The sequence below is a fragment of the Pelophylax lessonae genome, assembly GCF_965119305.1.
Source record: "Pelophylax lessonae genome assembly, chromosome: 1".
In the NCBI taxonomy this organism is placed as follows: Eukaryota; Metazoa; Chordata; class Amphibia; order Anura; family Ranidae; genus Pelophylax; species Pelophylax lessonae.
In genome coordinates, this window is record NC_138768.1 from 352,153,329 (window position 1) to 352,225,417 (window position 72,089).

Below are 72,089 nucleotides of genomic sequence, written 5' to 3' on the forward strand. Positions count from 1 at the left end.
ACCAATGACATTTTTTACCTACTTGCCTTGTAATAAATGAGCAAACTGCAGTGAAGACCATGGCAATGCCAAACCAAACATCATCATCTTGGTAGACAGCACAGCTTATACACAGCATTAAAAATGGCATTTAGAAGCTTTTTAGGACCCACCTTGTCCCTCCATACTGTACTTTCTGTTTTCCCAACACCAGCTGTGACATAAAAGGACACCAAAGACGCATTCAACAAAATAAACCTAAATAAACCAAAATTAGTGTAGCGCAACAAAAAAAGTCCAAAACACCACTGTGCAATTTGTGACCCTCTACCATCAATCTAATTGCACAGTGGTGTTTTGGACTTTTTCACCATTTTATGGGTTTTTATTATATAATCTATTATTTACATTGTATTGTTGCGCTACACTAATTTTTTTTTTTTTTTTAAAGAAGGTGTTGTGGAATCACCTGCACAGTGTTTAGCGAGCAAAAAGTTTTTTTTTTTTAATTATTATTTTTTCTGTTGTGTATATTTTAGTTTTTGTGATGATTGAATTTGGATATAATTTTGACCCAAAGTAACCCTGCCATTTCTGACCTCCATCTGAAAATGCTAGTTGATTACTCATTTTCTCTGTCACAGTTTAGCCTGAAATGCGTTATCTGGTGTTGTCACCTGCATGTGGAAGTTACAAACAAGAATGTTGGACATAGGACTCCCTCCTGCTTTCAGTCACACTGATATGAAACACATATGCAGATCAGGAAATTCAGACAACTGTCAGAAGACCTTATCTTTAGACTTGTTCCAAGAATTCCTTAAAGTGGAACTAAATTTCTCAATCAACATTAACTAGTTATAATCTTTATGCTACTAGCCTTAGTAAATAGACAGGAAGGTATATTATAATTACTTGTTTTGAACTTTTTTCCTTTTTTTTTTTTTACATTTTTTCACTTGCTTTCTGGTTTCTGGTCTAGGCCAAAAAGTTATCATACGTTCCAAGGGGCTTTATGGCATTCTTTTTTCTTTAGTCTAGAGGTGGGTGGGAGGGAACCGTCTTAGCTAGGCACCCCCTCCTGTCTGCATGCTTGACCTAAGAGCAGATGGGTTCCAGGAAAAAAAAGTGACATGAATCATCTGCCCTTACTCAAGATGGCTAGGGCTAAAAATGTTATGGGAGTGTTTTTCAAAGTGATTTCTCAACAAAATAAAGCATGGAGAGCAGACTGGCCTCTAGTGACTCTGATTTTTGGCACAGTGCCAAAAATATAAAGCATTTGAGCATGTGTAGAGCAGTGTAAGACAGTATAGTGTAATGTTTTACATAGCTATACCTGCAAGAGGAGCCTGCCTGGAGTGATCTAGCAGGACCTAAGTTTGTGAGTAAAGTTCCACTTTTACTATCCACTATGAAGCCAGAAACATACAGGTGACAAAAGGAGCAAAATTGCTAAACCATAAGGAATAATTGCTTAATTAGGAAATTCATATGAAAGTGTTTGTAAACCACAAGACTGGCTGTGCAGTATTGCAAATCCCTATGTACTCTCTGGTTTGTCCAGAGTTTCCCTTTGGACTAACAAGCTAGTAGCAGCAGCAACCAGCAGTAGATACTGTACTTTTTCTATAGTACCTCAACACCTGGGCTCAAGTCCTTTTCTGTGCAGACCTAGAGGGAAAGAAAAAAGTGAATTAGCTAAGCCAATGTTGTGGTCGGTAAAGCTTCCGGCACCAAATATTTCAAAAATAGAAAAAGCATGTTACCAGTGAAAACAGGTTTAAATGGGTAATCTTAAAAGTGACCCTATTGCCAATATGAAAAAAAAAAAAACTTGCAAAAGAAGACCTGTACCATCACCCGTTACCCGAACTTTGCTCTTTTCAAGGTCCTAGGGACTCAGAATCATGTGGAAATATCAGATACCTGTGTCCAGTATGTGCTGTGATTTCATCTGCAATCTTTATTTTACTACTGCGTCCTGTAGTGAACTTATACCTGTATTTGCTCTAACACCATAAGTGGATTCTTGTAGTTCATCTAAGTTTAGAATGGAGTTATAAGGTCATAGTATGTGGTTATTTTAAATACTTTAGCTATGAGTATTAGCTAAAGTAATATAGCTCATAGTAATACTTTAGCTATGAGTATAACTCAAGAGTTAACAAAAATAAATTATTGTGGGAAGTAAAATCTGACATAGTACATTTCTAATTCTGTGGATAATTTGATTAGTTAAAAAATGCTGAAAAACATAAAAGAGGAAACAGACATGTGTATTTTTATGCCTTTAAAAGCTTTTCAGTCATGTAACTTTACGCTCACTTGTGTTTACATCACCTCCAGTGCCATATGAATGATCATTCAAGAATGTAGCTTAAATGTTATATTTATTCTGCAAAGTAGGAAACAAATGATTTGTGGTTTCTGGAACTGGAGACATATTTTTGTGACCTATAATTAATATCATACAAGTTCTTCCATGATGGCGTAATTATTATGGTAATGAAGAGGAATACCTTCGGGGGGCTACACGAAACCCGCTTGTAAGGCCGAACTAAATAATACACCTCAGGAAGTGCCGCCATGGCTAACAGAGGATAGACTTAGAGCTAAACTAGAGAAACTTAACATAAATAAATCCCCGGGACCGGATGGCTTGCACCCGAGGGTTCTTAATGAGCTCAGCCAGGTGATTGCCAGACCATTATTCTTGATCTTTAAGGATAGTTTACAGACGGGTATGGTGCCAGCTGATTGGAAAAAAGCCAACGTGGTACCAATATTTAAAAAGGGGCCGAGATATATCCCGGGTAACTATAGGCCGGTCAGCCTAACATCAGTAGTCTGCAAAATTTTGGAGGGGATGATAAGGGACCACATACAAGACTTTAGTAATGAAAATGGTATTATAAGTAGAAATCAGCATGGATTCATGAAAAATCGTTCGTGCCAAACCAATCTGTTAACCTTCTACGATGAAGTGAGCTGCCACCTAGATAAAGGTAAGCCTGTGGATGTGGTGTATCTGGACTTCGCAAAGGCCTTTGACACCGTTCCTCACAAACGCTTACTGTACAAACTAAGGAAGGTAGGTATGGATCATAAGGTGAGTACCTGGATAGAGACCTGGCTCCAGGGGAGAGTCCAGAGGGTGGTGATTAATGGGGAGTACTCGGATTGGGCGGGTGTGGAAAGTGGGGTCCCCCAGGGTTCTGTCCTGGGACCAATCCTGTTTAATTTATTCATAAATGATCTAGAGGAGGGGATATCTAGTACAATCTCAGTATTTGCAGATGATACTAAATTAGGCATGCCAATATCTTCTATGCAGGATGTGGAAATCTTGCAAGCAGACCTGAACAAAATAACGGGGTGGGCAACCACATGGCAGATGAGGTTTAATGTAGAAAAATGTAAAGTAATGCACTTGGGTGCCAGAAACCAGAAAGCAAGCTATTCACTAGGGGGTGAACCTCTGGGTGAGTCTAGGATGGAAAAGGACTTGGGGGTACTGGTAGACAACAGGCTTGGCAGTGGCATGCAATGCCAAGCCGCCGCAAGCAAAGCCAACAGAATACTGGGATGTATAAAAAGGGGGATTCACTCCAGAAATAAAGAGATTATTCTCCCGCTCTACAAGACTCTGGTCCGGCCACATCTGGAGTATGCTGTCCAGTTCTGGGCACCGGTCCGCAGGAAGGATGTGCTGGAACTGGAGAAAGTCCAGAGGAGGGCAACAAAAATAATTAGGGGAATGGAGGACATCGGCTATGAGGAAAGACTACAAGCACTGAACCTATTCTCTCTGGAGAAGAGACGATTGAGGGGGGATATGATATCAATGTACAAATACTGTACTGGCGACCCTAGCATAAGGAACAAACTATTCAGAGAAAGGGAATACAATAAGACACGTGGCCACTCACTAAAACTTGAGGAAAGGCGGTTTAACCTTAAAGTGCGTAGGGGGTTCTTCACTGTAAGAGCGGTAAGGATGTGGAATTCTCTTCCACAAGCAGTCGTATCAGCGGGGAGCATAGATAGTTTCAAAAAACTATTAGATGTACACCTTAAAGACCACAACATACAGGGGTACACAATGTACGGTTAAAAGCAAACACACACGCATCATGGGTTGAACTGGATGGACTTGTGTCTTTTTTCAACCTCACTAACTATGTAACTATGTAACTATGTAACCTATATGATGGTCTTAGAAGTATTGACAGATTGTGCTGAGATTAAATGAGCAGGTAGCCATTGTTTCATGAGTCCCTAAGTAGCCATTATCTTCTATATTTCTAGTTCTATTTTTTTTTCATACATAAAACTCACCCAGTAGTGTATTTAGATGCATATTTTTGCATATTTGGATAGGGAGACATCTATTATATATTTACAGTATATATAATTATAATATAACTTTTATTGGTTATGTAGACACAAAGAAAAGACTGCATAGCTCCAAGTCTCAAGCATATTCCTCCACCCCTCCTCCACACTGGGTGCTGGCTTTAGGAGCTTGTCCCACTCGGCACATGTGGCAAGAATGCTGCGCTTTCAAAAAGTCCCACCATGAAGTTTAATTAAAGCAGTAGACTTTCAACATAGTCCCCAACCTACATCATGCCAATGATTATGATCGTGACAATCAGAGTTGTATTTATTATTGTAGCAGCCTCCTAGGTAGGTGCTAGAAGAGAGAGTATAGTTGTTGGGTCTTTCTGCTTACCAGAGAGATTGCCAGGTACATTTATATTGCTCTCTGACCAACAAAGAACAGGATCTGTTAATGAGGTCTGCTCATGGTGCTCAGCTGCAGCTCAGCTTGTCTGAAGTGTTTCACACTGGTCCAATAGGGAGGCATCTTGGACAGTGGGAGGAAACCTGACAAATGAGTGCACAGGCATTTACTATAGCCCTGGTGATTGGCAGAGGAAAGTGCCTCGGTGCATGCTGGGATACTGTAAAAATGCCAAGGGCACATGTGCTCGGGGTCTTTCAGCTGGAGAGTGGGGTCCCGGAGGGAAGGGCAGCTGCCCCCTCCCCCCCTCTGTAGAAACTGCCATGCGGCCTCAGGTGGTCGACCTGAGGGCCTGAGAGTCAGAGGGTTGCTGAACCCAGATATCCTGCTGGACTGACTGGAAGGGAGACACTGGAAAGGATCTGATTCTGCCTACAGTGAGTACAGATCTTTGTCGTGGAGTCTGTTCTGTGAGGGCCACCCCTTCTGCTAGAAGAGTCAGTGGACAGGTGTCAGTCAAGGGGATGCTAGAGAATGTCCTGAAGATAATGTAGTTGCATTAAGTCTGCTGCTATAGAGAGCAATAAGACTTTATTCTTCCATACAAGTGGCAGTATGGTCAAAGCAGTGTGTCTGCTTCCACAAAAAACCTGGTGAGGCCAAGTTAGGGTTGTCCTTATCTTCTATGAATAGTTCATGTTGGAGTATCCCACTATTCCCTTCTCGCATCCTGTTCCACAATAAATATAAAGCCAAATTCCCTGGACTGTTTACTGAGTAATGAGCAACTGGGAGCAAGGATAGATGAGTGAACTGACCCATTGTCTACAGGTAATCAGATGAGACCCAAGAAGTCAGCACACAGCAAGTCTTACGGGGACAGTGCTACATTATAATAGTGTATTTTAAAGCCCCAAACTTCCACAATTTTTAAATTATTATTATATTATTATTTTCAGGCCATCATGGTTTTTACCAAAGTCTCAACCACCTCTCCTAAGCTGTAAATGGGCTAAATGGGATTGTACATGCGTCAGGGTCTTGATGTTTCACTTTGCGACTTGGCAAAAATTATAACCCCCCCCCCCCCATGGCATTTAAAGGACAGTGCTGCACTGGATGTGACCCATTCCAGTAAATGGGTCATGTCACAACTGCAAACAAAGCACTATGGGTCCTGGTTGCAGCATGGTATTCCCAGAACTGCACTGCTCTCTGGAAAGTGATCCACATCAGATGAACACATTTGTACACAAGCTTTTTAAGCCAAAGGCAGACACAGTCACCAGGTGGTTTTGACAGCTTTACTGCAAACTACTGCAACAAGAAAAAATGATGCACAGGCAAAAAATGCTTTGCTCTGTAGCTGCAGACACTGTGGAGCAGTTCATCCTCAAAGTTCACAAGCATCAAGAACCTGCTCTGTGTTTACATTAGAGATTAGAAGAAGGCTGGAAGGCTGCACAGCCACTCCTAAATGAAGAATTGAATTACCTAAGCTCAGATTATGAAACTGAAATAAATGAGAATGAAATACTCCACAGTGCCTACAGCTACAGAAATCAGAATAGGTTTTTGTTAAAGCCTATTGAGTGCTAGTATATATATATATATATATATATATATATAGAATAGGTAAATATTTGACTGCCCATAGCCTGGCCACCGTTCTTTATATAGGATAGCATTGTCTGGTTCCTCCTTTTTTTAAAAATACATGGAGTGGATGGCTAAATAGTGACAGACAATAAAGCTCAGATAAAATTTAAAATTGCAATCCTTTGCCATTCGTTGACACTTTCACTCTTTATTATTTCCCAATTTAGTAGAACATGTTCAAGTATTCTGAAACTTTCTGCTCTTTGCAAACATTTACATTTACATTTCATTTCTATAATATATATAACAAATCCCATGTTTTTTACCCATTCTATATATTCCAGGTCATCATCAAAAAGTTTTGTAAGGACATTGTTTCTAGCTCATGTACTTGTTTGCTCATCCTAATGTAGTTTTCATTCATTGAACCTTACATCACCTTATTTAATCTGCAGCTACAATTACAGTTCACCAGTATGCTAATAGGAGGGTGTTGTCCTAGACCAACTAGCACATTTTGTTTCCTCACATAGATAATGTATCTTCGTATTTCAGCACTCACACAGAATTAAGCCATGCAGGAAATAGTGTATTGATTTAAATAGAACCAAGGCAGAAATATCACTTGTCAGAAGCAAATATACATTTAGTTGCAGTAGAAACAAATACATCACATTAAGAAATTGAATTGCAAAGTGTTATGTTACTATTAGGTCGTGTATTTAAATAAGGGCCATAAATGTGAAATATGTAGGTATTTGCATTCACAATGCAATAAAAAAAAGGTTCTACTTGAAACACGTGTTCAGCACATTAATCTCACTAATTCCAGGGATAGTGGTAAAAAATGGTCTAGAGCTGGCAGGGTCTTGGGCACAAGTAGGGTTAATTAATGTGATGGAACGCAGGAATAAAAGCTAGCCTTTAAAGCTGGCCAGATAAAGATTGTTATCACATTTACTAGGCCCATGAAATCATTTGGCAGCAAGCAGAGCCCATCAGTTAAATATTTAATAAACAGCATAAGGATGCTGTGCTAATTCAGACAGACTTAGTATAGTACATTAAACTTCCAGTTAATGAAAATGTATGGAGTAGTAGTATGCTAAACGGCAGACTTCTACTTTTCTACAGCTCCACTATTGTTTTGTTTTTTTCAAAAACCTGCTACGATTCATGGATTACATTTGATTAAAAAATGTTGTACTCTGTCTTTCTTTGTAAGTGTGATATTTACGCCAATGCAATCAATGTATTTACTTTTCTATCTGGTTTCGGTATAAATTGTTGGCGAGTCAATGGTGGTTTAAGAACTGTATGGAAAATGTGTTGTATCTGGTATTTATAGAGGCTGATTTACTAATAAAAAAAAGATCTTTAATTACTTCTCTAGCTGGTTTAGGTATGAATTGTTGGCGAGTCAATGGCGGTTCAAGAATTGGAAAAAAAGAAAAAAAAAAAAATAATTGTATTGAAAATGTGTTGTATCTGGTATACATAGAGGCTGATTAACTAATAAAAAAAAATCTGCACATGGCTGGATAATTGAAGTGAATATTTACACAATTTATTAAACCAACCTAATACTGTATCATGTTGGGCATTTTGAAGGGGGGGGGGGGGTTTCAGGTTTAACCGCTTGCCGACCACCGCAAGTACATATACTGTGGCAGTCAGCCCCGTGCAGGCAAGGTGATGTATGGGTACGTCACTTGCCTGCGATGTATGGGTACGTCACTCGCCCCCGCTCGCTCACTCTGATCCCCCCGCATGTGACCGGTGGACCCGATGTCCGTCGGTCACTCGCGATCGTACATTAGAGAGGGAGAAAGGCAGGCAGCTAATGTAAACAAAGCCGCCTGTCATTCTCCCTTGTGTAACAGCAGAGATCATTCGGTCCTGCTATGTAGGATCGTTGATCTCCGCTGTTACATGAAAAGCCACATCCCTGCACAGTAAGAATCACGCCCCTAGGAACACACTTAACCCCTCCTTCTCCAATAAAGTTAGCCCCTTCCCTGCCAGTGTCATTTTTACAGTAACAGTGCATATGTATAGCACTGATTACTGTAGTAATGTCACTGGTACCCCCAAAAGTGTCAAAAATGTCAGGCAAGGGTCCAATCTGTCCGCCGCAATGTCGCAGTCCCGCAAAAAAATCGCAGATCGCTGCCATTACTCGTTAAAAAAAAAAAAAATGACAAAAATCTTTCCCTTAGTTAGTAAACGCAATAACTTTTGCGCAAACCAATCAAAATATACTTATTGCGATTTTTTTTTACCAAACATATGTAGCAGAAAACAAATTGGCCTAAAATGCTAAAAAATTTAGATTTTTACATTTTTTTGGGGAATTTCATATAATAAAATGTGAAAAATATTGTTATTTTTGCAAAATGGTCGCTTGTTTTTTGTTTAAAGCGCATGATGAAAAAAATCGCACAGGTGATCAAATACCACCAAAAGAAAGCCCTGTTTGTGGGGAAAAAAGGACGTCAATTTCATTTGGGTACAGCGCCACACGACCGCCCAATTGTCCGTTAAAGTCATGCAGTGCCGAATTGCAAAATACCCCCTGGTCAGGAAGGTGGTAAAATCTTCCGGGGCTTAAGTGGTTAAGACCCTGCTTTTACTACTAAGTGAACTGTAAGTTTCTAAGAAAACCAGCACTTTGGATTTTACTTAAAGAGGAAGTAAACCCTCCTCTACAACTTGTACCTATAGGTAAGCCTATGATAAGGCTTACCTATAGGTACTGTAAATATCTCCTAAACATGTACCGTTTAGGAGATATTTACCTTACATGTCGCCAGTGACGTCACTGGCGCATGCGCTCTGAAGGAACGGCCGATCGTGCCGTTCCTTCAGAGCCCCGTGCCGTGACTGTCGGCTCTAGCGCGCGTGCGCGGGAGTGACGTCACCGCGGCTCCGGCCAATCAGATGGCCGGATGCCGCGATCCCGGAAGACGGGCGACTAGACATGTCGCCCGTCATAGAGGTGAGTGAGCGGCACGGCGGGGGCTCGTTCTGAGGTAAGTATTGCATAATGAGCTAATATGCGATGCATACTAGCTCATTATGTCTTTCTTTTGCAGGGTGTAAAAAAAAAAAAAAAAAAACTCAAACGAGTTTACAACCTCTTTAATTAGGAAAACTGCAAAGTAGAGTAACCTCCACAATTAGTCAGAAAACATTTTTAACTGGCAGTGGTGAACATAGACTACTGAAAACAAATTTAAAGTGTTACTAAACCCACAATACTCTGCACTGTGTAAAATGGCTGTTTGATCCTGTCTTTCCTGATTCTCCCCTTCTTCCACTGTCCCCAATGCATCTCCTGATAGAACCACATCTAGGGGACAAGCTGCACTTATTAAGTTTGGTGTGTATTGCAAGAGATTTTTTTATTTCTTGGGAGAGTGCATGTGATTGGCACAGGACCAATCAGCACTGTCCAGACAGAGGATCAGGGGTCCTGCAGCCTCATAGGGTAGCCAGATGAAAACTCCTCCTACAAACGTTAACCAGACACTGATAGAAGTCCCAAGACTGCTCTAACTGCTGATGAAAAAAGATATTTAGCAGGTTAATATTTACTAAACCTATTGCACTTCCACTTCTGTTTACTGTGGGAGACCAGATAAAGTGAATGCAGGGTCCTGGGTTTAGTAACACCTTAAGGCTTGGACCATGCCTTTAGGGCAGAGTAAAACATTTTCTATGGTCATTCTCACATTCTTGCAGAAGTTTAATTTTCCAGTTTCCCTTGCATGTATGTCTCTGATGTAAGCCATCTGGGGTCAGGTGTTTTATCTCCAAGCTATCCCTAGATTCATCCCCTCCCTTTGCTTTCAGTACCTGCCATGATCGACAATTCAAACCCATGATTTAATATCAGAGGTGCCAATAGTTCATTATCCTAATGTTATGCTGCTGAATTTCTCAGCATCCTACATTGGTTCTAGTCCTGCTGTGCAAGAGCCAGAAAAAAAGGAACAGGTTTGGCTCACTCTGTAACTCTGGATTTTCCTTCTTCTCCCTATGTAATAGTCCAGGTTGCACAGGTTAGATGTCACCCCTGGAAAAGAGAAATGGACAGAGGGCGCACAAGCCTAGCGCATTATCTTTAAAACTATTTATTGCAATAGACATGTATAAGCATTATACTTACAAAACGATTATGAAACACGGGGAATAAGCAATGAGGGACCACCAGGGGTCTCCACTGGGCATCCCCAGAGCTCTGATGAAGGGGGAACACCCCGAAACGCGCAAGCGGTTTTTGGAGGTCTACATACTTCCACGGCCTGCGGCAGCTGAGGATGCCCAGTGGAGACCCCTGGTGGTCCCTCATTGCTTATTGCCCATGTTTCATAATCGTTTTGTGAGTATAATGTGTATGCATGTCTATTGCAATAAATGGTTTTAAAGATAATGCGCTAGGCTGGTGCGCCCTCTGTCAATTTCTCTTTTCCAGTATCTGCTTTGGGTTACCACGACCCGTTGAGAGTGGCAGCACAGCCTGAATTTACTACAATTCGACCTGAATTGCATTTTCAGGAAACCAACCGCAAGGCCACCCCTCAAGCGCAGGAGTCATTTGCTCTTTGTAGATGTCACCCCTGTTAATAGAATATACAGCAGTACTTATCAATTTATGTGCACTTCATTTTGGCCAGTCTAAAAATTTTTGTTACAATGGCTTCAACCCGTCACATAAAGAAATCATGGGGCTCATGACTCCTGAGTTAAATTAGATTGCATTGTAACTGGTAGTGAAATTTATGATGACTTGGGACATTAGCTGCTCTTTTTCAGTTATCAATGAGGAAAATAATACCTTAACATGTAGGTTCACCTAACAATATGCACCCAATACTGTTTTGGTAAATTATTCTTTAACCACTTCAATACAGGGCACTTTCACCCCCTTACTGCCCAGGTCAATTTTCCCCTTTTAGCGCTGCTGCATTTTGAATGACAATTGTGCGGTCATGCAACATTGTACCTACACCAAATTTATGTCATTTTCCCCCCACAAATAGAGCTTTCTTTTGGTGGTATTTGATCACCTCTGGATTTTTTCCTTTTTGCTAAACAAATAAAAAAAGACCGAAAAGTTTGAAAAAAAAAAAAAAGTTTTTTTGTTTATGTTATACAATTTTGTAAATAAATAAATACGTTTTTTCCTGCACTGATGAGCACTGATGAGACTGCACTGACAGGCACTGATGAGGAGGCACTAATGGGGTGGCACTAATGGGGTGGCACTGATGGGGTGGCACTGATAGGCGGCACTGATAGGCACTGATATGTGGCACTGATAGGTAGCACTGATATGCAGCATTGGTGGGCACTGATAGGCAGCACTGCTGGGCACTGATAGGCGGCATTGATGGGCACTGATGGGTGGCACTGATGGGCACTGATAGGTGGCACTGATGGGCACTAATGGGCACTGATAGGTGGCACTGGTGGGCACTAATGGGCACTGATAGGCGGCACTGATGGGCACTAATGGGCACTGATAGGCGGCACTGGTGGGCAATAATGGGCACTGGTGGGCGACACTGATAGATGGAAATGATGGGCACTGGTGGGCAGCACTGATAGGGAGGGCACTGGCGGGCAGCACTGATGGGGAGGGCAATGGGGGGCTCCCTGAGCCCTGATTGCCATCCCTGGTGGCCATAGTGGGCATCCCTGGGGGTCATAGGTGGGCATCCCTGGGGTCATGGGTGGGCATCCCTGGTGGTTCTAGTGGCACCCCCCCCCCCCGAGGGTCTGTACTGGTAATCAATGATCTGATTACCAGTACCGACCCCCGCCCTGTCAGGGGAGCCACTGATCGGCGCTCCTTTACGTGCCTGTCAGGCACGAACTAAGGAAAGCCTATCAACGGCTCTTCCTGTTTACTATGTGACCAGCCGTGATTATCCTGCCGCCGTCATATGACGTGCAGTCGGGATAATACAACCACAATCCTGCCGTCAATCCTGCCGTCAATTTGCTATAGGGCGGGCGGGATGTGATTAAAGTAAAACTAAACACTTACAAAATAAGTTTGAAAATTATGCAAAGTACTGTAAGAAAAACCAGACTTTTTAAAAAAAATACTATTTTGTGATTACTTTGCTTGTGTTTTCTTTCTTTGTAATGTGCACGCACTATAGGTTCTTAAATGTCTTTCTGGGGATGCATGAGGTCTCCAGGCTGAACATCACAGTTTTTCTAAATATGACAGATCATGCCACTTCTGCTTGTAGTCCAATTCAGGGGACACAGGTAACGGAGACAACACTACAGCTGAATTGAGCGTATTTTGTCTCCTAGGGATATAAAGGGCCTCAGGCCTCGTACACACGCAACGATTATCGGCCGACCGATCGGCCGTCTTTTGTCCAAGTTGTGTTTTGTTGGTTGGAATGTGCCTAGACTGCACACAAATTTTCTCGGCCAACAAAATTCTACTTCAGAAGTGATGTCATGTGCTGGTTTACTTTCCGTATGTTTTTTCTTCTCTGAGCATGCCCAGTCTTGCTCATCAGATTTTTGTCTGCTGAAATCTGTACTGACTGACCGAAAATCGGCCGTTGTGTTGACAGCCAACAAAAATTTTATAGCCTGCACAGCAGAATTTATTTGGCCGAAAAGTAGGAGTCGGTTGTCGAAAGCATCATACTAACAAGCCGAAAATCGGCCGATCGGACGTTGGCCAAAAATTCACGGCCAATAATCGATGCGTGTGTACGAGGCATTAGCCTTATTGATATGATTTCATTGAAAGCAGAAAATGTTAAAAAATAAAGATGAAAATTTTTGACATTGCAGGAACTTGTGAAATGACATATTTGGTTTGAGTATTCAGGTTTAGATACACTTCAAGTGACCATGATACTTTACTACATCCTAAAGGCATACATATTACACACAATGAGATGTCTCATACTAAATAGGTACATCTGGAAGCACAATGGATTTTGGACACATAAGTGGAATTTCAGAGGATGATTGGAGACTGGAAGTGTAATTAGAACTGCAGAATTGAGCAAAAATACAAAGTCTGGAAAGCAGACTGCTGAATATCAACTTAAAAGCCAGTTGGAATTTGGAAGACTGACTACTTCCTGGAACGCACACTGGAATTTTAACACAATAGGTTACTAATGCCTTTGGCAGCAATTGTGTAAAAACTGATTTACCAATTACTATGTAATATTCCTGCAAAATGATTTCCACATCACATATAATTTTATCCTCCTGAAGTTTAAAGTCAACATTAAACAATGGCTTAACTCCGGGTTAACTCTTGACCTATCGCTGAGAACGGATTTTTAAGCTTAATAAGCAACATGTATTGTTACGCTTTTTTCCAGCTTCTCCAGTAAAACAATTTTTTTTTTTTTTAGACAAAAGTCATTTTTTTTGTGTTTGCACATTGTTATCTGATATAACACTACTACAATATTGACAAAAGCCATGGTTGGCTGGACTTAGCACTACATTATTTTCAGCACAATGTATTGTGCATTAAAATTATTCTACAGAAACACACAGAATTATTTTAAGGTGTGTTAAAAATGTTTTTTTATGTTTATTTTTAAAAGATTTCTATAGAATAGCTTTCAGCTAACAATGCACTTAATGCACAAATTGTTTTTTTTTTTTTTTTAACGTTTAGTTAAAGCACTTTTTTTCATTTGATTTTCACTAGCAAGTCAAGCCCCGTACACACGTACCGATGGTCAGCTTACAAATGTTCCTCTTTTCTCCCCGGGATGTCGGTGTCTGCTGAAAAGTGCAAAGACAGCACAAGGACAGCACAAGAATTTTGTCCGCCGACTGCAGAAGTGATGTCATGTAATGGTTAACTTTCCCTGTGTTTTCTATTTTCTGAGCATGCCCAGTCTTGCAAATCTGCGGTCTGTCGGCCGAATTGTGTACTGACAGGCGAACAATCGTCCGTTCTGGTGTCGGCATACAAATATTTTCATGTTTGCACGAAAGACTTTTGTCCGCGGATTGTGCGCAGACATCTGTCGGAGGCACCATACTAACACGCGTACAATCGGCAGATCCTTCGTCCACCGACGTTTGTATGCCGACGATCGGTACGTGTGTACGGGCCTTCATTTATCTATGCAAGTATGCTCTCTTTCATGTTTGTATCTGCTTTGGCTATCTCATTGCTTGCATATTGTTTTGTATATCTTGTCTTCCTTGCTTCAATAAAATTTATATTTAAAAAAAAACACTTTTTTCATATTTTTTTCTGTTAGAACCATAGGCTCTATACATGTATTAGTCAAAGTCAATAATATAGCAAAAGTTTTAATTGTTTAGATTGTATTTTGACTGTAATTATGTTTTTTCAAAATGGAAAAAGTAAAACAATGACAAAAACAAGAGTAACTGAACAATGTTCTTGTTTATAACCATGATTTACACAACATTAAAAAAGATATTTAAAGAAAAAAAAAAAAAAAACGATCTTGTTATGTTGATAGAAGGAGTTGGGTTAAATTCAGCTAGCACAGCAGCAGTCTGTATTGGCTCACTACTCCTACAATCCTCCGAGAATTACTTTGTTCAGCATAAATTTTTAATTTATTACAGTGTTTCAAGGAGACGTACAGTAGAAATAACTCTGATAGATAAAAGATGCAAACGATTTGAAAATGAATCTACAATTCCTAATGCTTCCCTGGAAAGGTGACCTTGTAGAAAAGAAGCATGCCTTTTATGATTTTAGATCTTCTGGGGTTCAGCTCCAGAACATACTGTATTTTCTGGGTGATAGACAAAAAAAAAAAAAGACCTAATATTTTATCTATTGTGCCAATTAGTAATGAGAAGATGACAAGTAACCATTTGGGATAAATCAATATGTTCTTGAAAAGGCTCTGACTTCTGTGATGTTAGTGATGGGCTCTGTTAACTTTGTCATCAACCAAAAAGGGCACTTTCTCTTTAAGTATTGGCAGTTGGTGTGGTGTAGCCTCAAATTAGACCTATCTAAATAAAAAAAATAAAGTTCTACCAGGCATCATGTGATGTCTGCTATTAGGCAGGATATTTTATACATTTGAAAATATCACATTTTTTGAAAGGAATGTATGTATGTATGTTTTAACAATATATTTCTTTATTTTTTACGGCGAGGAGGGCAAATAATATATTTTTTTTCTTTACTCAGGAAAATATGAAAAAGTCCATGGAATATTTTGTATTATTCTTTGGAGTGATAAAATGGAGCTGTAGTATGCTTTTCAGCCTATTTCAGCCTTCAGCTTTGCAGACAGAAATCCAATGTTAAAGTGGTTCTGAAGGTAGAAGTTTTTTACCTTAATGCATTCTATGCATTGAGGTAAAAACCTTCTGACTGTAGCTCCCCCCCTAGCCCCCCTTATACTTACCTGAGCCCAATCTCAATCCAGCGATGTGCACGAGGGCAGAGGCTCTCTCGGCTCTCTCCCTCCTCATTGGCTCAGACACAGCAGCAGGAGCCATTGGTTACTGTCAATCACAGCCAGTGAAGTGTGAGCAGGGGGCAGGGCTGAGCCGTGCACTGTGTGTCTCAACTTGCTATGGGAGCACGTGGCAGTAGGGAGACCTGAGAGTGCAAGCAGGGGACTTGAGAAGAGGAGGATCAGGGCTTCACTGTGCAAAGCCATTGTAAGTATAACATGTGTTATTTAAAAAAAGAAAACTTTATACTTTACAAACACTTTAAGCTACTGAGGGAGAAAAAGACATAAAGGGTGGATCATCCCTTAACTTATTGGGTACCCCAGTTTAAAGTTTTATATATATACTGTATATATATTGTAACATGGGGGCCGTTAGCTCTAGTGGTAGATGCTTTTTTCAAGGCATTCACGTCAGTCAGCACTTTGGTTTAGGGCATATAAGGGCTGTGTGCACATGAGCACACACCCTGCTGGTCATTCACAAAACATGGACACATGGTTGGAGATTCCATCCCACCCAAGACACTATGGAATCTCCAAACTACAGAGCCCCATCCAGGTATGCCAAGACCTGGAGAAAGCTGAAAAAGCAGTTTTCTCCACTGCACATCTACGTTCTGCAGTTCTGCACGGAGCCAATGTGCACACTCCTTTATGTCCTTTAAATGACCATTTTCCCCGTGATAGAGTCTCGACCTGTCACAAAAAAAAAAATATATATATATATACACACAGTATCTCATCACATTTTTGTAAGTATTTTATTATATCTTTTCATGTGACAACACTGAAGAAATGACACTTTGCTACAATGTGAAGTAGTGAATGTACAGCTTGTATAACAGTGTAAATTTGCTGTCCCCTCAAAATAACTCAACACACAGCCATTATTGTCCAAACCGCTGGCAACAAAAGTGGGTACACCCCTAAGTTAAAATGTCCAAATTGGGCCCAATTAGCCATTTTCCCTCTCGGTGTCATGTGACTCATTAGTGTTACAAGGTCTCAGGTATGAATGGGGAGCAGGTGTGTTAAATTTGGTGTTATCGCTCTCACTCTCTCATACTGGTCACTGGAGGTTCAACATGACACCTCATAGCAAAGAACTCTCTGAGGACCTGAAAAAAGAATTGTTGCTCTACATAAAGATGGTCTAGGCTATAGGAAGATTGCCAAGACCCTGAAACTGAGCTGCAGTATGGAGGCCAAGACCATACAGTGGTTTAACAGGACAGATTCCACTCAGAACAGGCCTTGCCATGGTCAACCAAAGAGGTTGAGTGCACATGTTCAGCGTCATATCCAGAGGTTGTCTTTGGGAAAAAGACGTATAAGTGCTGCCAGCATTGCTGCAGAGGTTGAAGGGGTGGGGGGTCAGCCTGTCAGTGCTTAGACCATACGCCGCACACTGAATCAAATTGGTCTGCATGACTGTTGTCCCAGAAGAAAGCCTCTTCTAAAGATGATGCACAAGAAAGCCGCAAACAGTTTGCTGAAGACAAGCAGACTGAAAACATGGATTACTGGAACCATGTCCTAAGGTCTGATGACACCAAGATAAACTTATTTGGTTCAGATGGTGTCTTGCGTGTGTGGTGGCAACCAAGTGAGGAGTGCAAAGACAAGTGTGTCTTGCTTACAGTCAAGCATGGTGGTTGGAGTGTCATGGTCTGGGGCTGCATGAGTGCTGCCAGCACTGGGGAACTACAGTTCATTGAGGGAACCATGAATGTCCACATGTACCATGAAATACTGAAGCAGAGTGTAATCTCCTCCCTTCGGAGACTGGGCCACAAGGCAGTATTCCAACATGATAATGACCCCAAACACACCTCCAAGAGGACCACTGCCTTGCTAAAGAAGCTGGGGGTAAAGGTGATGGACTGACCAAGCTTCCCTTTTGCACCTAAACCCTATTAAGCATCTGTGGGACATCCTCAAATGGAGCAGCGTAAGGTCTCTAACATCCACTAGCTCAGGGATGTCATCATGGAGAAGTGGAAGAGGACTCTAGTGGCAACCTGTGAAGCTCTGGTGAACTCCATGCTCAAGAGGGTTAAGGTAGTGTTGAAAAATAATGGTGGCCACACAACATATTGACACTTTGGGCCCTGTTTGGACATTTTCACTTAGGGGTGTACTCATTTTTGTTGCACGCGGTTTAGACATTAATGGCTGTGTGTTGAGTTATTTTGAGGGGATAGCAAATATACACTGTCATACAAGCTGTACACTCACTACTTTACATTGTAGAAAAGTGTAATTTCTTTAGTGTTGTCACATGAAAAGATAAAATAAAGTATTTACAAAATTGTGAAGGGTGTACTCACTTTTGTGAGATATTGTATATATATATATATATACATATATATATATATATATATATGTGTGTATTTATTTTTGTACATTACGGGACACAGAACCATAAATCATAACATATGGGTTATATAGCCACCTACAGGTGAAGGACACTGGCAGCCAATCAGAAAGGTTGCCCGTCTATAAAACCCCTTCCACACAGGAAGTACTTCAGTTTTTCCGCCAGTGTCTAAAGGTGATGGTCACTGGGAGAGTCTCTCCACATCAGGATCAGGGTCCCGTCCCGGCACCTGCAGTGACTCAAAAGGGAAAGGGGTGATCCCTGGTGCTGCACATATTAGGAATCCTATGGAGGTTTGTTAGAGTGGCAACCTCAGCCTGGAGTCCCGTCCCGACTCCTCCAGTGACTCAAAAGGGAAAGGGGTGATCCCTGATGCAGCATATATTATTAATCCTATGAAGGTGGATAGAGTGGAGTGGAGTCCAGGCTGAGGTTGCCACTCTATTCGCCTCTATAGGATTTCTCAGATGTGTGGCATCGGGGATCACCCCTTTCCTTTTTGATGTGAGAGACAGCCAGTTTGGGATCTATAAAGCGTTTTGTGACTTTCTTTGAACAAAAGTGGTCATATATTTCTGATGAGTTCTGATGAGGAAAAGCATCATTTCTTTTTGGTGTCACTTTTTTACTACTTTTGGAGTTCTTTTGCAACTTTAATTAGACTTTTCTTATGGACTTTTTAGTTGTATGTATATTTATGATTTAAAGACACCTTCATTTCTTGTGGGGGTTGTGAGAATGTGATTTTTTTGGGGGGTTGATTAACATTTTAAAAAACAATTAGATATATTTGATCTAAAGTCATTGGAGTTTTCCATTAATCATAGGGTAAATCATTATACAGCAGTTTCAAAGCACAGTAATTTGCAGTGGGTCAGGTCAGAAGGTCTATTAATTGTTTCCAAAGTAAAAGCACATTGTGCATACTTAAATACATATTTACATAGGCTGCTCTATGATTAGGTTGAGGACAGCATGTGTGTGGCCACACAATCCGATCCTTATGGTAAGAAAAATAATGTGATTATTGCAGTGTTGTATATTTAGGTGTATAGGTTTTCTGTATTAATAACATGCAGAAATATCTCCAATCTGATTTCTTACAGCATAAAATAAACATTATGATCTTCAACAGAATAATGATGTCTTAAAATAACCTACAGAAAAGGACTTCTAATCATGTTACCTGATTCCCTCTACTTCTCTCCAACACTTAACAGCCACTTCAGCCATTTGTAGGATAAATATGTCAAAAAAAGCTAATGAAAGTGATGATGATTCTTTAACTGGCTCTCCTGGGGATTCCTCTGATTGCAGCCTTCCTGAAGTGACTGATCAGCATTAGTGGTAATGCTGTCAAAACTCTCTCTCACACATAAAGGTGCAGTTCCTCTTAGCAAGCCAAATGCTGACTTGCCGTTTGCAGCATATTAAGGATACTCAACCACTTAAAATGGAAATCTATAATATATCATTTGGTCTTCTATATTTCAATTTACAATAATATTTTTAGATGCAGAAGCATTAACAACGCTGTTGAATTAAAATCTGTATATGCAGGAACTTTTTAATCTCCAAGTATGGTTGAACATAATATTTTACTTGGTTTATGGGACCTACATAAGGTGAATTGATAATAAAGAAGTTTGAAGATCTCTGAATCTCAGCACCCTGGTACAATATACCAAAGTGGTAAGCATTATTATGATAGGTGATATGTTGCCAGCAGCAGAATCACATAGGGGAGTCAAACACTGCCAAACCGCAGCAAACTGGCAAGAGAGTGACATTGTGCGGGTCTGTTTAGAAAGAGATTGATTATAGCAAAAGGAAAGTGGTCAGTTAGTGATCATGTTTGCTGGCGAGCTCTCACCAACAACAGGATCACTCATGTGGTATATGTCTAAAGAAAAAGTAAAGAAAAAAGTAAATGTTCAGTTAGTTGAAGCTGTGTTTACTTTAATTATCCAAATATGTGAAGTATAGTTAACAGTTAACATTTAAAAGCAAGAGAGTCACAAAGGTATTGCAATCATTTTTGTGTGTAATAGACTTCAATCGACCCACACCAAAAAAAAAAAATATTAAGTTTTTGATACCTTTTTTACGTGCGTTGTATTTTGCATTTTTTTTTTCTTCCATAAAAGACTGTGTATAGCCGGTCGTTATGGAGCGGGTCGGGAAGCCAGCCGCTGCCTCCTTATAGTTTTAAAATAACAAACATGTTATTTTACCTGCCCTGTGTGTGCAGTTGGTTTTGCACAGAGCAGCCCGGATCCTCCCCTTCTCGGGTCCCTCTTCGGCTCTCCTGGCCCCTCCCTCCTGTTGAGTGCCCCCAGAGCAAGCAGCTTGCTATGGGGGCACCTGAGTCCAGCTTCAGCTCCATGTGTCCATTCAGACACAGAGCTGCGGTTCGGCCTTGCCCCCTCTCTCTCCTGATTGGCTAATTGACTTTGATTGACGACCAATGGTGCTGCTGCTGTGTCTCAGCCATTTAGGAGAGAGAGTCCCGGACGGCCAAGAGACTCGTGGACATCGCTGGACAGAGATGGGGCTCAGGTAAGTATTAGGGGTGCTTGGGAGAATGCTGCACACAGAAAGCTTTTTATTTTTAGGTGTTATTAAACCCACAACAGTAAAATCTGTCTGTAGATGCATGCTTCTAATGCATCTGCTGTCTAATAGCATGCTTGTTATACTCACTGTATAAATGAAGTGATTAATCCTCTGCAATGTGTAAAAAGGCTGTGTGATCCTGCATGCACAGATCCTCCCGCTCCTGCACGTTCACTCTTGGCAAGTTCAGATAAGACACAGTAAGTGTAGTTCAGCTGCACATGTTCAGTTTATTCTCTAATGCTGGAGAGAAAGCTTCCTGGTTTTAGCTGAGCTATTCAGGTCACATGGTATTAACATCACACATGTGGGCGTGTAGACAGATCCTAAATGACAGCCCAGTCCCTCCCTCCTCCTCCATGCCCAGTAACTAAAACATAACTCAGTGGGTGGGATGTCAAATCTGGATTGATGGATGATCTGCCTCCCATAAAAGCACGAGGACACAGGCTATAGTGGATTTCAAGAGGCAGTGAAATCTCCTCCTACATGAACACTCTGGACTTGGACGGACCCTGCAGAGTATCACATGACCATGGTATACAGATCAGCTAACAACGTAGTTGCAGTATTTTAATGTAAAAAGATTATTTATAAGCTGTGGGCAGTACGGGGGACTGATGAACATTTTTTATATTCCTGGGTTTAGTATCACTTTAATGCATGGAATGCATTAAGATAAAAAAAAAAAACCTTCTGCCTTTAAAAACTCCTTTAACAACCTATGAGTCACAAGCCTTGCTGGCAATAGAAAAATCAACAATCTCCCAAATCTATGCTAGGCCCTTTGGGTCTGGTATGGATCTTGAGGGAAGCCCAATGCCAGCATGCAGCCCATCAGGTTAGGAAAGGGAGAGGACAAGCGAGCGTCCCCCCCAGCAGGGAAACCCGCTGACAGGTTATGCCTCATTAGTTGGTAAGGACACGGCAGCCAGCTTTCGGGCCAAATGCAAAACACATCAAAAACGCAAAATGCGCCACAAAACATGCCTGAAAACCGCATCAACTGCAGCCACATAGATGAGAACCTAGGGTAAAACAGCAATCCAGACAGGTGAATCTCAGCACATGCAAAGTTAGGAGAAGTCTATAGTTTATATACTTTGATTTTATATGGGCTCTTATTGCAATTGGTGTTATATTTGTTTCATGGTTTTCATTGCCAGACTTTCATCATTTTTTCTGACCAGAGTAAATCCATGCATAAACTTTAGAAATAAAAATTATAAAGCAAAATAAATGGCATACTACCTGCATAGGGTTGCTATACCACACATTTCAGAAATGTTTCATTACTAATCAATGCCCTATGAGGCAATAATTGTATGTTACGCACCTGACAAATTTAGTCTCATAAGAGCAATAACAGATGGACTCCTTTTGTAGTGTGCGCAATTAAGTACAATTAAGCACTATGGAGTACTTTCAATAGAAATTAACATTTTATCTGTTCAGCATAGTATGGAGCCTGAAAAATGTTTACAATTCCACAACATAAAGTTAGGGAAAAAAATATTAGAAAATTGTGAAATGTCTTTAGAATTGCCTATAGAAAATCAACCCCTATGTTTCTTCGTGTTGTATTTATATATGTTTTTAAATATTGTAATAAATGAATCAAACGTATTTTTACTTAATACTAATTTTGTCGTTTTTTTTTTTTTTGTGATACCTTTAAAGTCCCATCTTTTAATACTGACCGATTAAAAAATAAATCTTTCCTAAATTGTCCTGTGTATGTATGAATGTTAGTTAGGGACCTTAGATTGTAAGCTCCTTGAGGGCAGGGACTGATGTGAATGTATAAAAATGTAATAAAAATTTAAAGCACTCCGTAAATTGGCGGTGCTATATAAGTACCTGTAATAAATAAATAAATACATTTCTGGGGTAATGGTAGTCTCTGGATCATAAAGATTATATATACTGTTTCGTTCTCCTACTATATATATATATTTTTTTTTTTTTAACATACAAGCTAAATATTGCAAATGATTTTTCATTTTTGCTATTTTCAACCAGCAGGTAATGCAATGCACTGGAGACTACATCTGCATCTTATCATAAGGCTGATTTTACTGCAGTAAAAATAGTCTTTGTAATTTGATTGATTCAGAACACACATGCAGCTGGATGGGCAAGGTAGGGCACCATTCCTCTCTCCTAGCAAAGGCAGTTCCATGTAGTTAGACAGTAGCAGTTGAAAAATAAGTATGCAGTGCTGGCTTTCATACCAGAAACCTTTACATGATCTGCAACAACTGAGTATTAAGCGTTTATTTTTAAATTAAAGACTGGATACAAGTAATAAAACAATGAGCAAAATATCAATTTATAAACCTATATTAAATTATTATTTTTAATATATTGCCGAAATATTACAAAAGTAATATTACAAAAGTTGTCCATAAACTTCTATGATTCCTCATCAAGGTAAACATGTATGTCATAGCTGCAGGAAGGTTCACGCTAATTTAGTCCTCCCCCAGTAGAATATACTATCCTTGCTTTCTCTTCCATGCCAGTCTGTTCAACTGCTTGCTTTTAAATTGAAATAAACTTTCTGTGTAAGGTAGGAGTCACTGAAGCCTTTACCTACATTGGGCTATAAACTCTCTATGTGCTAATTGACCTACCACTGGGACATGAATGAAGTAAGTCACATGCTACTCCATACTCAGAAATATGGGGTATTTCCTTCCTTGAGCAAAGATGAAGACAGCAGACATCCCAACCTGCAAAAACTCATTTCAGGGAGGTGCCCCCCCCCCCACAAACGCCGCCGCCGCGCCCCCCACGCATGCCGACGCCACCGCACCCCCCCCCTTTTCCAATTTAACACAACCAGAGAATAATGAAATTAAATGAAATGTAATCAGTATACCTGGTCACTGATGCTGGTACTGGTGCTGGTACTGGCCTGGTAACTGGTGCTGGTACTGGCCTGGTCACTGGTGCTGGCCTGGTCACTGGTGCTGGTACTGGCCTGGTCACTGGTGCTGGTACTGGCCTGGTCACTGGTACTGGCCTGGTAACTGGTGCTGGTACTGGCCTGGTAACTGGTAACTGGTACTGGCCTGGTAACTGGTGCTGGTACTGGCCTGGTCACTGGTGCTGGTACTGGCCTGGTAACTGGTGCTGGCCTGGTCCCTGGTGCTGGTACTGGCCTGGTCCCTGGTGCTGGTACTGGCCTGGTCACTGGTGCTGGTACTGGCCTGGTCACTGGTGCTGGTACTGGCTTTGTCACTGGTGCTGGTACTGGCCTGGTAACTGGTGCTGGCCTGGTCACTGGTGTTGGTACTGGCCTGTTCACTGGTGCTGGTACTGGCCTGGTCACTGGTGCTGGCCTGGTCACTGGTGCTGGCCTGGTCACTGGTGCTGGTACTGGCTTTGTCACTGGTGCTGGTACTGGCCTGGTAACTGGTGCTGGTACTGGAATGGTCCCTGGTGCTGGCCTGGTAACTGGTGCTGGTACTGGTCCTGGTGCTGCTCTCTAGTCTGTGCTGGCCTCTGGGCTTAGGTTAGGTCAGAGTTGGTCAATGTTGGGGCCGATGATCCAGCGCGTGCCAAAATGCCTCTGAAGTGGAAGATGCGGCTGAAGTTGAGAGCAAAGCGGCTGCTTCCTCTCTGCCGCTCCTCCCACAGGCGGAGTGCATGTGATCATATCACTCCGCCTGTGAGCCGGATCTACAGCGGCTCCGCCGGCCGTTCTTACTCTCACTGCACAGGCGCTGACACTCTACATCATCTCCTGACTGTGACCGGGATATTGCCCTGAGCTCGCGGGTGTCCGTGAGCTCAGGGTGGAAAGCGGGAGTCTCCTGCGACTTGCGGGAGACTTGAGATGTCTGAGACAAGTAAAGGATACATATGTACTGTATATGCTGAGGGGTTTGGGGGAAAAATGTTGTTTTGCCCTGAATATTTTAAGCCCTTACAATCCTTTTTTTTTTTCTTTTAACGCTGCAAAATTTGGAAGTAGTGTTGAGCGAACACGGACTGTATTATTCGTGTTCGTACCGAATAATTGGATTTTTTGTACCCGAACACGGACACGGACACTTTACTGTATGTTCGGGTAAAAATCCGTGTTCGGTCGTTTTATTTCCGGGTTTTGCATGCTTTGGCGCTCTTTTCATGGCGGGCTTTCAACAGCCAATCAACAATCGTTTAACTGGTGTGCCTTAAGCCATCCCAGCCATGCCTGCAAATGTCTCAGTAGCTGTGATTGGCCGTCTGAAGCATGTGACCAAGTCTTTATAAGTTCGAGGCAGCCGCAGCGGCGTCATTATGCTGCTTAGATTCAGGGACAGAGCACACATCAACGTGCTGGCTGCTGATTAGGGAAAGATAGGCAGGAAAAAACCATTTGTGTCCGGATAGAATTGAGGGACAGGTCGGAGTGTTTAGGCAGGGCGAGTTGTAGGCATTTTAGGGATAGAGTCTGCTGAATTATATAGGGTCAGTGTCTTCTACAAACTACAATCGATATTGCTGTGTGGGGGGTGGGGTCTGCACTCAATCCTGATCTACGATCTCTTCTCAATCCTGTTAGGGACAGAGTCTGCTGAATTTTAGGGAAACTGTGTTCTACAAACTACAATCGATATTGCTGTGTGGTGTGGGATTGGAGATAGGCAGGTGTCAGTGATCCACATCCATTTTTCTGTGTGTGAGCTGCAGTGAACACAATCTTTTTGGGCTGCAGTGAACACAATCTTTTTGGGCTGCAGTGAACACAATCTTTTTGGGCTGCAGTGAACACAATCTTTTTGGGCTGCAGTGAACACAATCTTTTTGGGGTGCAGTGAACAAAATCTTTTTGGGGTGCAGTGAACACAATCCTTTTTGGTGTGCAGTGAACACAATCTTTGTGGGGTGCAGTGAACAAAATCCTTTGTGGGGTGCAGTGAACACAATCTTTTTGGGGTGCAGTGAACAAAATCCTTTTTGGGGTGCAGTGAACAACATCCTTTTTGGGGTGCAGTGAACACAATCTTTTTGGGGTGCAGTGAACAAAATCCTTTGTGGGGTGCAGTGAACACAATCTTTTTGGGGTGCAGTGAACACAATCTTTTTGGGGTGGAGTGAACAACATCCTTTTTGGGGTGCAGTGAACAAAATCCTTTTTGGGGTGCAGTGAACAAAATCATTTTTGGGGTGCAGTGAACACAATCTTTTTGGGGTGCAGTGAACACAATCTTTGTGGGGTGCAGTGAACACAATCTTTTTGGGGTGGAGTGAACAACATCCTTTTTGGGGTGCAGTGAACAACATCCTTTTTGGGGTGCAGTGAACACAATCTTTTTGGGGTGCAGTGAACACAATCTTTGTGGGGTACAGTGAACAGAATCTTTGTGGGGTGCAGTGAACACAATCTTTGGGGGGTACAGTGAACACAATCTTTGTGAGGTGCAGTGAACACAATCTTTGTGGGGTGCAGTGAACACAATCATTGTGGGGTGCAGTGAACTCAATCTTTGTGGGGTACAGTGAACACAATCTCATACTGAAGGTTTGAGGGTGCTGCCTGTTCCATACTCCCCCTACTCCTCATCTAGCCTTTTAGGGGTACAAACAATAGTAATTGGGGCCTAGTGTGGTTGTGTACGTGTGATATACATACACTTTTTTGGGATCATATTTTCTATTCCGCTATTTAATCAAAAACCTTTGGGGATCAGTTAAATTGGGGGATAGTCTGTGTTGGTACGTGTGAGAGAGATCCACCTTTCCAAGTTGTTGGGGTTCATCTCATACTTCTGAAGGTTTGAGGGTGCTGCCTGTTCCATACTCCCCCTACTCCTAGCCTTTTAGGGGTACAAACAATAGTAATTGGGGCCTAGTGTGGTTGTGTACGTGTGATATACATACACTTTTTTGGGATCATATTTTCTATTCCGCTATTTAATCAAAAACCTTTGGGGATCAGTTAAATTGGGGGATAGTCTGTGTTGGTACGTGTGAGAGAGATCCACCTTTCCAAGTTGTTGGGGTTCATCTCATACTTCTGAAGGTTTGAGGGTGCTGCCTGTTCCATACTCCCCCTACTCCTAGCCTTTTAGGGGTACAAACAATAGTAATTGGGGCCTAGTGTGGTTGTGTACGTGTGATATACATACACTTTTTTGGGATCATATTTTCTATTCCGCTATTTAATCAAAAACCTTTGGGGTTCAGTTAAATTGGGGGATAGTCTGTGTTGGTACGTGTGAGAGAGATCCACCTTTCCAAGTTGTTGGGGTTCATCTCATACTTCTGAAGGTTTGAGGGTGCTGCCTGTTCCATACTCCCCCTACTCCTAGCCTTTTAGGGGTACAAACAATAGTAATTGGGGCCTAGTGTGGTTGTGTACGTGTGATATACATACACTTTTTTGGGATCATATTTTCTATTCCGCTATTTAATCAAAAACCTTTGGGGATCAGTTAAATTGGGGGATAGTCTGTGTTGGTACGTGTGAGAGAGATCCACCTTTCCAAGTTGTTGGGGTTCATCTCATACTTCTGAAGGTTTGAGGGTGCTGCCTGTTCCATACTCCCCCTACTCCTAGCCTTTTAGGGGTACAAACAATAGTAATTGGGGCCTAGTGTGGTTGTGTACGTGTGATATACATACACTTTTTTGGGATCATATTTTCTATTCCGCTATTTAATCAAAAACCTTTGGGGATCAGTTAAATTGGGGGATAGTCTGTGTTGGTACGTGTGAGAGAGATCCACCTTTCCAAGTTGTTGAGGTTCATCTCATACTTCTGAAGGTTTGAGGGTGCTGCCTGTTCCATACTCCCCCTACTCCTAGCCTTTTAGGGGTACAAACAATAGTAATTGGGGCCTAGTGTGGTTGTGTACGTGTGATATACATACACTTTTTTGGGATCATATTTTCTATTCCGCTATTTAATCAAAAACCTTTGGGGATCAGTTAAATTGGGGGATAGTCTGTGTTGGTACGTGTGAGAGAGATCCACCTTTCCAAGTTGTTGGGGTTCATCTCATACTTCTGAAGGTTTGAGGGTGCTGCCTGTTCCATACTCCCCCTACTCCTAGCCTTTTAGGGGTACAAACAATAGTAATTGGGGCCTAGTGTGGTTGTGTACGTGTGATATACATACACTTTTTTGGGATCATATTTTCTATTCCGCTATTTAATCAAAAACCTTTGGGGATCAGTTAAATTGGGGGATAGTCTGTGTTGGTACGTGTGAGAGAGATCCACCTTTCCAAGTTGTTGGGGTTCATCTCATACTTCTGAAGGTTTGAGGGTGCTGCCTGTTCCATACTCCCCCTACTCCTAGCCTTTTAGGGGTACAAACAATAGTAATTGGGGCCTAGTGTGGTTGTGTACGTGTGATATACATACACTTTTTTGGGATCATATTTTCTATTCCGCTATTTAATCAAAAACCTTTGGGGATCAGTTAAATTGGGGGATAGTCTGTGTTGGTACGTGTGAGAGAGATCCACCTTTCCAAGTTGTTGGGGTTCATCTCATACTTCTGAAGGTTTGAGGGTGCTGCCTGTTCCATACTCCCCCTACTCCTAGCCTTTTAGGGGTACAAACAATAGTAATTGGGGCCTAGTGTGGTTGTGTACGTGTGATATACATACACTTTTTTGGGATCATATTTTCTATTCCGCTATTTAATCAAAAACCTTTGGGGATCAGTTAAATTGGGGGATAGTCTGTGTTGGTACGTGTGAGAGAGATCCACCTTTCCAAGTTGTTGGGGTTCATCTCATACTTCTGAAGGTTTGAGGGTGCTGCCTGTTCCATACTCCCCCTACTCCTAGCCTTTTAGGGGTACAAACAATAGTAATTGGGGCCTAGTGTGGTTGTGTACGTGTGATATACATACACTTTTTTGGGATCATATTTTCTATTCCGCTATTTAATCAAAAACCTTTGGGGATCAGTTAAATTGGGGGATAGTCTGTGTTGGTACGTGTGAGAGAGATCCACCTTTCCAAGTTGTTGAGGTTCATCTCATACTTCTGAAGGTTTGAGGGTGCTGCCTGTTCCATACTCCCCCTACTCCTAGCCTTTTAGGGGTACAAACAATAGTAATTGGGGCCTAGTGTGGTTGTGTACGTGTGATATACATACACTTTTTTGGGATCATATTTTCTATTCCGCTATTTAATCAAAAACCTTTGGGGATCAGTTAAATTGGGGGATAGTCTGTGTTGGTACGTGTGAGAGAGATCCACCTTTCCAAGTTGTTGGGGTTCATCTCATACTTCTGAAGGTTTGAGGGTGCTGCCTGTTCCATACTCCCCCTACTCCTAGCCTTTTAGGGGTACAAACAATAGTAATTGGGGCCTAGTGTGGTTGTGTACGTGTGATATACATACACTTTTTTGGGATCATATTTTCTATTCCGCTATTTAATCAAAAACCTTTGGGGATCAGTTAAATTGGGGGATAGTCTGTGTTGGTACGTGTGAGAGAGATCCACCTTTCCAAGTTGTTGAGGTTCATCTCATACTTCTGAAGGTTTGAGGGTGCTGCCTGTTCCATACTCCCCCTACTCCTAGCCTTTTAGGGGTACAAACAATAGTAATTGGGGCCTAGTGTGGTTGTGTACGTGTGATATACATACACTTTTTTGGGATCATATTTTCTATTCCGCTATTTAATCAAAAACCTTTGGGGATCAGTTAAATTGGGGGATAGTCTGTGTTGGTACGTGTGAGAGAGATCCACCTTTCCAAGTTGTTGGGGTTCATCTCATACTTCTGAAGGTTTGAGGGTGCTGCCTGTTCCATACTCCCCCTACTCCTAGCCTTTTAGGGGTACAAACAATAGTAATTGGGGCCTAGTGTGGTTGTGTACGTGTGATATACATACACTTTTTTGGGATCATATTTTCTATTCCGCTATTTAATCAAAAACCTTTGGGGATCAGTTAAATTGGGGGATAGTCTGTGTTGGTACGTGTGAGAGAGATCCACCTTTCCAAGTTGTTGAGGTTCATCTCATACTTCTGAAGGTTTGAGGGTGCTGCCTGTTCCATACTCCCCCTACTCCTAGCCTTTTAGGGGTACAAACAATAGTAATTGGGGCCTAGTGTGGTTGTGTACGTGTGATATACATACACTTTTTTGGGATCATATTTTCTATTCCGCTATTTAATCAAAAACCTTTGGGGATCAGTTAAATTGGGGGATAGTCTGTGTTGGTACGTGTGAGAGAGATCCACCTTTCCAAGTTGTTGGGGTTCATCTCATACTTCTGAAGGTTTGAGGGTGCTGCCTGTTCCATACTCCCCCTACTCCTAGCCTTTTAGGGGTACAAACAATAGTAATTGGGGCCTAGTGTGGTTGTGTACGTGTGATATACATACACTTTTTTGGGATCATATTTTCTATTCCGCTATTTAATCAAAAACCTTTGGGGATCAGTTAAATTGGGGGATAGTCTGTGTTGGTACGTGTGAGAGAGATCCACCTTTCCAAGTTGTTGGGGTTCATCTCATACTTCTGAAGGTTTGAGGGTGCTGCCTGTTCCATACTCCCCCTACTCCTAGCCTTTTAGGGGTACAAACAATAGTAATTGGGGCCTAGTGTGGTTGTGTACGTGTGATATACATACACTTTTTTGGGATCATATTTTCTATTCCGCTATTTAATCAAAAACCTTTGGGGATCAGTTAAATTGGGGGATAGTCTGTGTTGGTACGTGTGAGAGAGATCCACCTTTCCAAGTTGTTGGGGTTCATCTCATACTTCTGAAGGTTTGAGGGTGCTGCCTGTTCCATACTCCCCCTACTCCTAGCCTTTTAGGGGTACAAACAATAGTAATTGGGGCCTAGTGTGGTTGTGTACGTGTGATATACATACACTTTTTTGGGATCATATTTTCTATTCCGCTATTTAATCAAAAACCTTTGGGGATCAGTTAAATTGGGGGATAGTCTGTGTTGGTACGTGTGAGAGAGATCCACCTTTCCAAGTTGTTGGGGTTCATCTCATACTTCTGAAGGTTTGAGGGTGCTGCCTGTTCCATACTCCCCCTACTCCTAGCCTTTTAGGGGTACAAACAATAGTAATTGGGGCCTAGTGTGGTTGTGTACGTGTGATATACATACACTTTTTTGGGATCATATTTTCTATTCCGCTATTTAATCAAAAACCTTTGAGGATCAATTGAATTGCGGGATAGTCTGTGTCGGTACGTGTGAGAGAGATCCACCTTTCCAAGTTGTTGGGGTTCATCTCATACTTCTGAAGGTTTGAGGGTGCTGCCTGTTCCATACCCCCCCTACTCCTCATCTAGCCTTTTAGGGGTACAAACAATAGTAATTGGGGCCTAGTGTGGTTGTGTACGTGCGAGATACATACACTTTTTTTGATCATATTTCCTATTCCGCTATTCAATAAAAACCTTTGAGGATCAATTGAATTGCGGGATAGTCTGTGTCGGTACGTGTGAGAGAGATCCACCTTTCCAAGTTGTTGGGGTTCATCTCATACTTCTGAAGGTTTGAGGGTGCTGCCTGTTCCATACCCCCCCTACTCCTCATCTAGCCTTTTAGGGGTACAAACAATAGTAATTGGGGCCTAGTGTGGTTGTGTACGTGCGAGATACATACACTTTTTTTGATCATATTTCCTATTCCGCTATTCAATAAAAACCTTTGAGGATCAATTGAATTGCGGGATAGTCTGTGTCGGTACGTGTGAGAGAGATCCACCTTTCCAAGTTGTTGGGGTTCATCTCATACTTCTGAAGGTTTGAGGGTGCTGCCTGTTCCATACCCCCCCTACTCCTCATCTAGCCTTTTAGGGGTACAAACAATAGTAATTGGGGCCTAGTGTGGTTGTGTACGTGCGAGATACATACACTTTTTTTGATCATATTTCCTATTCCGCTATTCAATAAAAACCTTTGAGGATCAATTGAATTGCGGGATAGTCTGTGTCGGTACGTGTGAGAGAGATCCACCTTTCCAAGTTGTTGGGGTTCATCTCATACTTCTGAAGGTTTGAGGGTGCTGCCTGTTCCATACCCCCCCTACTCCTCATCTAGCCTTTTAGGGGTACAAACAATAGTAATTGGGGCCTAGTGTGGTTGTGTACGTGCGAGATACATACACTTTTTTTGATCATATTTCCTATTCCGCTATTCAATAAAAACCTTTGAGGATCAATTGAATTGCGGGATAGTCTGTGTCGGTACGTGTGAGAGAGATCCACCTTTCCAAGTTGTTGGGGTTCATCTCATACTTCTGAAGGTTTGAGGGTGCTGCCTGTTCCATACCCCCCCTACTCCTCATCTAGCCTTTTAGGGGTACAAACAATAGTAATTGGGGCCTAGTGTGGTTGTGTACGTGCGAGATACATACACTTTTTTTGATCATATTTCCTATTCCGCTATTCAATAAAAACCTTTGAGGATCAATTGAATTGCGGGATAGTCTGTGTCGGTACGTGTGAGAGAGATCCACCTTTCCAAGTTGTTGGGGTTCATCTCATACTTCTGAAGGTTTGAGGGTGCTGCCTGTTCCATACCCCCCCTACTCCTCATCTAGCCTTTTAGGGGTACAAACAATAGTAATTGCGGCCTAGTGTGGTTGTGTACGTGCGAGATACATACACTTTTTTTGATCATATTTCCTATTCCGCTATTCAATAAAAACCTTTGAGGATCAATTGAATTGCGGGATAGTCTGTGTCGGTACGTGTGAGAGAGATCCACCTTTCCAAGTTGTTGGGGTTCATCTCATACTTCTGAAGGTTTGAGGGTGCTGCCTGTTCCATACCCCCCCTACTCCTCATCTAGCCTTTTAGGGGTACAAACAATAGTAATTGGGGCCTAGTGTGGTTGTGTACGTGCGAGATACATACACTTTTTTTGATCATATTTCCTATTCCGCTATTCAATAAAAACCTTTGAGGATCAATTGAATTGCGGGATAGTCTGTGTCGGTACGTGTGAGAGAGATCCACCTTTCCAAGTTGTTGGGGTTCATCTCATACTTCTGAAGGTTTGAGGGTGCTGCCTGTTCCATACCCCCCCTACTCCTCATCTAGCCTTTTAGGGGTACAAACAATAGTAATTGGGGCCTAGTGTGGTTGTGTACGTGCGAGATACATACACTTTTTTTGATCATATTTCCTATTCCGCTATTCAATAAAAACCTTTGAGGATCAATTGAATTGCGGGATAGTCTGTGTCGGTACGTGTGAGAGAGATCCACCTTTCCAAGTTGTTGGGGTTCATCTCATACTTCTGAAGGTTTGAGGGTGCTGCCTGTTCCATACCCCCCCTACTCCTCATCTAGCCTTTTAGGGGTACAAACAATAGTAATTGGGGCCTAGTGTGGTTGTGTACGTGCGAGATACATACACTTTTTTTGATCATATTTCCTATTCCGCTATTCAATAAAAACCTTTGAGGATCAATTGAATTGCGGGATAGTCTGTGTCGGTACGTGTGAGAGAGATCCACCTTTCCAAGTTGTTGGGGTTCATCTCATACTTCTGAAGGTTTGAGGGTGCTGCCTGTTCCATACCCCCCCTACTCCTCATCTAGCCTTTTAGGGGTACAAACAATAGTAATTGGGGCCTAGTGTGGTTGTGTACGTGCGAGATACATACACTTTTTTTGATCATATTTCCTATTCCGCTATTCAATAAAAACCTTTGAGGATCAATTGAATTGCGGGATAGTCTGTGTCGGTACGTGTGAGAGAGATCCACCTTTCCAAGTTGTTGGGGTTCATCTCATACTTCTGAAGGTTTGAGGGTGCTGCCTGTTCCATACTCCCCCTACTCCTCATCTAGCCTTTTAGGGGTACAAACAATAGTAATTGGGGCCTAGTGTGGTTGTGTACGTGTGATATACATACACTTTTTTTGGATCATATTTTCTATTCCGCTATTCAATAAAAACCTTTCTAGGGCAAGATCTTAAATTACAGAAATATGAGGAGACCGTCAAATAAGGGCCGTGGCCTGGGTCGTGGTGCTGCTGGTAGAGCTCCTGTTGCAAGGAGAGGACATGGTCGATCTGTGCCAGCTACACGCACAAGTGAAACACCTTCCTCAAGTGTGAGTAGGCGACAGAACCTGCATCAGTATTTGGTAGGGCATCAAACGCCCCTAGAAGTGATGAGGCCAGAACAAGTTGAGGCGATAGTAGATTGGTTTGCTGCTGACAGTGCCTCCAGTTCCTTCACATTGTCTCCCACCCAGTCTACTGCAGAAAGGTCAGAGTTGGCACCTGCAGCCAATGTCCAACCGTCTTTCACCTCACCCCCTTGCAAATCAGGCCAGCAGTCTGAGCCCCAAGCCATACAGCAGTCTCTTATTCTTTTTGAGGACTCTGTCAGCAGGGTTTCCCAGGGCCATCCACCTAGCCCTGCCCCAGAAGTGGAAGAGATTGAGTGCAGCGATGCCCAACCACTTATTTCTCAAGATGAGTACATGCAAGGATCATCGCAGCACGTCTCCGATGATGACGAAACGCAGGTGCCAACTGCTGCGGCGTTCAGCATTGTGGAGACCGACAAGGAGGGCAGGGGTGAAGACTGGGTGGAAGATGATGTGGAGGACGATGAGGTCCTCGACCCCACATGGAATGAACATCATGCAGGTGAACTGAGTAGTTTGGAGGAAGAGGCGGTGGTCGCACAGAGCCACCAGCACAGCAGAAGAGGGAGCAGGGTGCAGAAGCGGAGCGGCCGTGCCCTAGACACTACGCCCGCTACTGCCCAACGCAGCAAGGGAACGAGCGCACCAAAGTCAGCTCAAAGGAGTTCTCTAGCGTGGAAGTTCTTTAGAAAATGTGCTGATGACAGGACACGAGTGGTTTGCACCCTGTGCAATCAGAGCTTGAAGCGAGGCATGAACCTTCTCAACCTGAGCACAACCTGCATGATCAGGCATCTAAGTGCAAAGCACGAGCTGCAGTGGAGTACACACCTTCAAAACCAAGAAACGTCTCTGGCTCATCCTGCTTCCTCTTCTGCTGCAGTCTCGGCCGCTCCAGCCACATCTGTAGTGATACCGGCACCTGCCACCCCGCAAACAGACGATCTGTCAGCAACACCACCACCTGGGTCACCAACAACCATCTCCACAATGTCCCGTGGAAGCGTTCAGCTTTCCATCTCCCAAACACTTGAGAGGAAGAGGAAGTACCCCCCTACCCACCCGCGATCCCTGGCCCTGAATGCCAGCATTTCAAAATTATTGGCCTTTGAAATGCTGTCATTCCGTCTGGTGGAGACGCACAGTTTTAAAAACCTTATGTCGGTGGCTGTCCCACAGTACGTCGTGCCCAGCCGCCACTACTTTTCCAGGCAAGCCATCCCTTCCCTGCACAACCAAGTGGGGGAAAAAATCAGGTGTGCACTGCGCAACGCCATCTGTGCCAAGGTCCACCTAGCTACGGATACGTGGACCAGTAAGCACGGTCAGGGGCGTTATATCTCCCTAACGGCACACTGGGTAAATGCAGTGGCGGATGGGCCTGAGGCGGATAGCAATTTGGCGCATGTCCTTCCACCACCGAGGATTGCAGGGCGCTTCAGTTTGCCTCCTGTTCCTAACTCCTCCTACTCCGCTTCCTCATCCTCTACCGCCTCCTCATCCGGACAGCGTAACACCTTCACCACCAACTTCAGCACGGCCAGGGGTAAACGACAGCAGGCAGTTTTACAACTTGCCTGTTTGGGGGACAAACCACACACCGCGCAGGAGTTGTGGAGGAGCATGGAACAGCAGACAAATGAGTGGTTGCTGCCAGCGAGCCTCAAGCCCGGCCTGGTGGTGTGCGATAACGGGCGAAATCTCATAGCAGCTCTGGGCCTAGCCGGTTTGACGCACATCCCTTGCCTGGCGCATGTGCTGAATTTGGTGGTGCAGAGGTTCCTTAAAAACTACCCCGATATGTCAGAGCTGCTGCAGAAAGTGCGGGCCGTTTGTGCGCACTTTCGGCGTTCTCACCCTGCTGCTGCTCGCCTGGCAGCGCTGCAGCGTAACTTCGGCCTTCCCGCTCACCGCCTCATATGTGACGTGCCCACAAGGTGGAACTCCACCTTGCACATGCTGGAAAGACTGTGCGAGCAGCAGCAGGCCATAGTGGAGTTTCAGCTGCAGCACGCACGCGTGAGTCGCTCTGCGGAACAGCACCACTTCACCACCAATAACTGGGCCTCCATGCGAGACCTGTGTGCCTTGTTGCGCTGTTTTGAGTACTCCACCAACATGGCCAGTGGCAATGACGCCGTTCTCAGCTTAACTATCCCACTTCTATGCCTCCTTGAAAAAACAATTCGGGCGATGATGGAAGAGGATGTGGCACAGGATGAGGAGGAGGAGGAGGATGAAGAGGTAACATTTCCAAGGCTTTCAGGGCAGTCATTCGCAAGGGGCTCCGAGGGTGGGTTCCTGCACACGCAAACGCCAGGGACGCAATTGTCCAGCAGGGGCACAGTTCTGGAGGATGAGGAGGATGAGGAGGAGGAGGAGGAGCTGGAGGAGGAGATGGAACCATGTTCACAGCAGGGTGGCACCCAGGCCAGCTCATGGCCATCACTGGTGCGTGGCTGGGGGGATACAGAGGACACGGACCATACACCTCCCACAGAGGACAGCCTTTCGTTGCCTCTGGGCAGCCTGGCACACATGAGCGATTACATGCTGCAGTGTCTCCACAACGACCGCCGAGTTGCCCACATTCTAACTTGTGCTGATTACTGGGTGGCCACGCTGCTGGATCCCCGTTACAAGGACAACGTACCGTCCTTAATTCACTCACTGGAGCGCGATCGCAAGATGCGCGAGTACAAGCGCACGCTGGTAGACGCCATGCTGCTGGCATTCCCATCTGACAGCGGGGCCACAGTGGAAGCACAAGGCAGAGGAGGAGGAGGAGGAGGTCGCCAACGCAACCAGGGCACCGCCAGCACCTCAGAAGGCAGGGTTAGCATGGCCGAAATGTGGAAAAGCTTTGTCAGCACGCCACAACAAACAGCAGCACCAGCAGCTCAGATGGAACGTCTTAGCAGGAGGCAGCATTTTACCAACATGGTGGAGCAGTATGTGTGCACACGCCTACATGTAGTGAATGACGGGTCTGCCCCCTTCAACTTCTGGGTCTCCAAATTGGGCACATGGCCTGAGCTTGCCCTTTACGCCTTGGAGGTGCTGGCGTGCCCTGCAGCCAGTGTATTATCTGAACGGGTATTTAGCACGGCTGGGGGCGTTATAACAGACAAGCGCAGCCGCCTGTCCAGAGACAATGTGGACAAGCTCACGTTCATTAAAATGAACCAGGCATGGATCCCACGGGACTTTTCCGTACCTTATGCAGAATAGCAATGGATACCGACCTTACCCACCCATTGTTCCATTTTTGCTCTTTCTCACTCTTTTGGGGTGTACCCTCATTTAAAATTTGTGAAAAGAAGCAGTGTTGGCTACCTCGTCCTCCTCCTCAGGGCCAGATTAATGTAGGGGCTATTGGAGCTGCAGCTCCAGGCCCCTACCTTTTATATAGGCCCCGGGTTGGCCATATTCACTGTTACCGCTCTTCTGTCACTTGTAAACACAGAAGTCTGGCTTCTATGCTCGCTTCCCCAGGCAGCACCCTCAGAACCTCCCCACACAGCGTGAAGGCCGGACAAGGAGGGACAGTTGGCGATGCATGGATGTGTTTATGGGCTTCAGAGACAGCATCCCATGTTGAATTAGGCATGCATGGCTGCACCCTTCCTCCTCTGGGTGCATGGCAAGGCACGGCCCTAAGGCCCTTCAAAATCCTCAGCACCAAGCCCATGATGCTGTTAATCCGGCCCTGGTCCTCCTCCACCGCCGCTTCCACCTACACCGCCCATAGGTGTGCGCAGCCTATTGCATTAAGGTGTGCACCCCAAAGTTGAAATACACATGCATGTGTTTGCCAGCAGGGAGAGTAATGTATCGGGGCCATGTACCTGTAGGCAAGGAGAAATAGAGCAGAGCAGGTCCCAGGGAGATCTTTCCCATCTCCTCACTGGCAATGCTATGTGCCCTAGGTGATTAGGGTGTGCCCAGGCACACCCAGCACACCCTGTGCGCACGCCTATGTCACCGCCACATCCACCACCACCTCAACCTCCCTCCTACTCCATATGGGCCTCGTCCTTCAGAGATGAAGAAGAACATTGTTTTATTTTTCTGTTTTTTTTTGTTGTTTTAAGTTATTTCCCTATCCACATTTGTTTGCAGAGCACTTGCCATGCTCTTAATTACGTTTTGCTGCCATTTGCAGCACTCTAGCCCTTTCCTTTGGTGTTTTAGAGCCATTTTAGTGCCTTAAAGTTCGGGTCCCCATTGACTTCAATGGGGTTCGGTGTCCGGGAAAAGTTCGGTAAAAGTCCGGGACACGGACCCGGACTTTTTTTTAAAGTTCGGCCGAACCCGTCGAACACGGACATCTAGGTGTCCGCTCAACCCTATTTGGAAGTGAATGTTGTACTATCTGAAAGAGGCTAATGCAATAAGGCCAGTGTTGACCATATGTGGACATAGAACAACTAGCAGGTTGCCAACTTTAATAAACAATTAAAATTTTTTTCTGAAAATTGTTCCTGTAAACTGTTTATAGCATCAGATGTCAATATTTTCAAACATGCAAATATTTTAAGAAAAATAGCACATGTTAACATGTTTTTGGTTTGGGAAAATTACCAAGCGCATTAATGTTCTCTGCTGTTTAAGCAGAGGTAAGCCAGATGTTTGTATTGTATTAATAAATAATCGATCAAGAGCCTAATCATTCCTAGATATTTGATCATGCACAAGGTAATTTGTGAGCATAACTGTGTTTGATCATTTAAAGACAGTCAAGAAAAGTGTTGTTACACATTTACAACGTTGTATGTGTCAGAATTGTTTTTATAAACATACAAACTGCTGAGTACCATTTTGAGTTGCTGCAACGAAATTTCAGCAAAATGGTCTAGCCCGCTAGTCACTTTGGTTTTATAGGATGTCTTTGAATTCAGCCCTCTGTAGGTTGATAATTTTCATTTCCATCAAATGATGTGACATCCTTTCATTCCTAACACATTACCCAGTTCATATCAGTATAGATATCCAACATGAGATTTTTACTCATTGAGATCTGATGAGTTTTCAAAGTGTTCCTTTAATTTTTTTTTTAGCAGTGTATATTATTATGGGCACTTATGGAAACAAAAACAATTGCAAGATATAGTAATAAAAACAATGTTAGCTTGGGGGAATTTTCCCTGTCAGGGTCTAAAAAATAAATGAGGATTTGATACAGATTGGGGAAGGGTTACAAAATATTCAACTCTTTAAAGGTGATTTTAAATCAATAGGAATCTGATTTCTTTCTTTATTGTGCTTAGATAAAAGATACATTGTTTAACAATTAGTAAATATGAAATATTGTATGTGAATTTTAATATCCTACCAGCAGGTGGTGCTCTGGACAGCTTTTGACATTTCTCAGAATATTCTCATCTGCATTGATTAAAAAAATAAATAAAAAACTGATGTTTACGGTGTTCAATGGCTCAACTGTTTAAATGTACCCACACAACCTAAAGTATATTTAAACTCCAAAACAAAAATGTTATGTATTGCAGATTACAATTCCAACGATGTGGTGGCTGCTTTATTTCTCCTTTTTTTATGTTCTTCTTTCCCTTATTCTTACCTAGTGATATTGCCAGTAACAAATTTCATGCCTTACTTAAGGTGACAACACACCTTTTTTTTTCTGTTCTGTGTTTTTGTTTTTTTGTTCTATTTAATTGATTCTATTTCTATCTTATGGTTCCCTCCCCCCCCCCCCCTTTTATCTCCTTTCCTGAAGGGAAGAGGAAGGGAATTAAAAGTTAAAGGTTCATGTTCAAGGACAATGTAAGTTATACTTATGCTCAAAACAGGTTGATACTTTAATTACACTTGAACTGCGGAATAAATTTATGAGATATACTGTAGGAATAAATAAAAAAATAAAAAAGGGGGAAGTTGGGACTTTAAATGAAACCCACGGCTGCAATCCGAGAGAAATAGAAAAATCTATAAACTCACATTAGGTAATTCATATATGTACACATAAGATCATGGCAGAATACAATACATATAGCATCACATTAATTATTTCATCACTGTACACATGTTTCATCATAACATAATAGTATTAAAAAGAATTACTGGTTAATAACATACTATTAATACATAAAGTATGTGTCCACATATTCTATCATAACATAATACAAGTGCACATAATGATATCAATGATGATCTAGATACCTCTCTCTAGTCTAACATCAACATATAAATGTAGAGATGAGTTATAATTACAAAAAACGTGTAAGAATGATCTGGAGATTAGCACATGATTGTTAGAACATTGCATCCAAAACAGCTTTTTCCCCAAATATATTGTAGGAAGATGTGATTTAATGCTGTTTTGATACTATCTGTGTGTTTTGATATATAATACATTGTATTGTTTTTAAATTCTGAAATAGCAATAAAAAATGGTTAAAAAAAAAAACTACAACACTCACTCACTGTACTGTATCTAGGGAGGAGCATCATTCACACCCGAGGCCAATGATAGCGAACTACATTTCCCATGAAACACATGCACTCTGCAGTGTAGTTGAGCACAAGGGAAATGTAGTTCCAAAACATCTGGGGTTCCATGGTTCACAATCACTGCCCTAGGCTATTCTCCTAGTTTGGACTACCAGAACCTAACCCTCTCCTCATGTACATCACATAGAGGGGGTGTTGTTCTGTATTTCACAGAGATTAGCTAAGAAAGCTGATAATGAAATGTCACTTGCCTACAATAATCTACAATGAAAATTAATTACTGACAGGGTCAACAGCTATATTTCAGTATTTTCACAATGAATACTTAAGTCTTAAAAAAGAAAACTACTGCATCTACCACATCTAAGGATTTAAAATAAAAAAGTTACGCTGCCACTTGAAAAGTGATATTCAATCGACTCAATAAACCTTAATGGTAAAGTGCATTAGTGCTAAATATTTAGATATCATAACAATTCAAAATATATTCCTCCAATACTAAACTGCATTCATGCAAAACTAAAGTGAAAAGATAATGTATAAAGAAAAATGATCTAGAAAAAAGTCCAAAAAAAAGATAAGTGATAGTCCAGATTGTGCCAAAATGACTTCTTTAATCCTCCAGTGGTAACGCAGTGCTCCCCTTTCAGGTCAAATAAAGATAGGCTCTTCCCAGAATATTAGGCCTATTACAGGTCAGTACTTGCCTTAGTGAGCTGTACCCCTCACTTTAGGTTAGGGCTACTACAGCATTTTTCAACCGCCCGTATGATGGTTTTACTGGGAAGTACCCCACAGACTTCTCCTCAGCAGTATTAGACCAGATAAATGGCATGGCAACAAGAAGAGGAAAAACTCATTGGGCAACATCCAGTAAAATGTGCAAATGTTTATTTAAAAATCTACTTACAGCAATGAGGATAAAACCAGCATTGGAAAACACAATCCGCCCTACACCCTCCGCGGGTGTGTTGACATCACTGCTATATTTTTTTTGCCTTACCTGGTGTACGTTTCATCGTAACAGATGTCTTCTATGAGACAGTGAGGCTAAAGATTTGCAAGCTGCAATATATGTAATGTTTGTTCCAGGGTTTAGATACATCAATGAAACTGAAAGTGGCAAACTTGAAGGTGTCTATATGGCCAACACGTTTCGAGGGAGAACCCTCTTCCTCAGAGCCGAGACGCGTTAGGCATATGGACACCTTCAAGTTTGCCTGTCACAACTAAGCATCACAGTCCTGTGGTCTCTGGACAGCTGAAGGGACTCTTTTTTGCTTGTTCATAGCGTACTCTTGTGAGTAGAATATATGTTGTTATCTGGTTTGGCACCTTTGATTGATTAAAAAGTGAGTTGTGTCTTTTGAATCAATAGGGGATCTATCCACTGCATACAATATTTTGCAGTGTTTTGTGGAATAACTGCACATGGTAAACCTGGACAGTAGGAAGGTAACAGCGCAAGAAGTCAAGTGCAGAAAAAAGTTATGGGTGGTGTATGTGGCTTTTTTTTTTTTTTTTTGAGCTGCTCTCTTCGTAAAATCAGGAAACTGTCAAACTACAGAAAGGATAAAGATTAGGAAAATGACAGAAGGTGAGAGAAGAAACATTGGAATGTTTTGTACGAACCTTATCTTCATTATCAATGCCCCGGGGGTCATGGGAAAAGCTAGGAGAGGATTTCTAACGAATTTAATTATAAAGCTAAACATTGTTTTTGGAGATTCACACTAATCAGTTGTTCATTTGTAGCATAGATTTATTTTACCAGTTCCTGCAGATCTAGGCTCATCAAATGTATTGCGGTGTGGGTGCTATAGGGATTCAATTATGTGTGAATAGACAGTGTCACATACACCAGCTATGTGTTATCACAGTTTTACAAGCTATGTACTGAACAACTAGCAGTTTGCCAACTTTAATAAATAGTAACAGCCCTTCTCTTGAGACATATTCTTGTAAACTGTTTATAGTAACAAATGTCAGAATTATCAGATACACATAGCTCCTTATGTAAATACTCATAAAAATGTGTATTTTCTGATCAAGCAGATATTGGGTAAGTGTTTATTATTCAAATCACATAGACAAAACTGTAAATTATCACAACTGTTGACATTGAATGATGACTTAAAGTGACCGTTTTCCCCCAAAATTTGGAAGTAAACTGCAGATGTACCTTTACACAGACAAAAATGCTATATGAAATAAGCGAATGCAATGATGTAGTTAGTTGACCACTTGTGGACATCGATCAACTAGCAGTTTTTTACATAACAATTAAAAAATGTTTTTCTGTGTTCTTGTAAACTGTTTATAGCATCAGACGTTAACATTTTCAAATATTTTAAGAAAAAATGCCTATTTTGACATGTTGAATTTCCGATTACATACCGTTGCACAATCCAAAAGATACAGGCGTTAAAATGAAATAGTTTGACCATATATAAGCATAGTGTAAGTATTAGGCTCGGTTTCCACTAGTGCGACTTGCGGTGCGACTTGACACATGTCAAGTCGCATGACAAGTCAAAACCCATTGTTTTCAATATGGACCGTTTCCACTGCTGCGACTCAAGACGCAGCGTCTTCAAAATTGCTTCTTGCACTACTTTGGGCCGACTTTAGTGCGATATGTCCCTCATAGAAGGTAATGTAAGTCGCAACGAAGTCGCAGTACACGGTTTTGAACGCGACTTCGTCTCGACTTCGTTGCGATTTGCACGGAAGTTTACAGTAAATTTTTTTTATTGTTATGTTCCGCCCCAAATCACATGATCTCTGCACCTCCCAAGAACATCACTTCCCATAGTTAGCAGAGGAGAGGAGAGTGTTATATACAGCAAGCATGCCAAGATCCAGGAAGAATAAAAGAACTTCTCATGATAATGAGGAGATTATACGTCTGGTCAGAGCTCGCCCCTCAATATACGACACCCGAGACCCCTTATATAAGGACCATGTGAGGAAGGAGAGAGCATGGCTGGAGATTGCAAGGATCTATTTTGAAAATTGGGACTGTCTTACAAGTACAGAACGGACTGAAAAATGTAAGTGTTTCATATATGCAATTTATCACATTGCTGCTTGCCCCCATATGTACAGTACAGTACCGTTATTTTCTTTTTTTCAGTGCACTCCTTACAAACCAGATGGAGAAGCATAAAGGACTGCTATAACCGCTATCTCAGAAAATTACGAGAAGCAAGGAGTGGTTCTGGGTCCTCCAGAATTGTCCCCTATGCGCATGCCCAGGAGCTGGAATTTTTAAGGCCGGTGTTGGAGATGCGAGAGTAAGTTGTCAGCATTTTTTTAGATACTGTAGTTGACATATAAAATATATTAATATTCCTAAAATTTGAAATGTATTCATTATATTTCAGAACCCAAGCAAGCTGGCAAGACTCCTCACTTGGTTCTGACCAGCAGGAGGGGTCACAGGAGGCGGCAGCGGAGGAGGAGGAGGAGGAGGAGGGATGCCAAGACCATGGTGACCCTGACCCTGATGGTGAGGAATCAGAGGGAGTAATATCAAGACCATTGTCCATTATTGATTCTCCTGCTGCGGTGGAGGCTGAACCAGGGCCTAGTACAGAACAAAGGCCTTCACGAAGATCTTCCTCAAGGTCTTCATCAAGGGCGAATCCTAGGGGTGGTAAACCCATGGAGGAGGTTCTGAAGGTGGTGAAGGAAATGAACGCACACATGAAGGAAAGCATGTGTGATGACACTGCTTTCATGACCGTGCTGTTGGGTATGTGCAAGCAGGTCCCCCCTGAGAAAAAGTATGCACTAAGGATGGCTCTCATGTCAACCGCCCAATCTTTTGTGGTTGGGGAGGCAAGCTCTACAGCATGTATGGAAACCCCCCCCCCCCACCACACATATCCCCCCAATTACCAGTACCCACCACCACCACCACCACCACCACCACCAAGTTCACAGTATGGGCACCAAGTTAATCGCCCATACTACGATGAGTATGGCAACATGCCGAATATCTCCAGGCCCCGCATGTTGCACCCAATACCGCCCCCTATTGCCTCCACCCTTGGCACACCAAGACCTTACCAACCTGCTCCCATGCAGGTTACGCCTTTCCCGGAAAGGCAATACCGTCAGGGATCTGCAAGTGATTACCTAAGCCCATCTGGCCCATCAAATATTTCTCATTCTGGGTCCACTGAATCTCCAATTATATACCAGGAATTGTAATTTTTTTTGTTTTTGGTGTTGTTAACATTTTACCTGTTAATTTATTTTTTCATTGTTTTGGTGCTGGTATCTCCAAAACATTGGTGATGTTGTTATAAAAAGTTTATTTTTTTCTAAATTTTGAAAAAAATAAAAAATAAAAAAAATTACCTTGTTACTCTACTCTGTGGTTTTTGTTTGGATTATTTTTGCTTCTATAGTACTGTCAATAATGTGTGTATGCTATATAATTATATCTACAGTAGAAAACAGCAAAACAGAAGGTTAAGCAATGTATTTTTATTATAGCTAGAACTGGAACAATATGCAGACTTTGGTTATAATTGCACAGAAATATAAGGAAAACATAACAGAATTTTATTCAAAATTGGACTGTGTTGGAACGTGTGATACATTATGAAATAGCGTCCAGCTGCCGGGGGACAGAACCAGCAGCAGACATGAAAAAGGATGTGAATCCCTCACGCACAGTAGCACCATTGCTTGTGCCCCTACTGGCACTCAAACTTGCACCCTCCATGTCATTCATGCCACAATCTTCATGATTGTACCCATCACGAAGTGCAACATAGTTGTGAAGAACACATGCTGCTTTGACTGCACATATTGCATTATCCATTTTTAAATTGATAGATGTGTGCAGGAACCTCCACTTGTTAGCTAAAATTCCAAAGGCGCATTCAACAACTCGTCTTGCCCTGGTTAAGCGGTAGTTGAAAACTCTTTTTTCCACAGTCAGAGACCGATTTGAATAGGGCCTTAAGAGATGATGACTGAGAGCGAAAGCCTCATCTCCAACAAAAACAAATGGCTGTGGTGGTCCGTTTGTCCCTGGTAGTGGACAGTCCGGTGGCAGCTGAAGTCCATCTTCCCTCAACATTCTTCCGAATGTGGATCTCGCAAATATGCTCGAGTCTGAGCTGCTTCCATACGAACCTATGTCTACATAGCTAAAACAGTATTTGGCATCAGCCACTGCTAGTAAGACAAAAGAAAAGTATTTTTTGTAGTTGAAGAATTTACTTCCACTGCCAATGGGCTTCAATATTCTAATGTGTTTTCCGTCAATTGCACCAACACAATTTGGAAAATTGCAGTGGTCCCAGAAATATTCTGCTATCTTGCACCAGTCTTCTGTAGTGGGTTTCTTCAGGACCAAATCCTTAAGAACATTCCAGATGGCTCTGCAGGTATCATGGATAATATAGCTGGCAGTAGTTTTGCCAACCAAGAACTCATAATGTAAACTTGTAAAGGTATGTCCAGTTGCCAGGTACCTAAAAATAAAAAAATAATGTTAGAATGATGCATAAACTGGCTTGGACGAAGGTACCTGAGGAAATGAAGGAAGAAGATAGGCAGGAGAAAGACACTGTTGAAAAAAACATGGCAAACATAATCACAACCACTACTACATATATGTTACATGATAATTACATGATAATGTGTCTCTCCAAATGCCTCAGGAGGTAAGTAGGTTGGAAAATTTACCTCAATGTGATAATCAGTCTTTCTATGGGCGGAATACTCCTTCTGAATCTAGTGTTTTGTCTCTCTAGATGTGTGGAGAGCAGAGCCAACAATTCATCAAAACTGTAAAAAAAAAACATATATGGCATTTATCAACATTATCCATGTAAAAAATAACATACATAGAGACATATTTGTTAAAGAGTTGACATGAACATATGTTGTGACCTTTTAATTGACATCCGTGTGTAATTAAAGAATTTGTCTTCATGAGCACGGAGGTCATGATAAAGGATCCTGAACTGGCCTCTCTCTTCCCTTTGGGAGATGACAGGATGGATCCAGAAGCGATGCCTTCTCCTTCTCCTGTCCTCTTCTTCCTCATCAATAACAGCTGCTACAGCAGCCATAATTACTGCTGCTCCAACATACTGCATAGCCAACATGTTTCCTGCAACATACACTACTATTCCAAAACAGGAAATGACATCACTTGCAGGAAAAGGAATTACATCACTAGCAGGAAAAGGAATCTTTTATGTGCAAGTCGCATACATCAAAGTCGCAACAAGTCGTAGCCGCAACAAGTCGTTGTAAATTCGTACACAAGTCGCACGTTTATCAAAGTACAAAGTCGCTATTGAAGACGCGCGACTTTGAAGTCGCACTAGTGGAAACCCAGCCTTATACCTATTATGGGTATAGCCCTCGCACCACTGGGTGTGATAGCCTATCTGTTGTGTATTTGAACAGAATTGGCAGCAGCTGGGGAGTGTAGTAGTGAATGGAGAGAAAAGGCCTCAAGTAGAGAAACCTAGCCTCAGCGCTTGCCCGATTGATTATAAACCAATGAGGTTTAAAAGTGCTTATCTGTGCATATATGTACCAAAACAATAGATATGTGCAATAAATAAAGCTTCTATGTGCAATAATAAATTAATATATTACATCATTTTATATGATTTTATGCCACATTCTTATATGTGTGTACCTTAAGTGGAAACAAACATTTTTTTGGAAAATGCTACACTATCTGGAGTTTTCTTCCTTGCATGACCCTATTGGAGGAAAAGACATCTAGGAAGCCTGCAGACACCGGCCAGATCTACTGGACCGGATCCCCTATACCTAACCCAGTGGGGGACACCACATAAGTGCAAACGGTCGTGCTGTCATATGACAATTATGACCCACTAAATCTGGTGAGTGATTTAATTCTTTCACGTGGGGATCACACACCACGGATGGAAGTCAGCTTAGTTATAAGCTGAAGAGCACCTCAATTTTAAAGCACCTGCACTTTAAATATAAAGACTGTGTTTATAAAAATACTGTTTTTTTGGACATTTGCAAAGCCGTTTTACTAATTCACTTTATGTGCACTGAGTTTTTTTGGTTTCATTATATTGAACTTACTGCCAAGACTGTTCAATTACTCACTAGATGTGCACTGAGCACCTTTGGTGTATTGCACAATCTGCACTTATTTATTATCTATTTATGTAATATTCATGCATTTTGTATATTCACTTGTGCATATGTATTTAATTTTTATTTATATGTTATATTTATTCATTATTGCACATAGAAGCTTTATTTATTGCACATAGAAGCTTTATTTATTGCACATACCTATTGATTTGGTACATATATGCACAGATAAGCACCTTTAAACCTCATTGGTTTATAATCAATTGGGCAAGCGCTGAGGCTAGGTTTCTCCATTGAGGCCTTTTCTCTCCATACATATGCATAAAATGATTACAACAGATTATCACCGACACAGAGCTCCCAGGTGCAACAATTACTGGATGCATTCATGTTCTCTGTTTTTTATCCCACAAATAGAGCTTTCTTTTGGTGACATTTGATCACCTGTGCATTTTCTATTTTGTTGCGCTAGAAACAAAGAATGACCGACAATTTAAATATAAATATATATATATATATATATATATATTTTACTTTCTGCTTTAAAATATATCCAATGAAAAAAATGTAAAAACTCGAATTTCTACATCAATGTAGGCCAATATGTATTCTGATACATGTTTTTGGTAAAAAAAAAAAAAAATCCCAATAAGCGTATATTGATTGGTTTCCGCAAAAGTTACAGCATCTACAAACTATGGGATACTTTTATTTATTTATTTTACTAGAAATGTCGGCAATCAGTGACTTATAGCGGGACTGCAACATTGCTGCGGACAAATCGAACACCTATCGGACGCTTTTGACCCATTTTTGGAGACCAGTGAAACTAATACAGTGATCAGTGCTGAAAATATGCACTGTCACTGTACTAATGACACAGAGAGAAGGGGTTAACATTGCCCCGATCAAAGGATTAACTGTGTGCCAGCTAATGCCTTAGTGTAATGGGGGCGGGGCTTTTATTACTGGAAGACATGGATCTGTATTTCTGCTTCACAGAAACACAGGATTCATGTCTTCTGTACTCACAGAATGACAGTCTGCCTTGTTTACATAGACAGACTGGCATTCTGTCACTGTAACGAAAGATTGGCGGGTCCCGGCAGAGATCGGGTCTGCGGGACCTGCTGATTAGCTCCCGCTGTGTGTAAATGTGGAAATAGCAACCCATTGGAGAGCTCAGGGAACATCCAACAATCACATGCATCTCTCACTCATTGCTGGCCCAACTCAATGGTTTCAATCTAAATAAACAGTACAATCAGCAGTTTTATAAAATGATTATCCACAAAATATAAAGTGCATAAATATCCAGCTGCCAACACTAAATGTGTATACCACTTCATATAAACATATAAAATCCGATAATGCTGCGCCAGAAAAAAAGTGCAAAATAGTGCTAACAATATTGAATCAATAAAAAAAATCAAGATTCCATAAGTAATGTGCGAAAACAATTCATATAAGTGCAAAGTGCTAATAGTCATAAATCCATAAATAACTCAAAAAATATTTAGCAAAAATAGTCCATATAGAAATAAGTAATATAGCGATAAGTCCCCGTGGGTAAAACTTACGTGCAAAATCCGCAAAAGACAAAGTGCTCTGTGCGTCTCCACCACCATTACAGATGAGCCTCTCACCTCACTATCTGACCCCTGTTTTACCAGCGGGTCAGATTGAGCAGTTCCCCAGTTGTGATAATTCCAATCAGGTATAGAACTCAGGCTCAGATCCCTCAGATCCCTCTCATTGATGAGAATCCATATAAAAGGTAGAAAAAATAATCTAGTGCTCTCCGTATTGCAGGAATCACCATAGACCTTATTCAAATAATACAGTGCATTGCGAAAGTATTCGGCCCCCTTGAACTTTTCGACCTTTTGCCACATTTCAGGCTTCAAACATAAAGATATAAAACTGTAATTTTTGTGAAGAATCAACAACAAGTGGGACACAATCATGAAGTGGAATGACATTTATTGGATATTTCAAACTTTTTTAACAAATAAAAAACTGAAAAATTGGGCGTGCAAAATTATTCAGCCCCCTTAAGTTAATACTTTGTAGCGTCACCTTTTGCTGCAATTACAGCTGTAAGTCACTTGGGGTATGTCTCTATCAGTTTTGCACATCAAGAGACTGAAATTTTTGCCCATTCCTCCTTGCAAAACAGCTCAAGCTCAGTGAGGTTGGATGGAGAGTGTTTGTGAACAGCAGTTTTCAGTTCTTTCCACAGATTCTCGATTGGATTCAGGTCTGGACTTTGACTTGGCCATTCTAACACCTGGATATGTTTATTTGTGAACCATTCCATTGTATATTTTGCTTTATTTTTTGGATCATTGTCTTGTTGGAAGACAAATCTCCGTCCCTGTCTCAGGTCTTTTGTAGACTCCATCAGCTTTTCTTCCAGAATGGTCCTGTATTTGGCTCCATCCATCTTCCCATCAATTTTAACCATCTTCCCTGTCCCTGCTAAAGAAAAGCAGGCCCAAACCATGATGCTGCCACCACCATGTTTTTGACAGTGGGGATGGTGTGTTCAGGGTGATGAGCTGTGTTGCTTTTACGCCAAACATAACGTTTTGTATTGTTGCCAAAAAGTTTGATTTTGGTTTCATCTGACCAGAGCACCTTCTTCCACATGTTTGGTGTGTCTCCCAGGTGGCTTGTAGCAAACTTTAAACAACACTTTTTATGGATATCTTTAAGATAGGCACTCTTCCATAAAGGCCAGATTTGTGCAGTATACGCCTGATTGTTGTCCTATGGACAGAGTCTCCCACCTCAGCTGTAGATCTCTGCAGTTCATCCAGAGTGATCATGGGCCTCTTGGCTGCATCTCTGATCAGTCTTCTCCTTGTATGAAAGTTTAGAGGGACGGCCAGGTCTTCATAGATTTGCAGTGGTCTGATACTCCTTCCATTTCAATATTATCACTTGCACAGTGCTCCTTGGGATGTTTAAAGCTTGGAAAAACTTTTTGTATCCAAATCTGACTTTAAACTTCTCCACAACAGTATCTCGGACCTTCCTGGTGTGTTCCTTGTTCTTCATGATGCTCTCTGCGCTTTAAACGGACCTCTGAGCCGAAACAGTCAGCTGTGCGGGCTTTACAGACATCCAATCCTACTCATGGCCAAACCCCTACTGTTGAAGTCATATAGACGTAACACGTATAGGGGACGGAGCCTGTTTGTCCATCCCACACTGTGGCCATGAGGAGGATTGGATGTCTGTAAAGCTCTGCACAGCTGACTGTGCCAGGCTTGCGAGTACATATTATTTTAATAAAGCGTATGGGGATTCTTGCAATACGGAGAGCACTAGATTTTTTTTTCTACCTTTTATGTGGATTCTCATCGCTGCCAATGAGAGGGATCTGAGGGATCTGAGCCTGAGTTCTACACCTGATTGCAATTATACCCACTGGGGAAGTGCTTAATCTGACCTGCTGGTAAAACAGGGGTCAGATAGTGAGGTTAGAGGCTCATCTGTAAGGGTGGTGGAGACGCACAGAGCACTTTGTCTTTTGCAGATTTTGCACATAAGTTTTACACACGGGGACTTATCGTTATATTACTTATTTCTATATGGACTATTTTTATTTTTAGCACTTTTTTGCATTTATATAAATTATTTTTGCACATTATTTATGGAATTTTTATGTTTTTATTGATCCAACTTGATGTTTACCTATTTCCTATTGAAACACAATACTTTGCACACATTTTAACTCTTGGATATTTTATATTATCTCTAGGCATCCTTCAAAAATACACATATGTTGCAGGAGACCTAAAATGAGTTAATGCTTCTGAAACAGTCTTCCCAAATAACAGTCAAAGGTTTATGCAGAAGAGGTTTGAAACTGATATATTTCAACTAATAAACTACTATTGAGCTGTGGCTTGTTGAGTTGTTGACTTAACACGCTAGGCAGCACTATAAAACAATATTATGTTATGTTTCCAAAGAACATTTTCATTTTATTTTTGATTGGGCTGCAGCTGCTGACTTCTTCAACATGTTCCCCATCCATTTTGATCACTGCGGGGTCAGCTTAAAGTGTAACTCCACTTATGTTGAAAAAAAAACATTCCCCTCTTGGTAATCTCTGTACATTCCAAGGATTTTAACAAACTTTGTTACAGATTTCTACCTTTTGTTATTCTGAAGAAATCACAGTTTTATTCCTCTGTGTCCATGTGCTGAGTGAGTCCAATGGAAGTGGTTTCATAATTAACAACCAGCTGCTGCAGAATCAGGGCTCTAATGATGAAAATTGCAGGGTCTGCATCCTTTTAGGCTGGGTTCACACAATCTGCAGCCGCAGCCGCAGCACGCAGCAGGGTGTCCAGTGTGTTCCCGTTCACCATTTCAGGTCCAAAATAAGTCAGAGCTTTCGCCCGAACTTGGACCTGAAACTGAGCCAAATCCAAATGCAATATTCCCTACGCACACATTCAAGATAACCGGCTTTTCAGTGATGCTGGGTGCTGTAATGATCATACGTTGGCGACCGTGGATACCTAAAGTGAAGAAATGTCATCAGCACACAAAGGATTCCTCGAAAGAGTCCAGAGCTTTATTCCGTGGTCACATGATAAATATATGAAAGTGCTAGTACAAAGCGCAAAAAATGGTTGTGAACTTGTGAATTATATATGGTGATAGGAATAGTAACAATATTCCCCCTAAAGTCCATCCAAAAAAAATATTAATAAAAGTGCAAAGTGCAAAAAAATGTGCAATGATGTGTGCAAATATGCTAAATATCAAACACATAAATAAATACAACACTTAATATTCTTAATATAGTGAGGGAAAATGATAAATAATAATAGTTCCACATAAAAGTCCAAAAATAGTGAAGAAAAGTGCTCCAGCAAGTAGCCAGTGAAAAAAGTCCAAAAGTGCTTAAGTGCTGAAAAAAACTGTGCAAATCCTTGCCAGCAATCAGATGCAGTGTTGTGAAGATCCACCCCCTTTGGATGTTCCACTTACCAGACTAAAAGGACCCTTGGGCAATATTGCATAAGGGTCAATCAAGCTTGTGTCCAGTATGGAACTAGATGAATATCCTTTAGGGCTGATGAAGAATAATTCTCCCAGCAAGTACATCAGCAGGGTATGAAACCATAGGGAAAAGAAAGCTCACAATAGTGTAATACCGTTTTAAGTGTTTATTGAATAAAATAAATAATTTTTTAGATTTTTTTTTTAACAGCAGCACTTTGGGTTGGTTTTATTTAATTTATCCATAGCGCAGAGCACCTTCATTGATTTAATACATGATAAATATAAAGCAACGTTTCAGGCCACGCAGGGCCCCTTTCAGCACTTGCCTGATGAAGGAGCTCTGTGTGGCTCCGAAGCGTTGCTATATATTTATCATGTGACCATAGAATAAAGCTTTGGACCCTTTCAAGTAATCCTTGATGTACTGATGACATTACTTTGAAATGGAGCCAAAGATGCACAGGACCATTCTGCAGTGTGCTCTGTGGCCGATTCAGAGATGTGCGAACCGGCTCTCCTGTCATGCGACTTGGATGCGGGGAAACCCACATCCAATTCACATTAGTGTAAACCCAGCCTTAGACGTTATTTCCTATTGGGAGTATCTTACCAAAAATGAAATTTTTGTTGCAGGGGATACCAAAAATTTGACTTGTATCTTAGTGTAGACTTCTGGGAAAATCAACGAGCCAATCACACAAGCAGGAAATGGTGTTTCTGGGGTGTGGTCAGTACACATTCTGTGTACAGAACAGTTCCAGGTAGCCATATTGCAACAGCAGTTACAACAGCTGCAGATTGAAAAGGAAAGGTATTTTTTTTTTATACCATTCAATTACAATCTGACTTATGTATTGCATATGCTATATGTTTTTTTTTTTTTATTTGCTATTTTTTTTCCCCATGAAAGTAGAGTTACCCTTCAACCCACACATATCCTCTATTTGGAGATAAGTATCTAAGTGTTGAGGGTTTTTCAAATTGAAGTTTTGGGATTAAAGAGCAGACCTGAGGTCAGTTTTTGACAGTTATGAGTGTTAGGGGTAATATTAGAAATACTATTAAGGGTTGGGTTAAGATGAATGGTTTGTTTCGTGTTTGGATTCATTTTAGCATTAGGTCTCATTGTAATAAATCTTTGCTATTTAGAATAAGAAAGGTTGAGGGTATAACAAACAATGCTAAAAAAGTGTCTGAGTAAGCAGCTTATGCAGGTGAGGAGTACAGAGGCTATGATGGGAGGAAGTATGTGCAGGAATGTACTATAGATCATATGACAGCAGGCAATATGTACCAGACAGGAGGGCAGAAGGTATCCCACCAGCCAGTGTGTGCAGGAGAGGAGTGCAGAAAGTATGAAGGTGGTCAGCATGTACAAGGGGAGGGTATGACAGCAGACACTATGTTTAGCAGAGCAATGTGAGGAGGGTATATATGAGCAGGCAGTAACTTTCATAACCTCTATACTCCTTTCCTGCACATACTGCCTGCTTTCATAACCTCTGTACTCCTCTCCTGCACATATTGCCTGCTTTCGTAACCTCTGTACTCCTCTCCTGCACATATTGCCTGCTTTCGTAACCTCTGTACTCCTCTCCTGCACATATTGCCTGCTTTCGTAACCTCTGTACTCCTCTCCTGCACATATCCCCTGCTTTCGTAACCTCTGTACTCCTCTCCTGCACATATCCCCTGCTTTCGTAACCTCTGTACTCCTCTCCTGCACATATTGCCTGCTTTCGTAACCTCTGTACTCCTCTCCTGCACATATTGCCTGCTTTCGTAACCTCTGTACTCCTCTCCTGCACATATTGCCTGCTTTTGTAACCTCTGTACTCCTCTCCTGCACATATCCCCTGCTTTCGTAACCTCTGTACTCCTCTCCTGCACATATCGCCTGCTTTCGTAACCTCTGTACTCCTCTCCTGCACATATCGCCTGCTTTCGTAACCTCTTTACTCCTCTCCTGCACATATCGCCTGCTTTCGTAACCTCTGTACTCCTCTCCTGCACATACTGCCTGCTTTCGTAACCTCTTTACTCCTCTCTTGCACATACTGCCTGCTTTCGTAACCTCTGTACTCCTCTCCTGCACATACTGCCTGCTTTCGTAACCTCTGTACTCCTCTCCTGCACATATTGCCTGCTTTCGTAACCTCTGTACTCCTCTCCTGCGCATACTGCCTGCTTTCGTAACCTCTGTACTCCTCTCCTGCACATACTGCCTGCTTTCGTAACCTCTGTACTCCTCTCCTGCACATACTGCCTGCTTTCGTAACCTCTGTACTCCTCTCCTGCGCATACTGCCTGCTTTCGTAACCTCTGTACTCCTCTCCTGCACATATTGCCTGCTTTCATAACCTCTGTACTCCTCTCCTGCGCATACTGCCTGCTTTCGTAACCTCTGTACTCCTCTCCTGCACATACTGCCTGCTTTCGTAACCTCTGTACTCCTCTCCTGCACATATTGCCTGCTTTCATAACCTCTGTACTCCTCTCCTGCACATACTGCCTGCTTTCATAACCTCAGTATGTGCAGGAAAGGAGTACAGAGGTTACAAATGTATCTTGCAGTCATTGAAAAAAACAATAGAGGTCAAAATTAGTGTCCAGAAAACTTGTCCACAGTGGAGGTGGTGGGGATCATGTTAGTAGTACCGTAGACTGGGAAGATAGTGGAGAAGATATAAGATGAAACAAAAACAGGAGGAGTGTAGACGATAGAGGTTATAAATAGTGACTGTGTCATGGAGTCCCGGAACATTGTAGGTAGTGCTGGGAACTTGGGGGATGGGGCAGAGCTTTGTTGCTGGAGGATGTTTAGGCAGAAAATTGGGCAGTTTAGCTGACATTACCACTGGGCCAGATGCATTGGAGATGAAATTGATATTTGGTGTGATACACTGAATAAATGTGAGTGCTAAGGGGTTAGTGTGCATGTGCTGGTCATTACACATTACAAGGTTAAAGGGATTGTAAAGGCAGAAAGTTTTTTTTATCTTAATGCATTCTATGCATTAAGATAAAAAAAACCTTCTGTGTGCAACGGCCCCCCAAATACTTACCTGAGGCCATCTTTATCCAGCGATGTTGCAGGAGTATCTAAGCTGCCTGGAACTCCCCTTCTAATTTTCTGAGACAGCAGCGCAGCACGATTGGCTCCCGCTGCTGTCATTTAAAATTATTCAGCCAATCAGGAAAGAGAAGGAGTGGGGCCAGGTCGTGGCTCTGTGTCTGAAAGGACACACGGAGCTGTGGCTCGGCTCAGGTGCCCCAAGAGCAAGCTGCTTACTGTGGAGACTCAACAGGAGGGAGGGGCCAGGAGTGCCAAAGAAGGACCCGAGAAGAGGAGGATCTGGGCTGCTCTGTGCAAAACCAACTGCATAGAGAAGGTAAGTATAACATGTTTGTTATTTTTATTTTTTTAAACAAGACTTTACAATCACTTTAACACATTTACTGGTGACTGGCTGTTGAGGGGTAAGTGCACATGCAGTGGGTACTGGCAGCTGAGGGATTAATGCACGTAAGCAGACATAAGCAGAAGATTAGGTGCTAGGAGGCTAAAGCACATATATTGAATGCAGAATGCTAAGGGGTTAACCTACATGAGTTGGGTACTGAAGCATTTACATAAATGTTTGGGGAAACAACACAATAGCATTTACCAGGCCTTGGTCTCAAAAATTACTGGTATTACTGGTAAATCTGTGGATGTAGTCACAGACAGGAGATTTACCTGACTTCCTGTCACAATATATAAACGTCCCCCTCTCTCATCTCCTTGATGTCTCTCAAAAAGCTTCTTTCTGATTCTTTTTCCCATCCTTATCACAAGGTTAGATCATCTAACACACTGGCTTATTAAGGCCCCTTTCACACTTGTGCGACTTGTCATGCGATTTGGGACTGCAAAGTAGTCCCTGCACTACTTTTGGCATGATTTTGATGCGTTTTGAGTAAAAAACATTATAAGCCCAGTCAAACTCGCATCAAAATTGCGGCAAAAAAATGCGGTAAAATCGCGCGACTTTGAAGTCGCACAAGTGTGAAAGGGGCCTAAAGCAGAGTTTCAACCATTTTTTTTTAACTTAGAATCAATACAATGCCCATCCTCACCTATATTTAAAATGGATAGTTTTTTTGCTTGTGATAACAATCAAGCGGCTGCTTAGCCACATCGGTTGTTATCACAAGAAAGCTGACCGTTGGCTCTAAAAAGTACAAGCAGCGGGAGGGGACGCCCCTCCCCCCCCCCCCCCACCTCCTTCTGCTGCTCAGCCTGGGCTCTCCCATCTCACTGGGAGGCCTAAGTGACCAACTAGCATGTCCACTGGCTGGTCAGAGACCCGAACAAAGCCGGAATCAGCTTTGATCGGGTTTCTGATCTAGTTACCCAGAAGCGACGTCAGGACGTCACTTCCAGTTTAATGGAGCTTTAAAGGCGCAAGATTTAAAATAATGTCAGTTTTCAAAACAAAGCGTTTTTGAATGCTTTTAAGTGAAAAGAGGGGATTTGGGGACTAATGCTGTCACAAGGGATGTTTATATTCCATGTGACAGCAATAAAAGTTAAAAAAAAAAAAAAAAAGTTTTAAAAGGGACAGTGTAAAAATAGAAAAAATAAAATAAATAAGAACAAAAAAATTTTTAAGTTCCCCATTTCTCCATGCTCGAGCAGAAGTGAACGCATACCTAAGTCACACCCGCAAATGTAAACAGTGTTCAAACCACCCACGTGAGGTATCACCACGATCAGTAGAGCGAGATCAATCATTTTAGCACTAGACCTCCTGTGTTACTCCAAACTGGTAAGGGTTAAAAATGTTTATCGCCATTCCACGAGTGTGCACAATTTTAAAGTATGACATGTTAGCTATCTATTTACTCAGCGTAACATAAGCTTTCATAGTGTACAAAAAAATTGGGCTAACATTACTGTATTTTTTATTACATTTTTCATTAATGAAAGTGCACTTTTTCCCAAAAACTTACATTTGAAAGACAGTGTGACATAAAATATTGCAACAACAGCCATTTTATTCTCTAGGGTCTCTGCTAAAATATATATATATATATATATATATATATATATATATATATATATATATAATGTTTGGGGGTTCTAAGTTATTTATTTTATTTTTTTCTGATTTTAACTTGTAAGCAACAAGTGTCAGAAAAAGGCCTGGTCCTTAAGTGGTTAAACATTAAAAAAAGAACAACACTAAAGTCAATATATAAATGTTGCACCTGGAGTGGACCCAATTAAGGTGGAGTGTTTTAAAAAAAATAATTAACTGGGAGATTGGAACTCTGCTTTAAATCCACTGCTATAGTTGGATGTCCGGAACTAATAAGAAATGCTGTATTTATCCTGATTTTCCATTCTCCATTTGTTCCACCTGTTTATTCTGTCCAGCTCTTCTTTTGGGAGTACCCAGGCCTACGCTACCTATTTTTCAATAAGTTTTACAATATTTCTATATGACTAAAATTTAGCATTTTAGTGGAAAATCCTTGATGTCACAACTGTAGTGAACATAATCTCTTTCCAACACCTTCTCTTGTTCTTGATTTCCTCGGATGCATCATTGTCTTAAAGCTGAACTTCAGATAGGACCTGAATTAAAAAGTTACATTAGTTTGATTATGCATTTTCGAACACTACTACAGTTTCCCCCATGATTTTCTGGGTCTTGTGCCGCCATTTACAGAACACCTTTGTATTGTTTTAATAAATACTATTATTGGATGAAGTGGAGCAGCAGGGGGTTGATGTCATGACATCTTAGTGGGTGGGTTGGGGGGGATCACAGGCCTCTATGGTCATTTCACAAGCCCCCCCCCACAGTTAGAAAACACTCCCCTAGGCTCACACCTAACCTTTTGATCACCCCTAGGTTAACCCCTTCCCTGCCAATGTCCTTATTACAGTAACAGTGCATATTTTTAGCACTGATTACTGTAGCAATGTCACTGGTCCCTCCAAAAGTTTCAAAAAAGTCAGTTGGGGGTCCAATCTGTCCACCGCAATGTCGCAGTCCCGCTAAAAATCGCAAATCGCCGCCATTACTAGTAAAAAAAATAAATAAAAATGACATAAATCTTTCCCCTAGTTTGTAGACGCGATAACTTTTGCACAAACCAATCAAAACACGCTTATTGCGATTTATTTTACCAAAAATATGTAACAGAATACAAATTGGCCTAAAAGGATGAGAAAATTAGATTTTTTGGGGAATGTTATATAGCAGAATGTGAAAAATATTTTTTTTTTTTTTTTTTCAGAATTGCCGCTCTTTTTTTGTTTCTAGCGCAAAAAAATAAAAAGATCGCACAGGTGATCAAATACCACCAAAAGAAAGCTCTACTTTTAGGAAAAAAGGACATCAATTTTATTTTGGTACAGTGTCGCACGACCGCGCAATTTTCCAATAAAGTAACGCAGTGCCGAATCGCAAAAAATGGCCTGGTCATTAAGGGGGCAAATCCTTCCATTCCAGAACTGGTTAAAAAAAGGCTTTTTAGTTAGTTTTGGCTGTGACACCTGATTTTTTATCCAACGGTTATAGTTAAAACACCTTCCCGTCCAGAATATAACACAATGATGGCCGGGCAGTGGCTTTAAGATCCTGACTGGATGTCATATGATGTCTCATCAGAAAGCGCCGCTCGCACAGCTGCGGGGCCACCAGCCATATCCAAGGGACGCAGCAGATAACTGATCAGAGTACTGGCTCTTTGCCAGTACCATGCGACCGCTGGCTGTGACCAATCACAGCAGGTCAAATGACAATTGTACACAATGGATGGCTTCCTTTCATGCCATTCATTGTGTACAATTGTGTCACTAACTGTAATTGGTCAATTTGAACACTTGGTACAGACAGGGCCAATCACAGCCCATCTTTAACATGATCAATCACAGTGAATTACAACAAAACAAACTGAATGAATCAGTTTCATTCACTAAAATGCTTGCATATAGCAAGGTAATTCACTGCTAAAAACAAGCATAATGTTTAAAAAAAAAAAACTCAGTCGATGGTTTTGAAAATTTTGCAGACAAAATTGAAAATTTAAAACTGACCTGGAATTTATAGATTGAAAATTATTTGCCCCCTAACTTCAGCTCGACCCCCCCTCCCCCTCCGCCTAAGGTCAGTACATTCAAGTTCAATTCAATTCAAGTTGTTACACTACTAACCTGATACGATTCTACCAGAAGTAGCCTTACTACAATTGTTGTTGACCAGCATTACGTTGATTGTGCATTTTCTATTTTTTTTAAGCTGACAGATCTGTGGATTAATCTATTTATTGCATCATTTTTTTGTATGTTACACATGTTATGGAATAAATATGCTCACATTTCTTGTCAATAAATAATATATTGAAAGAAAAACAAGCTGGATCCTTATCAAACATTGACTTCACTTTAAATCTATTAAATATTTCTGACATTTTCTGTATTTGATTTTAATGAAACGCAAATACAAAAGGTTCTAAATGATGCTAAACATTATCCTTCTTAATAAGGCTGATTTGAAAATAAAAAAAAAAAAAAAATAGAAAGTTAATTTAGTGAACATCTGTTTTATTTAGAATACTTACTTACGTACAATGTAAAATAGGCATTTTTATTTATTTATTTTTTTTTTTTTTTGCATGATTGGATTCCTAAAGTGAGTGGAGCTTTAGTAAGCCTAAATGAACATTCTATTCATTCAGTGTATTAACCCCATTGAGTAATCATTTGTCCAAAATACAAAGTAAATCTCAGGTTATGCAAGTGACCGGAAAGCAACATAATGTATATTTAATAGAGATATTACAAGCCATGGGAGACAGATTACTGAAATATATTTCAATCCAGTTCCTATGAAATCCCAAAGGCTGCTGTAAGGCAAGGTATTATCAATATAATGTTGGATAATCAAGTCTAGCTTGAACAGAAGGAGAGAGCTCCCCCATGTGGCACAATGTACAAAGGTCACTGTCGACCCAACCAAACCTATTGAATTCGTAATAGAGAGCTGTTTTTGTTACCTAAAACACAGATATTTCCTGTTCTATTAAGACTACCAGTATGATGTTGTATAAATTACGCTTCTGGAATAGCATTTTGGGGATTTGGAATCTGAAGTCTTTTTTTTTTTTTCACATAGATGTAAATATGTAAATAGGGGTAAAAAAAAAAACCTTCCACATATGAAAGAAAACTCCCTACCATAATCTGCGCAGCTATCTCCTACACTGCCTGTCTTTAGGAGATTCCTGAAAAATCAGTTTTTCAGGGAAGTTATTACCTTTTTTATCACTTGCCTTTCGCTTTTAGATTATAAGATCATGAGCAGGGCCCTCAAAACCCTCTTGTATTGAATTGCATTGTGTTGTACGGTCTCTCTTTATTTTGTAAAGTGTTGTGCATGCTGTTGATGCTACATGAATCCTATAAAATAATCATTTTGTGGGCAGTGAATTTAAAATATTCTTGTAAATATACATTATATTGTCAAAAGTATTGGGACACCTGCCTTTACACGCACATGAATTTTAATGGCATCCCAGTCTTAGTCCTTAGGGCTCAATATTGAGTTGGAACACTTTTTGCAGCTATAACAGCTTCAACTCTTCCGGGAAGGCTGTCCACAAGGTTTAGGAGGGTGTCTATGGGAATGTTTGACCATTCTTCCAGAAGCACATTTGTGAGGTCATGCGCTCGCTGATTCATGTCTTTATGGACCTTACTTTGTGCACTGGTGAGCAGTAACAGTATAGGTGATCAAGGGGTTAAATGTGACCCTAGGGGAGTGATTCTAACTGTGGGGGGGCATAGCTTCTTAGATGACCACAGAGACATGTGATCCTATATAGAAGGATCATATGAGCTCTGTGATCATTTCAGGGAGAAGAGACCGTGCTTCTCTCTCAGCCAGGAGCAATCGCGGGTGTCAGACGGCAATCGGAGCCACCTGACACCTGCATTGGCTTCCCGCTGACGATTGGGGCTGGAAGCGCGCGCCGGCGGCGCGCGTTAGCCCCCTAGCTCCTCCCAGGCAAGCGACGTAGATCTACGTTGTTTTTCCTGTATGAGCCACCCTGCCGCAGTAAAAAAGGCTACGGGTGGTCGGGAACTGGTTAATATGGGCAGGTGGGGGGGGGGGGGAAATAAAGGAGTCCCTGTGTTGTAGATGTTCGATATCTTTGTAGCACCCTACAGGGTAGGTGCTAGGTAAAGTATAGTGGGCCTTAGCTGCCTAACAGCAGGGCCATAATTTTCAGCTGGGCTGTCATGTCTCCCAGGTGTGGCTGCTGAGAGGGGAGTCTCCCCACTGGCTCCATGAGAGGATTCTCATTGGGCAGTGGAGGAAACCCAATCAGAGGTACATTCAGGCCTGTATCTACCCCAGAAGGCAGATTCTGCCGCAGAGGATTCTGGGAGTGGGTATAAGTTTTTTAGGGGAGCGCATGACGCACCATCTTTGGCGGGAAGCAGAGTCCCAGGAGGGAGAGTGCGGCTGTCTCTCCTCCTGTGAGAAGGATCGGGTGTCTCGGGTGGCTTGCCTGAGAGTACAGAGAGAGAGCTGAGCTGAGCTGCAGAGAGGATCTGGTGTGCCAAGGACCAGTTGAGAAAGAGGGGTTCAGTTCCAGGAAAGCATTCCAAGTTCGTGAGTACTGTGAACTACCCCTAGGGGTCTGCCCAACTTAAAGGGGACCACTCCGGTGAAGGTCCCTGGGATCCAGGAGCTGGCTAGCAGTAAAGGGGGTGCCTAGTGAGAGGACCCTGAAGTTTCAGAGGGGGTGCCTAGTGAGAGGACCCTGAAGTGTCAGAGGGGGTGCCTAGTGAGAGGACCCTGAAGTGTCAGAGGGGGTGCCTAGTGAGAGGACCCTGAAGTGTAAAGGGGGCGCAAGCAGTTGGGCCCTGAAGAGTTAAGTGTACAGTGTTGAGAGTTGCAGCAGCACAAGCAGTTACAAGTAGCTACCTCAGTCAGTGAAGGGCTGGAGGGAGCTGTTCACCGGACTTTTGAGCTAAACAGAGTGTCAAGAGTCAAGTGTATTACAGTCCTGGATCTTCTGAGTTAACCAGTGTGTTAAAGTCAAAGTTCTAGCACAGTTCAGCAAAACAGTATTTTCAAGCACCAGGAAGTGTTGGTCGGCATTCCGCTGGCGTCAAGACAGCGCTAACAGGCATTTTTCTGTACAGTGTCCCAGTTAAACCTAGTTGAGCCAGAGGAGTATTCCACTCATTCCCTTCTCCCATCCTCATTACAAAATAAACAAAACAAAGCAAAGATGCCGGAATGGTCATTGTCTCCAATCTCACACTGGGGTATTCAACTTAAATGTGTTGGAAGTGTTACCGGTAACAATGGCAGACCCATATCAGGCCCAATGCCTGCTACATCTTCAATTAGCTTAACAAGGGCCAAGGATAGTTCCTGTACAATGGCATCCAATGTTACAAATAGAAAGTACAAAGTGTCTCCTTATTAGAACTTTAGTAAAGAGAAACAAGGTAAAGGTGTCTGCATGCAGTGTCTCTTGGGGTGTAGAGAGGATGTTCTTTTGCCTGCTCACCAATCCAGATGATACAAGGCTCAAGGGAATAGAGTGGAAGTCCAGGAGCAGGCTAATGAAGAATCTGTGATCAGGGTAAGGGTGCCTGATCGCACACCCTGCAGTGCTGGGGTTCAGGCGAATCTGTGATGTGGGCGATGAGAGTGACCCCCGATTGTCCGTGGACCGACAGAAAGCTGGCGATGATGGATGCGTACACACACACCCGCCGGAGGCTCTCCCTTACTGCCTAGGCCACATTGCCGGCTCGTTTTTCTCTGACTGTCTGGGTCTCTGCTCACAGCTGAAGGCTGTGGTCCCAAAAGACCGACTCCTCACCAACACAGGCTATTTATCACCTTTATACCCCTGAGTGAAGTCCCATTGGACAAAACATGTCGGGTTGAGCTACAGCGGTAACAGAATCATACCTGCTAGGGTCATATTTGTGCTGATTTTATCTGCCTTTTGTGAGTAGTATTCTTTTTTAACCACTTCTGGACCACAAGGTTTTACCCCCTTAATGACCAGGCCATTTTTTGCGATACAGCACTGCGTTACTTTATCAATAATTGCGTGGTCGTGCAACGATGTACCCAAATAAAATTGATGTCCTTTTTTTTTCCAACAAATAGAGCTTTCTTTTGGTGGTATTTGATCATCTCTGCGTTTTTTATTTTTTGCGCTTTAAACAAATAAAAAGCGACGATTTTGGAAACCAAACAATATTTTTTACTTTCTGCTATTAAACATTCCCAATAAAAAATTAAAAATCAAATTTTTTCATCATTTTAGGCCAATTTGTATTCTGCTACATATTTTTGGTAAAAACCCATTAAGTGTATATTGATTGGTTTGCGCAAAAGTTATCGCGTCTACAAACTAGGGGAAATATTTATGTCATTTTTATTTATTTATTTTTTTACTAGTAATGGCGGCGATCAGTGATTTTTAGTGGGACTGCGACGTAGCGGCAGACAGATTGGACACTTAACTGACTCTTTTGACACTTTTGGGGGGACCAGTGACATTACTACAGTAATCAATGCTAAAAATATGCACTGTTACTATACTGACAGTGGCAGGGAAGGGGTTAATACCAGGGACAATCAAAGGCTTAAGTGTGTCCCTAGGGGGTGCTTTCTAACTGTGTGGGGGATGGACTTGCTGGATGAGCACAGAGACCTGTGTTCCTAAATAGGAGGAACACAGGATCCCTGTGTTAATCACTGACAGAACAGCAGTATGACGTGTTTACATCGGCAGATCGCCGTTCTGTCTCCATGGGGAGCGATCGCGGGTGCCCTGCGGACATCACATCCACCAGACCCGCTGATTGGCTCCCCATGTGGCCCCACTAGCTGTCTCACAAAGGGACGTACAGGTACGTCATTTTGCGGGACAGAGCCGTAAAAGTACGGCAACTGGTTGGCAAGTGGTTAGTAAACTGGTGAAGTTTTATACTACTACACTATGAGTTCCTTCTTTATCTCTATATCCCCCTGAGCTTCTTCTTCGGAATGTTATGGGGGCCCTTATTCTGTGTCCTAAAGTTTGCCCCCCACCCATCCCAACAGGGATCTCTCTTAACCACTTGCCGACCGTCGCAAGTACATTTACTGCGGCAGTCAGCCCCTCCTGGGCAAAGCGACGTAGTACTACGTCGCTCGCCCAGGAGCCTGTAGGGGGCGAGCGTGCGCCGCCGGAGGCGCGCTCCCGCCCTCGCTCATTCACGGCCATCCCTGCGTGAGTGACCGGCAGCTCCGATGTCCGCCGGTCACTCCCGATCTCCCGCTGAAGAGGGAGAAAGGCAGGCGGCTGATGTAAACACAGCCGTCTGTCATTCTCCCTGGTGTAACTGAAGAGACTATACGATCCTGCTATGTAGGATCGTATGTCTCTGTGGTTACATCAAAAGCCACGCCCCTTGACAGTTAGAAGCACGCCCCTAGGGACACACTTAACCCCTGGATCTCTAATAAAGTTAACCCCTTCCCTGCCAGTGTCATTTTTACAGTAACAATGGATATGTATTACACTGATTACTTTAGTAATGTCACTGGTACCCCCAGTCAGTCAGGGGTCCGATCTGTCCGTCGCAATGTCGCAGTCCCGCAAAAAAAAAAAAATCGCAGATCGCCGTCATTACTAGTTAAAAGAAAAAAACAATAAAAATCTTTCCCTTAGTTAGTAAACGCAATAACTTTTGAGCAAACCAATCAAAATATGCTTATTGCAATTTTTTTACCAAAAATATGTAGCAGAAAACAAATTGGCCTAAAATGTTAAAAAATTTAGATTTTTACATTTTTTTTTTTGGGGGGGGGGGGGTTTCATATAAAAAAAAGTGAAAAATATTGTTATTTTTTCAAAATTGACACTATTTTTTGTTTATAGCGCAAAAAATAAAAATCGCACAGGTGATCAAATGCCACCAAAAGAAAGCTCTGTTTGTGGGAAAAAAAGGACGTCAATTTAATTTGGGTACAGTGTCGCACGACCTCGCAATTGTCCTTTAAAGTCACACAGTGCCGAATCGCAAAATAGGCCCTGGTCTTTGAGCAGGAAAATCCTCCGGGGCTTATAAAAAGTGGAGCCAGGCCTCCATATCTGAGGTCTTACCGGTCGGTAAGCAGTTTGTGAGTTGTGTGCGCACCTGGGTGTGGAGCGGCATATGGGTAAATAAGAAAATTGGGGGCGATATACACATTTACCTCAAGAATTTTCTTGCACTGTTCACTTTTTTTTTGTTTTGGACTGATTTTGCCCCATGCACTTTATTAAATTAATATCTTTGAACACTTTTTGATGAATTGATTTTTCACATGATGATTTGTATACAATATCCCTATGCCAATGGGTTGTATTATTAATGTATTAGCACTTTGTTTGACAGCGCAACACTATTATTTTGTTTATTTATTCTGTTCTCTCCCACCAGCCGGCTGGAACTTGTAGTCCACAATGATCTTTCCCCAGTGTACAGTACATTAAGATCCTTTGCCCTTCTGTCAGGTCTCACTCTGCATTCAGAATATGACACTATAAGGTCTAAGCTTAGAGCCTGAGGGAACGGCCTTACTGTGGCTAATGTTGTAAAGTGTCCCCTCCTCGATTACACAGGTAATTTAGCCTGCACCTGGCTAGTGGCTACACATATATAATTCTGTTGGAGGTGACAATAAGTACCACTTAGACTGGCAGCACATTTTATCACACACCAAGATTTTGCAATTTGTTTGAAGATCCTTGTGCAACCTGATAATTTTGTTCTGCAATTTGTTTGAAGATTTCCTTGACTGTGTAAGAAAAGAAAAGGAAGGTGTTAAATGCTTGCGCATGTTCATGCTTACATGAAAAAGAGCTTCAGGCCCTGGCTCTATAGTTGACAAGCAAATGTCTCTCTGCTTGGCAATTTTGGGCAGACATCTGACTGTCTATGGTTAGCCATATAGGAGATTACTGGACAGATACATAGATTCCTCTAGAAAGCATTCCCATAATCAGACTGCAGGATTGGTTTTGTAAAAAAATACAGAGAAAAATTATTAATAGTACCTACAGTTAAGTTGAAATAATGGACATCTACGCCAATGAGGTTTGCATTAGTCTCCATATGTTTACTCAGAATATACGCCATACAGCGGGTCCACATCTTCCAACAGATATGTGACCCAGATTACATTTTGGTTACAGCTTTTATAGTACATAAACGGGCACAAGCCCAAGTTACAGATTACACAAGGTTTCACAAGATTTCACAATACAGTCTAGGCGGATGACAATACATTCCTTGTGGAAAATCCCAATTACACTTCGGGTCATTTTGACCCAGCAAGGGCGTAGTGACAGGTTAGTCTGACAATTAAAAAAGATTAAATATGTTAGGGAAAATAACATTGCACCCAAAGTCTCCAGGGATGTGAGAAGTGAGTATTTCAGGAGGTTTTGGGCAGCTGGGGCTGTCATTCTCACCTAGGCAAGAAAAGCAGAAGCATGAGCTGCACTTCCCAAAAAAAGGCTTTAAAAAAAATCTATGTAGCACAATTCCCAGCCACGTTGCTGGATATGAGTGCCCCTGGGTCACCTCTAGCAACAACAACAGCATATTTAAGCGTGTTTCTTCAAGTGTGAGCTCTGAGACAATAACCAGTCCAGAATCTTTGGGTTTTTTGATTTATTTAAGAACTTGGGTGGGAGAAGGGATGAGTGGGATACTCCTTTAACTCAACTTTGCACAATAGGCAGGGACGATGCAAAAAGTGCTGACTGGCGCTGATTAACGCTGACTGACACGGGTTAACACTGACTGAGCTGGCCACAGCTAGGCCGCTTACTTTACTTTGCCTTTTGACTATGAAATAGAATGATAAGCTTCCTGAGGTAATCTGTCTCCTGAGGCAAGCTGTATCCTGATATAAACTGTATTGCTGAACACCCCCTTTTACTCCCTATTCTTTGGGGCTTGAAAACTGGCACCCCCTTTACTGTACACTCCTGGTTAGCTGGCTCCTGGATCCCCCTTGACCTCTGTGGAGTAGTCCCCTCTCCTAGGCAGACCCCTGGGCAGATCTTGAGTACTCGCAACACTGTTGTTCCAGAAGATCTCTGCCCAGCAGCTCCACTCAGTCAACTCAGTCAGCACACTCTGGATCCCCCGGCAGCCATGCTCAACCTCCAGTCCCTAGGCTGCCTGGACCCCCTTCACACTCTGACAGGAGGAGAGACAGCTGTCACCTCTTCCTGGGACTGATGCTCCCACCAAAAAAAACTCTGTCTCAGATGCTCTCCGCTTTTATTTACAATCCTGTGATGCATCTCTCCAAGTGCCAACCCACTGGGACAGTTACAAAAGCCTGTGTATCATTGGCCAGGTTTCCCCACCGTCCAACAGGCCTCCCTATTGGACGCAGTGGGGACACTCCCTCAGACCAGATGAATACACACTGAGCACACTGAGCAGACCTAGCTAAAGATCAAGCTCCTCTGATAAGCAGATGAAGCAATTATAGCTTTCCTGCTGCTTTCCTGTTAAGCAGAAAATGCCGAACTGTATCTTCTATCTAGCACCTGACTAGGAGGGTGCTACATCTATATATGAAATGTCATTAACCAGTTCCTGACCACGCACCATAGCTTTACTGCATTCTGCATTTCCAGGTAGGGCACGGCACATAATGATCCAGTGATTGACTGCTGCCACCTGGACACAGCTCTATGAATGTAAACACAGACCTGTGTTCAGTGACAGGGGATTTTGTTGTTTGTTCATTCCCTGCTAAGCAGGGAATGCAAACAACTAGATCCCCAGTAAAAGCAGAACACAGCACACACACACTTGTTAGGCACACATTTACCCTTTGACCGCCCTAGATGTTAACCCCTTCGCTCTTCCACAGTCTTTTTCAAGAGAAGCAGGTATTCCATAAATCCGCAACTCTCACCAACTGGGAATCAGCTCTAAATTCCACGTTTACAGTAGATCAGTGGAAGTCAGCATTCAAGGGAATTTACAAAGCTTCCCATTGTATCAGTTACTGGGAAATGATGCTTAGAATTATCAATAGATGGCAATATACTCCCCACAGGTTAGCAAAAATCTTTCCTGACACGCCCTCTGTGTGTTGGCACAATTGTGCTCAGACAATTTACCTTCTACATACTTTTTGGAGATGCCCAAGCCTTAAAAGCTTTTGGAACCCGGTTTTCCAACTAATCTCCTCATTTACAGGATTTATAACACAGCTCAACCCCGAACTTGCAATACTGCATATTGGCATTGAGAAATTCCCTCCAAATTTTAAACCTGTTATCTCTCACGTGTTATTGGCTGCTCACACCCTAGTGCTTCAAAACTGGAAGGGTATTAAGACTGTTACCATTTCGGAGGTAAAGACACTAGTCCAACTAAACTACTCCTTTGAACGCCTAATAGCTATTAGCTCACTCTCTTGTTCATCCTTTGACAAATCTTGGAAAATCTGGACTAAAAATCGTGCAGTCCATAGCCCTAAACATCTTGATCCAATGTCATTGTTGTTGATATTGTCACCACTTATTCCCAACCTCGCATACCTGGTTTATTCGTACTATTCTATGTTTGATTAAAACCATGTGTTCTTGTGTGTTTTTCTTGTTTTGTTACACTTTGAAAACAATAGAAACCTATTGAAAAAAAATCTATATATACTTATTGGGATTTTTGTTTCCAAAGACATGTAGTGGAATACATTTTGGCCAGAATCTATTAGGAGATTTTACTTTTTAAATTTTTTTATGGGATATGTTTTATAGCAGAAAGACAAAAATACAGTTTTGTTTTTTTTTCAAAATTTGCAGTCTTTTTTCATTTGTGATGATCAAATACCACCACAAGAAAGTTCTATTTGTGTGAAAAAAAATTATATAAATTTTGTTTACAGCACTGCATGACCGCACAATTGTCAGCTAAAATAGTGCAGTCCTGAATAACAAAAAAATGGCCTGGTCATGAAGGGGATAAAACCTTCTGGAGCTGAAGTTGTTAGAGGGGGAAAAGAGCATGATTCTTCAGCCCTACTTCCCCCTTTAGAGCACACACAGACAGGCACACAGTATTTTCTTCATTCTTCCACTGGCTCAGAAAACAGTCTAGGGGTTCTTTTTTGGGTTTTTCTTGGAAGATGAACTTGGATAGGGATAGGGTGCATAATACACCCTGATGAACTGCAGCTGAACAACTTGAGGAGTCCTCAACTTCTAACTGCCCTTCACACACTGCTGGCTGCAATTCTGGCTGCACTGTGACTTCTCTGCATGGGGGGGTCTACCCTCTGAGCGACAGGATCATTAGTTGCCTCCTGGTGATATCCACAGGCGCTGCCACTCTATGTTTGGGGTGGTAGCATCGGATGTAAGTTGATTCAATAATATTTTTACTGCACTTTGGACCTGCTTTTTTATACTATTCTATTTTTTATTATTGTCAATTTGCTGTGTTCCTCTATTTGATACTATGTTTTTAATGTTTTAAAATAAATACTACACTATGAAACCTTTTTTACTCTGGTTGCTTCATCTGACATGACTGGCTGATATGCTGCAGTTTGTCCTACTGGATGTTTGAGATACAGTATCTGACATATCTGGGGATGAAAGATTATACGATCTGAAGCCATAATTGCTGTCCTATAATCAGGGCCATCTTTAATATCGATTTGACCAGAGGCGTAACTAGAACCTTCAGGGCCCCGATGCAAGAAACCCTGAAGGGCCCCCCAGACCCCTGGCCGGGGCCCTTCCCTTCAAGCCCGGGGCTCTTCCCACTAATCCTGGGGCTCTTTAATCTCATTGCATGGCCTTTTATTATGGTCCCGCATCAGGATCCTTTCACAAGTTCTGCAGTGGGCCCCCTTCCTGCAATCTTGGGGCCTCCCCACAGTGGTGAAATGCCAGGGCCCGGTCGCAAGTGTGACCTTTGAGATCCTAGAAGTTCACCCACTGGTTTGCTACCGGGCCCCCTGGAGCATGGGGCCCGGTAGCGATTGCAACCCCTGCAACCCCTGTAGTTACGCCCCTGGATTTGACCCTGGACAAACATGTTCTTGGGCCCTCCCAAATCCACTTAGCAACTATTTGAATGCAGTCTGGGCTCAAGGGACAGCTACTTTAAGCTCCACAACAATGACTGGGCCCGGGGCAGTTTCCCCTTTTGCCCTGCCTTAAAGATAGCCCTGCCTATAATATAGACAGCTACTATCTCTAGTGAGTTTGCATTGTAGCCATTTGGTTGAGGCCTATTGCTCACAAATTATTCTCCACCTATCACCACATTTATAGTTTCCGCTTCGACTTTTTTCTTCCATGAACACTTTATAAGAACTGTTGTACTGCACAATTTCTGGAGACCCAGCACCATTTTATCCTTCATATTTTGAGCACTTGATGGTTTGGGGCTTTTAATTGATTTACAGTTTTATGTACATTTTCTATGTGTGTTTTTCATATTGAACTCTTGAGTGTTAATACTTTGAATATATATTTCTTTATCTGGTGTTGGTATATTGACACTTATTGCATGTCGCTGACACTTACATTGGGTGCAGACATAAGTTTATCACAATAAAAAAAATAAAAAAAAACAACTATACAATCCCATATACACAATCCTATACCCGCAGTTGATCCAGAGGAAGGTGAAAAACTCGAGCAAAGCATGATCGAATTTGCCTCCTTCAGGGGAAAAAAATTCCTTCCTGATCCCCTGAGAGGCAATCGGATATTCCCTAGATCAACTTTCCCTATAAATGTGAATACCCAGTTATATTGTTTATTTTGGAAAGAATCCTGGCCATTTTTAAAGCAATCTTGAGCTGGCCAGAATCACCTCTAGAGGGAGTCTATTTCACATTTTCACAGCTCTTACTGTGAAGAAAACTTTCTGTATTTGGAGATGAAATATTTTTTCCTCTAGTTGTAAAGAGTGCCTCTTGTCCTCTGTGATGACCTTAACATATATAACTCAACACCAAGTTCACTATATGGACCCCTTATGTATTTGTACATGTTGATAATATCCCCCCCTTAATCTCCTCTTCTCACGAGAGAATAAATTCAGCTCCTCTAATCTATCCTCGAAGCTGAGCGCCTCCATGCCTCTTTTTTTTTTTTATATTTCTTTATTAAATTTTCCAGGTAAAAAATTATTTACAACACTCCAATCGCTGGAGAATTTTTTCATATACATTTTACACATATTACCTTTTATCCCTTTTTTTTTTTCCCCCCTCCCTTCCTTATCCCTCCCCCCCCCCCCCCCCGTCTCTTCTTATCATTCGACTCCTATTATTTCTCTGTATTCCCTTGTGTCCTTAAACTCTTGCCACTCATCCCAAATCTCCTCTTCATTCCCCTGTTCCTCCTCCTCCCAGGTCCTCAGCTGCTCCAACTTTCTTATTTTCTCTACTTTTAACAGCCAATCTTTCCTGGAGGGGGCCTCTTCTTTTTGCCAATTAAAGGGAATCAAGCTCTTAGCT